Below are 56,488 nucleotides of genomic sequence, written 5' to 3' on the forward strand. Positions count from 1 at the left end.
TGCCAGCCTTGCCCTGTCCTCCACAGTGGTGGCCCCGGAGGACTCAGCCTATCCTGGCCATGCTGCCTGCACTGCCTTCACCTCTTCCTGACCACACCACCGAGTGCCTCCGCACCCAAACCCAGGCCCTTCCCTTGAAAATGCCATGTTTTCTCATTGCAATGTGGGGAATGGAGATGCGAGGGTTTTCTCATTTTCTTTCAAATGAAAGATGATGGGCCAATTTGGAAAAGAAAGGGGACGTGGTGATTCTGCCATTACTTTGCTTCGAGATCTTGAGCGAATCCCTTAAACACTCTGGGCCGAGTTTACCCAACCATAAAATGCCCGCAGCGGTATTCTGAGAATAACTGCAATTTAAGATTGTCCAGGATAAACTGCTCAAACAGGGAAGAACATTATGATTTATTGATGATTTCTTTGGCATTTAGCGTTTTCCAAAGGCCATGGTTCAGCCAGGAAAGACGGAGGATGCCATGGTTGTGATCTTTTTCCTTCCATGCAAATGGTAACCTAGGCGATATGCAAACACATCTGCTTAAATCAAAGCAGAGTTTTACTCCTCACCCGTTCCTGCTCAGGCACAAATAACGGCAGCAATTAGGGAGGTTCAGAAATACCATTCAAATACAGAGAGCAAAAGATGAGAAGCACACAACTGCATCTTTAAATAAGATAAGGTTAGAAAAGAAAAGGAATCTCTTAAAAGGCCAGCTAATCCATTAGGAAAAACAAACAAGCACTTATTGTTATTATTTGTTCCATTTTCATGAAAATGTTTTTAGCACTGAAGAGATACTTATTCTTCCACCTTCTGCAGTGTCTGTATCAGACGTTAATTCTCAGGTGATAAATGAGAAATCAAATTAGACTTTTCCAGAAAAATGGAAAAGATCAGACTTATGCCTCAGGTAGGCTATAATTAAGCCATCAATTACAGTATGCACTATCTAAAACCCATAGGGCTGGGTTTTTTTCGCTTTACAGCTGGATGTGACATAAACAACGTCCCTTGTACAGTGTCTCTGCCAGTGGTTTTAATTGATTGCTGCATTGATTAGGTGCATGCAGATGGCTGGGGGTTTCCTCTGAAAAGTTTTTGGTATCTCATTATAGCGCTCACAAAAGCAGCAAGCACTCATGGCTTATGCAAGTAACATTTCAGTTATTACTCTACGCTGCCCTGATGTTTTTTTTACACCCTTAGCATCCCCATAGCTGAGCTGGCTGCCGTGTGATGTTGAACGGCTGGCCAGTTTGGAGGAGGCGGATGGGACCGCGGCTGTGGTACCCCGTGTGTCCTGTTCTCAGTTCAGGTACGGACTGGGGTGACCCTACTAAGCAGCTCCAGAGCCAGGTACAAAGAAACTGCAAAGCTGGCAGCGCAGGTGGCTGGCACATTGGGAAACCCAAATTCGGGCTTCTGGGTAAGGCAGATTGCCGAATGTCTGAAGATCAGAAACGTCAAATCGTTTATAGCAGTAGCAGGATTTTTTTTTTTTTTTTTTTTTTTTTTTTTTTAAAGCTCCAGTTTCTGTACATACCTTGGACTGTCAGGAGCAGCATGAAGCGAATGCTGTTGCACAACTGTGCATTACGGCTTGCATTCAAAGCTGGAGCGTGGGTGGGGAGGGACTGGTTACACATCTCTAGCAGGAACCCTAAAGGATGTCATAACAGCCACACAGAGAAAACATCTGCTCATTAGCAAAACCGCTCCGTTTCAGACACCGAGAGCACGCAAGCATGAACAAGCCCTGAGCAGAGGCTGCTCACATCTAAATCCCCATGTTGAGCTTGTGGCCTCTGCATTTGTCCGCCCCGGCCCCTCCAGCCTCTCACTAACCCGCTGTGCTCAGCAACATCCCCTGGCCTGCAGCTCGATGTGGTATTTCGAGGTTTGGGGTTTTTTTTCCCCCCTCAGCCAGCAGCATCACTCCCGTTTCTTTTTCTCCTTCCTGCAAACACGCTAACCCAGCTACCAGCTTCTCCCCCCAGGTTTAGATTCTCTGATTTTTCTTTCCAGTTGCTCTGCCTAGTTGCCTCCACATGCCACATCTCAGCTTCTGCTTCCCGAGGCCAGGAGAAGCCAGGAAGGTGATTTCCCATCCACTTCCCAGGCGGCTCCTTCCTGGGGCAAATCCTGTCCCCTCTGCCAGAAATGGCTTTGTCCTGTTTTTTCTTCCTGGGAAGCTGTTAACAGGTCTTACACTCTTGGTGAAGCACAGACCTACACAGCCACCACCCCCCGAAATGTCCTATGAGCTGTCCCATGGCTGCTTCATCCATGAGGATGGGCTCTCTAGAGGTCTCTCGTGGAGGGAGAGCAGCTTTGCCCCAAGATGGCCCATCCCTGGGGCCAGGTTTGTGCAGTGGCCCTGGCCATGGAACAAGCCTGTCCTTGCCCCGGGCTCTCCTCCGGGTGAGGAGTTAGAGAAACAACAGGAGGGAAGCAGGACTGAGGGGATGAGATCAACGATGGTGTGATCACAAAGTAGCGCTAGTTAATTATCCATGGGGATTTTCACATAGGCAATACCAGGTCCTGCTATTTTTCCCCAGTCCCCGATTACCTAGGCTCACGAGAGTCAGACGCTCGGACCCTCATGTGCACCCATCTCAAAGGGCTGGTGTCGATACGCCCAGCTTCGGATTAGAGTCGAGTATCTGCGGGAAACGAGCGCAGAAAGTGCTGGACCCGTCCAAACACCAAGTGCAAGAGCTCTTTTGCAGTGTATGCCTAGCTCTCTGCAGGGGAGGGCTGGATCCCGGGACCTCACCGCGAGGTGTCACAACATTTGCTTGCCAGGCAAAAAAAAAAAAAAAAAAAAAAAAAGTCTGGAGCCCACATTTTCTGTCATTTCAAGCCCGAAGTGTACTTGAGGAGTCTGAAGTCTTTGACAGAGTTTTATACTTGCAGAGGGGGATTTTATTTTGAACATCCTTTAAATACTCTGTGGGTAGGAGTATTTCCAGTTTTGGAGCGGTGCATGTATTCTGATAAATAAAATCAGCCTACAAAGTGGACCTTTGCATCAGCAATCAATACAGCATATATCTTCACTAGTGACTCACACAGCCTGTCATGGGTTTTGTTTAGTTATTTAATGTAGAGTTATATTTATATTACCAAATATTTATATTGTAGATATTTTAACATCAATGAACAGATATTTCACAATACGTATTTGTAGAAAGGATAGAGTTTTACGTCCAGTGACATGCTGAAGTCTTTGTAAATAGGTTTTTCAAAACTAAAAATGTTTTTGGCATCATATATTGCTTATCTCGAAAGAAAGAAAACTGTAGGTCAGAAGTATGGTGGTAGTAGTTGAAAGAAACACTTTTCCTAATCACATTAACGTTTAGTCAAATCTTGTTATACTTTCCAACTCAAATGGTGTCACCGGCCCAAATTCTTCTCCCAGGTACACTCATTACATCTAGAATAGATCTATTAACGAATAACACTAGGTTTGCTGCCCTGTAGACCAAGCTGGCCCATGAAGACGAATCAGCGTGCCTGCCATGCGAGGAGAGGAGGCAGTTTTCTCTCTGCAGCTCAAACGTATTTTGAATACAAATTCTTGCAACTCCCTAGTTACTTCTTGCAGCCATCACAGCTTTGGCAGAAAGTCTTTCCTGTTTTTTTTTTGTTTATTTCTTTTATTTTTTTTTTTTAATATACATGTTCAGAGTCCATTTCTATCTACACAGGCAGACACCACAGCACCAGTTATCTGAACTCCTAGAAGTCTCTCCCTGTAGGGAAGCCAAGCCACAAAGAGCTTCAAAACATTTGGTAGCCACTAGAAAGGAAAAAGTTCTCTAAAACATCATTCTGATTTTTTTTCCTGAGACTTCAGAAGGACGGACAATTAGAACTTCCCTGATGACAGAGATTTGCCAGCCTATGCAGCACTTCAGGGGAAATACAACTTCCCGCTAGCTGCTCTCAGTGCCTCCGAGAGATGCTATTTTTCAGTCCTGATCCTTTGAACTGCAATTAGTGCCTAGCATCTTGGATCGGATGCCAAACCTTTCCCACAGTCATTTGGCTCGCAGGTGCCGAAGCACCCTCTTCCCCGCGACCCTCCTGCCCGGTGCGTGCCTGGCTGCCTCCCTGCGAGCCCCAGCACCATGCGGGGCTGCTCGCTGGGCGCTCGGTCCCAACAGCTGAGCAACAGGATGAATGCACCCAAAGAAGCAAGCCTACAAAGCCAGACATGCAGCAGCCACCCCATCCTGCAGCATGGGGTTTGCTGTGCTGCTGAGGATGCAGCGCTTTGGGGGAGTTGCCTCTCGGTGCGCAAAGCTGGGAACGGAGAGAGAAAGTTCAAAATCTGTGGTGGGATGGGCATCGATGGGGGCCGTGGCATTTGGGGTAGGCTGGGACGAGGCTCGGCAAGGTCCGCAGGACACCCGCAGCAGCCTGACACACATGGGTGCCACCCCATCACCCAGCTGTGGGATGCTGGTGGAGCTCTGCATCCATATGGCTCGCAGAGGTTTCCCACGCACACTTTCTGGGCTCAGGGTAGCTTGTCTGGGTTTGATGATATAGGATTAAAAAAGTCAGTATTAAAAATCTCTCCACCTGAAGGCGGATCTGCAGTAGCCATTGAGCAGCGTGGACTCTGAGGGGAAAAGGGCCCCTGTGGGTTTTGGCATGGTGCAAGCGCCCGCCCCGCACAGCCAGTCAGGATGGGAGCCCTCGCCTGCCGCAGCGGCTCTGGGTGGCCCATCCTCTTCCTCCTCCTCCCACAGGGGCCGAGCTTTGGCTCTCCTCCAGCCCAAAACCATGCTCATTTTCGGTACGTTTTGGGGCTCCCCAGGCTGTGGGTTGGGAGGGGACAGTAGGGCGCTGCCTGTGTGACGGTGGCATGCCCATAGCGCGAGTGCACGCCACGCACTGCCTTTCCATCAGGGTGCTGCCGGGCAAAGGCAGCACCTGATGGGCTTTTAACTGCACTCGCGCCCCAGATGCTGAAAACACAGCAGCGTCCCCTACTGCAAAGCAAACAGTGCGCTAGCTCGGAAATAATTACATTGCTCTAACACCAACGCATCGCAAAACACTGCAAGACCCTAAAGGTAAGCTCTTAAGTGCTTCCTTACTGAGACCCGACGATGCTTAGGGACAGACACAGCAAACCTCCCTCCTGGGTAACGACCGAAACCTCTGGGTATGATCTATAGCACAGGAAGAGGCAGAAATAGATGGCGGCCGCAGCCCTGAACCAGAGCAGAGGGTCTGCACTCTGTCTGGTGGGGGATTAAAACCGCTGGGTGGAACAAGCTCATTTGCTTCAAAGCAAAGTGGGAATTCCTGGCTGGCTGCACAGCTGCGGGACATCTGCCCGCGCCCAGGCGCAGGGCTCTGCAGCTAGCAACCTGCTAAAAAAAAATATATATAATTAACAACATTCAGAGCAACAACAACAACAAGAAAAGACCAAACCTAATGGGAAAGCAGAGCCGGGGAGCTCGAGTGTGCCTGAGGCCATGTGTCAAGTCTGTGGCACTGCCGAGACATGATGGGTTTCTCATCCCTGCTCAATTCCCTAGGCTAGCTGTATCTCAAATACACGTATGTAAATCTGAACCAGACCACTGGCCTGACTTTAATTTACCAGAAAGCCCAACTCACACAATTTAGGAGTGTAAAGGCCAAAGTAGCAGGAAGAAGTTACACATGTGGTTGTTTTCAGGCCCGCAGGAGAAGGCTCTACCCGCCGTGCCCTCGGTGCAGCCTCCCAGACCAGGAGAGGTCCCACTCACTCCTCCTTCGGGGGTCAGTGGTCACCAGGGCTGGAAGCCACACAGGCGCACGGCGTGGTGGGGTCTGGGTCCTCCTGCCAGCGCCGCCTGCCACAGGGGCTTTTTCACATTACTCTGCAAGCGCAGAAATGCATTTCTGAGAAAGCCCACACCAAATGAGACCACTGGTCTGGCCACCCTCATGCTTGACCTCCAGTGGTGGCCAACAGCTGATGCCCAGGATGGGGGCAGAAACCAGGCAATTTCATAGCAATTGCCTCCCAGAATAGTCCTCCACCAGTCTTCATCCCAGGGACCTCCTGAGCTAAAAACCGATATTGTACAGAATGACTTTTGCTAGGTTTATTCTCTATGGATTTATTGAGTTGCTCTTCAATCCTCCCACTAAATTCAGCAGACACTGTCCTTTTCAAAGGCAGAATTAGGCTCTGTGATTAAGGAGAAATTGTCCTACTTAAAGGAGAGAAAAATGAAAGCTCCAAGAAAGAAGATTTGCAGAGGTTTCCGGGCTTGCAGCTTTGTTCTGAAATGCTCCAACACATCACTGCGTAGGTGGTCATTTCGGTAGTCTGGCACCAAACCATAAATTATACTGTAGTTATAGCCCTGCGTAAGACCTGACACATACTTTATTAGAGATGTTGCACCAATTCTTAGAAACTGTAGCTATCTATTGTGTTACGAAACATGTAACAGAGTATTGTGGATCTAAAGGGGAATTTATGATGTGACCATTGAGTAGGTAATGGATTGCAGACCCCTAAAATCATCTTGGGCTACAGGAATGCTTTATTTTAGGATCTCCTCACACTAACTTCCTGCCTTGAAAGTTCAAGCAAGGCTTTAGATCGTCAGCCCATCCACTGTATTATTTTCAGTGACAGGCAGGGCTAATTAGCTTGTATAGCTATTGTTTGCACTACTTTATCCTCATTATTTCTCTGACTTGCCATGCAGGCAACAATTATAAAGCCGTAAGGACATGCAGAGTTATGCCTGGAATCTCTGGTTTAATTTAGAGGCAGCATAGACAAGAAGAGCACTGCTACTGCTAACCACGGATGCCTACCTGACAGATTTATGAAGAGATTTCATGTGCTCATCTGCCTTTCCTCTGTGTCCCACGCTGCGCAAGCTGAATTTAACAGCTGGCAAATAGGGTCCTGCAGTCCCTGTGCTCGCTAGGCTTACCGGAATAAAATACCTGGCTATCGAGGCCTCAATTCATACAGTCACATGAAGATTTTTAGCTTTTTGGGAAGCTAAAGGTAATGCATATTCTAAGGGAACATGCAAACCGATGCTTTCCCTCCAACAGCCTCTTCTGAGCGCTTGCCCTAGTTTCCCCTTGGAAAACAAAGCTGCTGTTTAGCACTTCAGGTGATGAATTTCCATTTCACTAGACAGCTCGTTCTGAACAAGGCTTCTGAAAACAGGAACGTGGCTTATTCCTCCTGAAGCGCTAAGCAGAGACTACCAGTTGTCAGAATTTAAGCACGGGGTCATCTACACAGTGTCATGCCTTGCAGTGACCTAACAAGAACTCCTGTTTTATACCTACTACATCTCTATTCAAACATTGCATAGCAAGGCAAGGAGAGCCGGCTGCAGGCTGCCGTGCCCTGCCTTCCCAAGCAGAGGGTCACCTTCAGTTTCCAAAGCTGCATCCCCGCAGCCCCTCTCCTGCTGTGACAGCTCTTCGGCAGAGACCTGCGCGGCTCGGAGGTACGTACCAGCAGCGATTAGCGAGACTGGATGAGCATGTCTGAACTCATATCCCCTGAAATGGGGAGGCGAGTACTCCACACCAGCACAGCTGGCAGCAAGGAGGGGAAATTTAAAGGAGGAAAAGTGTAAGATAATATGGCTGTTATGAATAGTTAAGCTGAAGCTGAGTGAGACTTTCTCCTGTACCCTTCAGAATTAAACAGCCAGATTATGGCATCTCTAAAACTGGTATGTCAATCAAATCCAAGGGAATAGTGGCCAAAAGATGTAACGAGCTGGGAGGTTATTTGACATTAGATGAAGCAAGCACAAGTCACCTTGTTGTTGCATCCCAACACTGGCAGGCACCTTCTGTTAGCAGAGAGATCTGCACCTACACCAGCACCACATCCATTTGACCATACTCTCTGGAGCAGCAGCTCCGACAGGGCAGAAAGGATATTAATTTACAAGGTGATGTAGTGATTTTTTTTTTTTTTTTTAAATAAATGTACCCCTTGTACATCCTGTACAAGTGTTGTTGCTCTCCAGGTGGGCTGTGCCACACAGGGACATCAAGGATGGCGATTTTGCTTGTCCCGAGAATAAAGCAGTCCGGGGGGAGCGGGAAAGAGAGAGCGAGCGAGAGATGCTGCAGGGTTTGGGCAAGAAAAGAGTTGTCTGTGTGCTGTTTGTTCAAGTAAATGTACTTCTTGTAACTAAACAGGACTTTAGGTATGCATTTGTTGTTGCTTGTTCCTGCTCCAAAAGACTTGACTGGCAAAGGTGGGGATGTCCATCCTGCTACAAAAAGGGGCAGCAGCAGCATGTAAGATGCAACTGTCCCACATCACATCATCTGTACTTCGCTTTCGACAAAGCTCACTAGATTTTTTCTTTTTACGTTTCCCAAAGCTCTTTTGCGTACATCCTTCCATTCAATTTTACAGCTGTACCAATCTGTGCATGTATTACGTGTGTTTGAGTAAGAGCAGAGCGTGGAACTGGGAGTGAAATGGCCTCACTGGGCCATTTCATGGATGTAGATGATTAAGCTGGCAGTGCTAACTATTTTTGTAACACAAACATGGCCACACATACTTTATATTGTCTTTAAATAACAGACTCCCAAGACTGGAGTCCAAATATAGTGAAACTTCTATGAAGGACCACGCTGGAGTTAGAGCAAAAATGAGTCTCCCAGCAGAGTGGTCTTTGGTTAAAGGTCAGAAAAAATTATAATTGGAAACCTTATCAGGATAATTTAAAATCCTCAGTGTAGATGCCAGTTGAAGGAATATTTAGTGCAGTAAGTAACTACGCTCTTTAAATTTAGAGTCTGAGTAGTTTTAAAGGCTATTATAGCCAACATAACACAGTAGGAGAAGATAGCTTGGTTTACATACATGAACTGCAGCTTTAACTTGGAAATTCCAGTACTTTATAGACTTAAGCTAGACCAGATTGTTTGCTCGGGGTCTTTTTTTAATAAAGGGGAGGAGGGGATGGTATAAGGAAAGGATTATTTTAGCAAGGGGAAACATTTTCAGAGTGCAGACGCATGAGATGGCGTTTCTGAAAGTGCAAAACTCTGCAATCCTGGCAGGATATATTTCTTCCTTGTAACCCATCCCTTTGCCTATCACCTGAGAGATCACTCCTATTAAATAAATCAAATATTTTGGCATTCCTGCTCTGGCATTCTTTACTGTAATATGAAGGGGTTTTATTCAGGTTCAGAAGAAGATAAGGAAGAGCATTATTGCACCCTGTGCCAATGGATAAGAACAACACCTGTACTGGGAACTCAGGTTTCTGCTCGCTGGTATCAGTACATACAAACAACTTTCTTCTCCAAATGTTTTAGATCAGTTTTCCTGAGCCCATTTTATTCTAGCCATCTGCCTGGCCCTATTGGAAGGGCCTCCAAGCCCAGTCACAGCCTTCTCCAGTTGCAAGGTGCTACCAGTCCCGGGGTGGCGGGCAGGACAGCCCACCGCAGCATCCCCTTGCCACGTTGGGGGTTAAAGGCAGCTCCCTGCCCCTTCCCACTCCCATACGGGTGCCTTGCCCAGCTGGTAGGGTCAGAAAGGAGGGATTTAGACGAGAAGCCTTGCAGCTCTGTGCCAAATCCTCCTCATCTCCTAAAATCCCTGCGTGAGCAAACTGGCAACGGTTGCGCTGATGAGATCAGTGGTGTCTACTGCAAGCCGATGCAGCTGAGGGCTCCCGGCAGCAGGGAAGCCCTCCCTGCCTCCATGGCCCTCCCGGGCACCGGGGAATCACCAGGAATTGCCACCCCTCGGTTCCCCTTACAGGTTATTCTTACGGAGCAGGGACCTGCAGCAACAGGTGGGGTGGCTGCAATCTTATCTAGAGTCAACAACACAGCACCAGCCTGATCAACAGAGACAAACCAGTAGTACCAGTAGCTATTTTACATCTAGATAAATACATGTACATATTTGTGACTTCAGTATGGACCCCTGAGAGAACTGAGCCAGTTGCAGGCAGGTTTTAGAGACTCACCCTTGCACAGCAAAGCAAAAACCAACAACTATGTGTTGTTTCCCTTAACAGAGGGATTGTGTAGCGAAGAGCAGCTTACCTCCAAGTGCTTTCCGCCACCATCTAACAGGATGAGATTTAAAAGACCTGATTTCCAGAAGTATCTCAAATTCTACAGGTGAATCCAAATCTTGCCTGGAAAAGTTGGACCCACTCATGCCATCTCCAGGCCTTCTTCTCCCACAGGCATCAAAAAAAGCTGTCAGTTTAACTCCATTGATTTATACCAACACCACAGCCTTTGACTACCCAAAATGGTAGCAAGTGGTTAAAAAACAAACAAAACCACCCCCCCAAAAAAAGGTTCAGAAAAAATCTTCTCCTCTTCCAAAACATCCCCCTACAGAACCTTCCTAACTTTAAAATAGCTTCATAAGGTAAGGCCTTGGTGCTCTTTATATTTACTCCAAACAAGTGCATCCATTCCTTTTTCATTTTAATTGCCCTGCCAGAAAGTGTCTTCTCAATGAGATCTTAATTAGGAGAAGTAGCCTGTGGAAGCAGTGTATTGGATCCACCTGGGACAAACTGAAATAAATGTCCTCCCCCTCTCATTGCACTTCAATGTAGCCTTGATATTGTTTTAAAAAAATCTTTTACTGCTGGCTATTGTTTTCTGGCTAATTAAAAAGTCTAGCTATATGCCTTTATTTCTGCTCCAAGTGATAAAAGCTATGGAAATATCTTTCTTTTCCCCTACAGAGCTAGGATTCAGTAGATTGGATGGATGGTTAGTTCCCATATCTTCCTCTGTAGTTCAAATATGTATTTGGAGGGTGCTCATTTCATTTCCTAGGTACCTATGCCATATATTTAACGTATAGTTAATAAGCTAAAGCAACCTCACCCATCCTTGTCCTACCTAGGGGCGGAGGCAGGGTCTGAGCGGAGCCGGCTCCTGCAGCCAGGAGCAGGCGCATGGCATGGTAATAATGCGGCCCTGTTCTTCCATACACCAAAGATTTTAGTATCTGTTACTGCTTCCGTTAGCTTATTTTAAGACAACAATAAAGCAAGCAATGTGCATGCATGTGTGTTTAATATGAATGATAATCTGCAGAAGCACCATTTCCTCGGTTCTTGTGGAGATGCTAGCGCTGGGCTCTTGGGAAATTCGCAGCAATAGAATTTTCTAAGAGTTTGGGGTTGTGCTTTTTTTTCCCCCTTAAGTTATACGAAAGTTTTCTATTGATCATGAAGATTTATTGATTGTTCTAGGGCTATGGGATAATTAAATATACAAAGGCTTGGCAGTTGTAGTAGAGAATATTCTTTTAGAAATGCTAACAATATGCTAAATCCAAGGAATTCCACTCCTAGTACTCTGTGGGGTCATAAATAAGTTCAGTGCAGGGGATATAAATATACATGACACCATTTAAAAATCAGGTACATGACTGGACTATAGCTATTGAGCTTATGTCTCCTTGCTTAGTTACTAAGGTTAGTAACCCCTCCCCCTCACTTCTATTACGCTCATTATTTTACGGCTGAATAAAATCATATACATGTGTCATTCATGGGTTTTTAGTCTCATGAGGACTTATGTGCTAGAATTAAATGGAAATACATCATTCTGCAAGTAACCCCAACTTTTACGGAAAGTAAATTCTTGCCACCCTTCCCCTCCCAATGCTAACTGTCCGGCTATGAAACAGGGGGCTATCTGCCCTCCGAGTGAGATTTTATTGCTAAAATAAAGTAAAAATTGTTTTAAAACAAAGAACAAACATCTTTATAGTAAAACTCAAGTTTGTTTTACAATTAGAGAAAAGAGTCACATGGTCCCCCAAAAAACCCCAAGTTTTATATATATATTTTGAAAATATATTTAAAAACATAAAAAACTCTATAGTTAAACATATATTATGTTAATCAGTACACTTAAATATAGCTTAATTATATTTACAATATGACGCAGTTGCTTTTAAATTTTAATGCCAATTTCAGTTTTTCCCAAAAAACATAAAATTATATAAATATACAATAAATATTTATGTTACACAAGGTGAATAATAGAGAACAAGGCCACAGACATTAACTTACAGTTGCAAGAGTCTTTACTTTAACACAGCACTAGGCCTGCTGACATGCATGATATACCTTTGTCACAAACAGACCACAGCAAGAGTTTAATTAAGTGACATGAAAGAAAACCAACCACCCCCTCCTCATCTCTGTTTTAACTAAAACTGCCAAGCCTGTGATCATGGATGGATTAGGTCAGGCAGGTGAGAGCCATGGGACTGCCGTTTCATTGCCAGCTTTACGTTATATCAATAGGCATGGAATTGGCAGATTGCGGGGAATATCACTCTAGATGTAGTTACGGGACACCGTTCTTCTGTAGGTTCTCAGCTCCATCCCTTAGTCCCCTCCCCCGCACGGGCTGCCCTTTACCCCTCTGAACCTACCATCCCACTGTGTTAATTCTGCCACACCAGTGCCACCCTTACCTATGCCAGGTGAGGATTTCTGAGCTAAGGATATAGCCGTAATTAACTCTGGGAAATGAGGAACTTTATTTCTAGCATGATTTATGCATTAACACTTCTCTTGTGGAAATTCAATTTATTTGAACTTGGAATTACTTTATTCCTGTATCTGAATTAGATTACTGTCATGTCCTAGCTATCATTTCTTGCTCCAGTCTAGATGAGTGATCTGTTTATTATTCACTCATTAGCATCATCCTTTCTCCTTCCTAAGCAACCAACCCTGGTTTTGAGGGGAGCCACCATTACACAATCTCTCTGTTGTAGTTTAGGAATATTGCTGAGAAAAGCTCCTGAGCCATGTTTGGGTTATTAAATGCAAAGAATTATACTACACATACAAGTACTGGCCACAGTGGAATGAAATTCTCCATTATACCAACAATTAATCTGCATGAAGAACACTTCAGTTGATGTTTCGAGACATTTCAGTGAGTTTTTGTTCATTTCCGATTTCTATGTGGGAGCCTGAGTATCTGCAATTGATTGGGAAGGCTGGAGTTTGAAGTTCAGGTGGGTCACACAACCCTCTCTTCTCACTCACGGTCCAGGATGCACGTGGCCAATGCAAAAGTTGGGATGGTTCTCCTTTGACAGTCAGTCATCCTAGGGAAGGGGAAGCCCTTCTACCCTAAGTAGAAGAAATCATTGATTTTGAAGGTGTCTCTGTTAGCTTCCAGCATGGGTTTCTACTAGGAATGACAGACTCAGTGTTAAATATGCTCTTCAAAGAGAATTATTGTGGGGGATCATATTTCAAATAAGCTTTACCCAGTCCAGGTTTTTAACTAACTTCAACAGCACGGCAGACTAATGCAGATTCTGCAGCATTCAGAAGTAATTATATTTTGCAGCATTTTCCTCTTTGTTCAGCTACTTCTCTTCATCTACAGGAATTACAAATATAGCATCTGCCTTCAGTGAGCTCACTAATGAGCTATTTCTGCCTCTCTGCCCACTGTAGTCAGTGCAAGTGCTATGCACAGCTCTCAGGCTTACAACCTGCCTTTTTAGAAACACTTCGTCAGGCTAGTTAGAGGGGTAGTGCAGGGTTAAATCCATCTAGCGGAACCTAAACAACTTTAAGCCAACTCCTCCAGCACTCGCTCTTCGCTTACTTCAAGAGTATTTTTTTATGCCAATATTTGTTTCATAAAATAAGGCTGACAGCAGAGGTAGAGCCACACGAATATAAATGCTAACTGCTTTCAACTAGAGGCAGGGCTTCTTTCTGCCTCCTTCCCTAGCTACTTCCCAGGGCTCCTTCAGGCAGGGATGCCACTGCAGTTTGCACATCACACTTCGCAGGCCTGGGGCTGCTAAACACGCTCGGGAGGGTAAGGGCATCAGCGTACAAGGCAAAGCTCTCTCTCCCAGGATGCACAGGATCGCGTTCAGTGCTGACTACAATTCGGATAGCCTCAGTCAACCCAAAACACTGTTATTTGTCCCTGAACTGGCTAAGCTATTCAGTCCCACGACCAACCTGATTTCAGATCCACTATCATCTTTCTAGACCCTTTTTCTAGTGACATTCTTGTTGTGCTTCACCAAGACATTTGATCCAAGCACAGAGTCTTTTATTACATGAAAATCATTCCTCTCAACACTCTATAGAATATTTTCTATATGACAAGCTCCAGTTGTATGGTAAGTGAAATACTTTAAAGATCACAACCAACATCCTTCCAGAGGGAGGAAAGGGAAAAAAAAAAAAACCCAAACACAAACAAACATGGTATAAGCAAATGCAGGTCTAAAAAGACAGCAAATAAAAAAAAATAACCCAAAAAAGCATGTTGCCATACAGTTAAATAAGTGCTGTCTTTAAGCCTGAAGTTCAACAATGTGAAGTGGAACATCACCATTCTTTTTCAGTTGCCTCTTTTTTTTTTTTATTATTTTTTTGTCAGTAGTTGGATTGCTATTGCAAACACCTTCACAACATACAAAAAAACAAATTTGTTTTTAATCCAGAATAAGGTAATGATTTTTTTTTCTTTTTCAATCTGATGGGAGTTCAAAAGTAAAAGAGAAACAGTAAAACTATGACAACAGCACCTTGACATTGTTTTAATTCCAATGCTATCAGAAGTTAAAAGCAGTAAACAGATATAATACTAACAGGAATAAAGATACTTACTGTCTAAAATGTAAACGGAATGTTTTGGTTCAATTTATTTTTCTGAAAGAGGACAGTTTATCATCAATTCACAATTGAAGCAGCATGCAATTTTATTCTTTTTTTTAAAACTTTTTGTATTTTCAATTCTTGGCAACGGCGACAAACCACAATGTTAGAGGAATGTAATGCAGACTTTTTTGTTTGCTTGTTTTTCTTTTTTTTTTTTTCTTTTTTTTTTTTTAAACTTGTGCGCAAATGACTTTTGTTCCCCTTCAGGTCATGGATATGTTCAATAAATAGATTGTGGAACCACTGTACTGTATAAACTTCAGTTATACATGCAGTCCATAAAATTATTTTTTACCGAATAATTTACCCTGTTATGTATATATACAAATAGATAATTTTGTCTCAATATAATCTATACAACACAAATCCACTATCTTCCCCTTTTAATGGTTAATGTACATACACAGGAAGTGTCTATCCTTATAAAGCGCCAGCCAACTCTCTTTTTATTATCCATGGTGAGAGCTCTCACGTAAGACTGGGTAGTTCGGCACTGGGAGTTCCAGTGCCTCTTGTCTATGCCCCTGCAGCCCTCCTTTGTGTACCCCTTGGGGTTGCATTTGGTCTCATAGAAGTATTGCTTCAGTTGGCCTTTGGGTACTGGGACTTTTTCCAGGACTGTGACAGTCGCCCCGGACATGTCCACTGCAGTCTTTTTCTCTGCTGCTGTCACCCACTCGCTCGTGCTGTCACACACGCTCAGTTCCCCGCGGCGAGCAGGGTCAGAGTGGCGCCGGACCCTCATGGACATGTTTGCAGCATCCAAGTAGTTTTTGTACTCCTCAAGCAGAAAGAGCAGTGGGGGTTCCAAAGGCACTTGACTGCTTAGCATGACTCGGGATGTGTACAAGTCTGCATCCTTGTTTTCCTCGCTGGGCTGGATGTCCTGGTCCTCATCTAGAAGCTCCTCTATGACATGTTCAAAAGTGTCCGCCAGTGATGTCAGTCCTCTTGAACCAGCACTGGGCCCATTTAGGCTCTCAAGAGTCCCGTGGGTCCGAAGACCTGGGTAAGACAAGCTGCCTTGTCCTCTTACACTAGCTTCTTTCATCGGGGCAGCTTTCATGCAACTGAAGTATGAGATAACCATAGTAAGGAAAAGGATGGTCATCACTCTTCTCACTTGGTGGAACTGTTAAGGATAAGAACAAGAAAAAAAAAATTTAACTTACAAGGGATGGAGTAATAAAAATTCACCTGAGTTGTCATGAGACATTATGCATTTTCTGCAGAGATCTGCTGCATGCAACCGCAACTCATTACCGGTGATAAAGCACACACTTGTACAAGGGTGTTCTTTGATTTAGAGTTTCAGATAAAGCATATGCCAAAGCTTAGGCAACATTGATACCAGCTAGTCAGAGGTCTTACGTGCCAAAGTCTTTCTGTAGTAAGTATTAGACTGGATACTATACAGACCCCTTATTTATTGGTATGACTGATTACACCTATTTCAAGTAACAGCAAAAGCCAAACAGCTGTTTAGCAATGCGACATTCAGCAGTAAAAGGCACCCTTGCAAGCATGAAAGGCAAGACTTGCATTTCAAGTGCAAATGCAAATATTTGATTTTTAAGATCTCTCTATGCCAAAAATATTTCATTGTTCTATCCACAAAAAACTGAACAGCACCAGGATAAATCGCATTTGTATTTTGAAAGCAACCTTCAAAACACAGGAAGAGGCCATACAATTCCGAGGTCTCAGCAGCCAACTCCTCATCTAAAAGTAGAAGGTATGTATGCATAAAAATAGAACAAGAAAATGGTCCAGGACAGTATACTAAATTTGAGCTGGACAGATTGCTTGCATCATGTGAATGCCATGCAAGGGACCTGCTGGATTACAGAGCTGATAAGAGCTATACTGAAATTACGGTACCAGAACCACTGTACCGTACTTTCCCAGAGACCCATACTGCCTGTTCTCAAGTGGGCAAAGCATCTCTTTAAACCCAGTTAAAGCCCAAAGCCCAGCATGAAAACCAGAAGCACAACCAGCCCTACTGCCATACTGAAACACAGCAGTTTGCCTGTTTCTCTCACATTCTGTCCCAAGTTCTGGCACATGTTATGGGCCATGCTTTGAAGCTTATGTGTACGCTTGGCTCTGTCCGCATTGAGCGTGGAGGCGTAGCACCAGGAAAGTGCCAGTAAGAAAACTCCTCACCAGGCTTGGAATCAGCACGACTCACTCCTGTCAGCACCCCCAACAGCTTGGGCTTGTACGACTGCTCCTTCCCAAGCACTTTGCTAAGTCTCCGTAGATTGTACGTTCCTCAGGGTAGAAATCGTTTCCTCCTCAAGTGCAGAGTACACGCTTTAGGTACTACTACAACAAGAACCCCCCCCCAAATCCTGCAGTGACAGAGAGCTATACTTTCTGTCTGATCCCAAGTGCTACTACAACATCCATCACATCCAGTTGTTATTCTTCCTCCTTCTGATCCCTGCTCTCACCAGTTCTGCTTGCTAGAAAGCAATGGCATTGTTCACATTTTTGAAGAAGCAGCTAATGCTTGGTTTCAGAGCTTTTGAAGTTCATTCGGAAGTACCTCATACTTGGCAGCGCTCATTGGAGTAAATGCTATTTCTGTTTGCCAACAGGGTGCTATGTAAAAAGCCTTACTTCATCTCCTGCAAATATGCTGTGGGAAACTAGTACTTTTAAGACTCGAACATGGAAAGACAATCTATCATAAAACATACAAAGAAAATGAAATATGTACTAGAAAGGCAGTGCCCAAAATGTAGGTCTCAGTTTACTTACTTAAGTGGGGTGGGTGGGAAGTGTTTGGGTTTATGTCCATGCCCTCCTCACCCCCAGCCCCCCACTAAACAAGATTTTGGCTAAGAATCCTCTCTACCCCAGCACAACTCTTCCTTCATCCCTCCATCTCTTCCTGTTTAAAAGTGTTATTGTGGCATAGATTTATTAAGATTAAACAAACCTGACATCTGTGACTCACAGGAACATAGTGTTTGCTCTAACCATGCAAAACATTAATATTTTGCAGATTTTTTCATCCCAGGATTTTTAAAACATTCTACAGGGAGTAATATCAGATTCCTCCTCAAAGGGGAGGAAGAGAGACACTACAGAGATGATTTACAACACAAGGAAGAAGGTTATCAGTCTTCCTTTATCAAACAAGGAGAGACAAGACAAGAGGGAGAAGGGGTGGTTCAGCTAGCATACAAATGCAGAGCCAGTGGAACAGGCAACAAAAATAATAATATTCATACACTCCCTCTTCTGAGAATTGTTTTATATAAAACCTAAAAGGAAGAAACCTCCAAACACCCACATCATACTTTGTGACCACCAGAGCAGTGAACAGAACACAGAACTTCTGGCTCCTAATCAAGTTCCTGTTATTTTTATTAGCGTAGTGCCCAGAGGTCCCAGCCAGTATCTCGACTCTGGAGGACAGACTCTGTCTGAGCACACAGTACCCCAAAGGACCTTCCAGTGCAGAAGACAGAGGACACAACACAAGAGGCACCAAGACAAGCACAAACAGAGAGAAGCTTGCACCCATCAGCTAAGTGCACCAGTTGGAGGCTCAACATTTGCTTTTCAAGTTAGGTAGGTGAACAAAGGACAGAAGGATTCCCGGACCAGGCCACATCCTTCACTGTTGTCATTGGGCTGTTTACCTCTCATGGTCGCAATGAACTTGGAGGGATGTGAAATGGATAGGATAGTGGCTGTGCAACTTTGTTCGCATGGACATTTTTCTTACAAGGAAGAAGACAGAGGACAGAGAGGTGCAGAGAAACCTCACCACTTGACTCCAATAAGCCTTCAGCATCCTCCGCCAATGGCTGGTTGGTCACCAGATCTAACAGTACTTTATGTCTCACGTTAAATTAATCCTTCCTTAATCAATTTTGCCTTCCATTTAGGAAGGAAACTGCTGTCAAGCTTGATCAATTTACATCCCATCCAGTGACGTACAACCACCACCATTATCTGGGGTAGCAAGAAACAACATACAACTAGGCTCTGAAAACCAACAACTTTAAGACAGCCGTTATCCACATAACATACTGATAATACACAAGAAAATGTGTCCCCCTAAAAGCCACCCCTCTTCCTCCCATTTATAATAGTAGAAGAGTATGCTAAAGTAAGCTTTAGCAGTGCAGACACATGGAATATTGCTAGCAAGCAGACAAAGATCAAACATCTACTTCTTTGTAAATGAGTCCCAGACTAAGCCAAACTGTGCAAGCAGGACGTGAAAAGATTCTTCTCTCTATCTTGACAGTGACTTGAGCAATACAAACAGTCTTTGGCAGAAAAATTATATCAAGTGATTTAATACGAGGAAATAATATTTTAGCACCTAGGAAATTTCTTCATTTTAGAGGCCATAGCAATTTCTAGTAGCAGCTGCTCAAAATCTACTAGTTTTAAATCTTACTCTGCTATAGCATGTTAATCTCACTCCACGGGTAGAAACACACAACCTTTCAGCTACTGTTGAACTGACTCATGAATGCACGGTTCATCTCTTACTTAGTGAGGCAGGACTAACATCCCAATGTAGCACCAAAAACGTCATTGGAAACACTTTGGATGGCAGCTTCCAGTCCTTTTCCTCTGCTCCCCAACTATCAAACCTTCATTATATTGCAAAGATTAAAGATACTGCCTGTCTTGTTACAGTAAGTGCCTTGTAAACCCTAAACACTAACAGATTACATACACCCTTCCGATTACGAGGCAGTCACCATGCCACCCCATGCGGAAGTGGAACTGGGGTGGGAACATGGGAGAAAGGTGTATTTTCCCGTTTTCCCAGCATGCTACTACTGAGCAAGGGACTGCTCCTTTCCACACTGGGCACATCCACCACTGCAAAGCCTTGCATGGAGATGCCCCAGCATTTCTGTGTACACCCATGCCTGATGCTACCCTGGTAGACTGAGCAACGATTTCCCACGGAGGCTCACCAGTGCTGAGTATTTCTTAACTGGAGCAACCTGGCTGATACTCCATGTTCTGAGTGCATCAATACAACTGCATGCCAGACAAAACAGAGTAGCCACGGCCACTTTTAGTCAGACATGCAGCTAGAAAGATACAAAATAAAATCACTGATGATACAGCCTCAATCTGTAGTCCTATCATGCATTCATCCCCTCTCTTCTCAGCTGCAGGAGCTTCAGGTCTCTACTCCCCACCTTCTGGGAACAACAACTAAAGGCTGCAGCCCTTTTTCACTCCTCCTGCAGCTATGTCACTGGGCATAAAAGATCAAAGACTTCTCTAGGAGAGGGAATCTTGGTTTAATTGCTGTCCCGTAGACTGTTGTATACACCCACTAGTTACATGCTAGCCGCCTTGAAACCTAGCCTTAAACTACTCCCTCAGGTCACCCAAGATGTCTCTGTCAGAAATCACATTTGAGACCAGCTTCCCGAATGCCATCCATTCTCATGGCTGCAAGAACATCCTTCCTTCTCTCATGCAGCATAGCAAAGCTCAAGCAATGAAAACAGGTCACCCACCATGGACCAGATCCCAGGAAGACGTGACCTAGTTTGTACTTCAATAAAGTCCATACAATTACAGCTAGAATAAGGGCACATAATTGTGGCAGTCGTCTCCACTAATGGGAAGGAGGCTCATTAAATGAAGGTCATGTCAATTATCTACAGCTAGTTTACATATGCAGTTAATTACCTAGCTGTACTATTTATTTCAGTATTTGTATTTAATGAGGATTCACCAGTTAATTGTTTTATTTCATTATTTTGAGTTATTTTAAGCAGAAATCTAGCAGCTTAACAGGTTGTATTTCCAGCAGAGAGACCTGAGGAACAGCTGTGAACATGTACTTGCTTTTCTGCATCCCGATATGTGCCATGGAAGTTGAAATAACTTTCAGTAGTGAATAGATTCATAATGCTTTAATCTCCAGAAAGGAGTGTGCGGTGGAAGATAAAATTAGCAGCAAGAAGACATTCATTTTCTGCCTTGCCATTTTCTAAGACCTTTATACAAAAGTTCAATTTACTAAATACTACTGAATGGCACAGGCATGAGTTCCTGCTCTACGCATCATTACCGGAGTGTGTGAACAGATACCAAAATGGGATGCATGTCAGCACTTGATTTGCAAAGACTAAATGTACTGAGAACAAATAGTATTAACCTTTAACACATGCATAACTGGATGTCTGACACACTCTGATTATCCTTGCGGCTATTTATGCAGCAAACTATATAATTACTTTTTATTACTGAAAATAAAGCTCCCTCCCCCCAATACATACACATGCACACCCACACCCAATTTGTATTCTTGTAAGTTCGTGCTTCATATCAGGAAGAAGAAACCCATTTTATTTTTATTCTCGTGTTGGTTTTCCCTGAGGTAATAAAATCTACTTAGCCATAATGCCAGAGATGGCAGAGACTAAGAACCATTTTGAAGACTAAGATAAATAGCAAGCAAATTTACAAGTAGTTTGTAAACTACAACTTCTAACATGAGAAATTTGCTTTCATCTTATGTTGCTAAATATCGCCTATGGTACAGCTTCTGCGAGCAAAGAAACTCCAGCAATGCCTACATTGGCTGTGGAGAAGTACGCATCTGTTTAAAGCACTACAAGGGGTTTTTGTGGGGTTCCAAGGTTTTATCGGACTCTCTCCCCAAGGCATACAAGAAAAATCACAACTTCTCCTGTCAACCAGAGGTGGGAAAGAACCCAAAGAAAATAATGGCAAAATAATAATGCCATGACATTACAGCCTTGATCTTTCACAGGGTTATGTATCAGAGTTTCCTACAAACTTTCATCATACCTTTCTGGACACTCAAACAGCCACGCAAAGGGCACACTTGCTTCAAAGCTCTGAGAGAGAGAATTCAGCTGCTCTAATGGGCGCAGACCAGACAGTCTCCTCATTACAAGCACGCTTATACTTAAATTGGCCGAGTGCAGCACTACAGGGAGTTCCCAGTAGGATTTCTGTCGGATGGATCTCAGACCCATTCTGCCCATACCAGGAAACAGGCAGGATGAGTTTTGGCAGCAGGCGCAAGTGAAGGAATAGCAGGCCAGACTCACAGATGGTATCAGAGCTTTCAGAGAGACAACACCCATGGAAGAGAACAGATGTGCACTATTTTTATACTTTGACAATGCGAACTGGTTGTTGAGCCAGTGACACACATACTGCCTTTCCAGCTGTTTGTATAGCATCCCACACCAAGGGCACTCAAGCTGCACGCGGGGTTGCAATCCCCACTGGAAACAAAGAAACTCAGCTCCAAAAGGGTACTTGTGTGCATGCCACTATACATATCAAAACACAATATGGTTTACCACAACATTTTTTGCCAAAAATTCATGTTGAAATACCAAGGTATGCAGTGAAAGTCCTCCTCATATAAAAGCACTACCAGCAGGTTTATTTTTGCTCACCAAGAGTATCATGGGTAGGGTAACATGCTGCACTCCTATTGCCATGCCAGAAATACTGTACAGTAGGGACATGACTTCCAAGCCTAAAGCCTAAGCATAAGCAAATTCCAATTTCAAAATTTACTTCAGGCTTAGAAAACTGCACTAATCCGTTTTAGCGTATATGTCAAGATACATTCATGCCATTAGCGTGGTCATTCAGAAGTAACATCACGCAATCTCTGTGAAAGGAAAGTTCACCTATAGAATAGGCTACCTAAAACCCCCCACAAAACAAGAAAAACCACCACAAAACCATTCCATGAAATAATTACTCCGTGCCAAGATACTATCTGGTTCCTCCATGGGAGGAGATAATTACAGTGCTCTGAAATCATTTGCTTCGATAGCCACTGGAGCTTTATATAATGCTAATTCAACCTCTGCGCAGAAGAACGTTAGGGCAGAACCTCAGACCTTTGAGCAGCATCTGTGGTTTGTCTTCCATTTCACTACGGCTCTTTGGTATGAAATACTTGCTGAATCGTCACAGGACTAAGCTATTCTGCCAAGTACACACATGAAGCTCCCACTGAAGTCAAGGATAATTGGCATCCAAGAGCAGGAACAGAACGGAGCACGTTGCATGCAAACTAGCCTGAGTTGGATCCCTCATACTGTGACATGTGTCCAGCAGCCCTGGAACAACCCAGAAGCTGCTGTACCAGTTGAGCTTGGATCTTACGAGTGCTTATAAACTATTGAACAGCATGTAAAACATCCCACGCACCCATCAGTTCTGCTGCAAGTGGCAAGCTTCCTAGGACCTATAGAACATTATGCACTCAACAGGAACGTACGTGAAGCTTAGCCAAGGAAAATCAATGGTTAAAAAGCATAAGCATCAGATGGAGCAGTTACGCATGGTTTGGGCAGGCAGTGCTTTCTCTAGGGTAAGGGAGGAGAGCAAGGGCTATACCCATTTGCTGCAAGACTCTTACCTTTGCTGAGACCCTGACTGTGTGTGGCATTGCTGTAAGAGAATACCTTGCTTTTAGCCATAGCCAGTCCTTGAAATGAAGCAGATCAGTACGTTGTGATGTGCATGAACCCGAAACTGGAAATGCCTGTTGTCAGAGCCCTGACAGGTATTAACAATATGCCTACATTTGCCAGTGGTGTTATCAGTCATCTTTTGGCTGCCTGCCCTCGTGTGCAGATTTCTCCACACATGCTCAGTCCAGTTGTTAGCACAGCATTTCCATGGAAATACTTTCCCTAGATAGGGCAAGGGATAAAAGCTTACACTGAGGTACCAGAGCAGCTTCTGGGAGTATCCAAGTCCAAAGTGACATGGGAACAACCAGACCAGGAGCAGAAATTTGTAAGTTTGCAAAGCCACCTCAATCTACATTAATGGAATAATGACGAATTTGTATTGAACAAGGATATACTCATTCAGAATCTAACCCACCTCGCTGGGCAGCCAACCCTGCATGTGTCCTGCTGCGACAACGGCTTTATCTTTGGAGATAACACTGTTGGAAAATTACATTAATGTGTTAACATAACTGTATTGAAAACATTTTGGCAAGGAGTGCTCTTTCACCACTGATATTTTACTATGACAATGCAGCACACCACAGATTTCAAAGCATTATAGTTTTCAGCTTTTTCTTCCACCTTCTTAGTAGTTTCATGTTGAAACAAGACTTTTGCAATTGCTATGCCTGGTTCTCTATCCCTAATCTACCTTAAAAATTTGGGGGCCAACTTCAACCAGATTCAATAGAGGGATACAAGTTTCACAGACAACACTCTCACCAGGGTCACATGTTGTAACTGGCATTCAAGTAGCTGAGACCCACCCAAATAAGCTCCCCTCCTCCTCCATCCTTAGTCAGGCAAACACCAGTGTATGGGCTTACCCGCTTAGAGACTTAAAATACTGTGTATTGTTGTTTTCATTTCACAAGCTCCACAGAAGAAAAGGGTTTGGAATTACTAGAAGGGGTGAGGAGGTGAATCTGGCAAAGATGCAAGTGTCTGAAAACAAGCTTCATTAGTTGTACTGCTCAAGGTACAAACATTTAATGGAACAAAGAAAAAGAAAAACCTGCAGCCTTGCAGGAAAAATCAATTTATCAAGCTCCTGCCTTCTCCCAGTTGCATAATGGTGTAGTTTCTTTCACAGAGGAGTGTTACACTGTGATTCCTGTGAATTACACAGACTTTGGGTCCTTCCCCTCCCCAATTAAAAATGAAGTTTACCTGGTTCATGACTTTTCATACTTGCCACCATATGTAACTATAGATTATGGCATCATGGGAAATTATTTCCACAAAAACTGTTGAGGTTCGTTGAAGCAGTATGTTCCAGTGGACCTAATTCTGGTGGACACAGTCACTGCCTGGTGTAAATCCGTAGTGCTCTGTTCACAGATTTATACCAGGTGTAAAGGTGGCCTGATATTTATGTGGTCATAAAATCAGATGGGGCCAACACCTAAACTATAGCTAATACCTGTATCAGAACAAAATATGACAGGTTTCGGCAAAACAGCTTCCTCACACTCAGGACTCCTGAGGGATGCATGCATATTTGGTAATAATTACACTTTAAAGAGGAAGGAAAAAAGCTTTCTAGGTGTGCAGACTAGCTCCTCCCTTCCCCCACCAATATAAGCACATAAATAGCCCAGACATGCCTATAAACAGAAGTATGCAAAATCCAGCCCAACACCACCTAACTTTCCTCTGCTCCACACTTGGGTGTCTTGTTTCACGCACGCACCCCCCCGCTGAAGAAAGCGGCTTTGCTGCCAGCATACTGTTCTCACTGTAAGAGCCCTTAAGCTCCAAAGGGTAGGTTTGTATATGGGATTTCAGTCATTAAATAAACATTTCTTTAGAAAAACTTCAATACCTGTCCCTTCACATAAGCAGATCCTACTGCCCTGCAGGGAAGGAGAGCTTCTCTTCAAATAGCTGGGGGTGGCGGGAGGAAAAAGAAAGTTAAAGCAAGAAACATTAAATTACCCAATTAGTCTGTTGAAAACAGCTAACTGCTCTCCCTCTCTCAAATCTCTGCACAACATGATAGATTATCTGGAAGTCACCATCCTATTCAAAATCAAAAGCAGAGCTGTCTTATCAGAGATAATTAGTAGTTCTAGAGAGGAAAAAACCACTTAGAAGTTGCAAGAGCAGAGAGACCTGGTACTTGTGCTGCTGTGACTCTCCACTTGTACAACATTGCTTGGAGAACACACTATCAAAGCTTCCAAAGTGCTTTGCAACCACTGAATCTCAGCGTACTTCGGTGAGGAGGAACCACATCAGAAATCCTATTTTCCTTACGGGCAGGCTGAAGCCCGTAAAGACGTTTACACAACTTACCCAGATTGCACAGCAAGTCGCTGCTGAACCCGAGGAGAACAGGGGAGCCCCCGCTCCCAACCCCTCACTTCAGCCACTACACAAAGTGGCCTTAACCATGTGTATCGTTCACATATTTTGCAAATCTCTCTATGGTAACTTAGATGTCTAACCCAGAAAGAGGCAGGGCAGCTGATTAAAACCTTAGGGGTATTATTTTGAATACATATGCTAGCTCACTTCCATCTGTGTCGTTAATTAGTTCCTGACTGTAGGTTAAATGTAGGGCATGTTGTCACGAGCCTAAGGTGGGGTGGCAGGACCTCCTGCTATTGCCATATGGCTTTTTGTTTCTTCCTTCATTCTTCAGCTTTTAGCCTCATGCTTCTAATTTGTGGGCTCAACCATTATATAACAAAGAACAAGAAAAAAAGCAAAACTAGTGTTAAAATAGAAGCTTTCTTCACCATTAAAACCTCTAAGAGGTTTGATTTGAAATGCAACACAACTTACTGTCTCATCCAGAGTCTGCTTTTACCCACAGCAAATTTGCTATGAAATTCAGGAAAGACCTATTCCCATGGAGAACTACTACTGCACAAGTCTGTATTTACCAGCCCTATAAACACAAACCAGGCAGCTTGCCAGGGACCAAAGGTCAGCCTTAACTTGTATAAAACGGAGAAGAGCAAGGCTATACCTACTCGTAATATGCATCCTCAGCTCTTCCAGGGGATGAAGCCAGTATAGCAGCACCATCCCCATCAAAACAATAAAAGGAAAAAAGACGTCTGAGTTCCAGTCATCTTTTTTTCCCAATGCATGTCCACAGATGCATCTTTTTATTAAAATACAAATGGCTTAGGACTGTCCTCAACAAAACTATGGGTCATGTTTTGAAGTATGCCTGAACATGACTAAATAGAAGATATGCAGAGTATCGGCAGTTCCCCTGCAGTCATTTTCTAGTGAGTAAACTTGAATACTCACAGGTCTGGCGGTGCTTTGCGACAGAAGACTTGCTCCAAAGTGTTTAATTTAGAGCAGACATGGAAGTTATTTATTGTGTTTTCTAGCTCTCATTGCATACCTGTCCTTCCATTAGCTAAAGGCAGGAGAAATGATTTCTGGTATTTCCAAGCATAAGATCCTACAATTTTCATAACAGTTACAGAAATCAGAGCAAGGAAAAAATATACAACACTATCTATGTTGAACAAAACTGATTAAGAACCAGGTGATATGACTTCATGCTTGAGGCTTATGGAATTCAAGATGTTGCATCTAGGTTCGTCAGACTCAGAGGCAGACTTCTTTGGAGGCTTAGACCTCTAAGTAGTTTCTTCTTAAATCTTATTTCTGCCTTTTTTTTTTTTTAATGGAGGCATGTGGAATTGACTCAGTTATCCTTTTGCAAATCCTTGTTCATCGTTAACATTCCTGCTACTTTTGCAGTTACACTGGCAGAAAAGTTTTGCACAGGGGGCAGCAGAAATTAATCATTAGTGCAAAATTGAGAGAGAAAAGGACTTAAAATGAGTCTTCCAAGGAAGGCAGCTTTGTTCTTGGTTTTCAATTCAGGTGCCAATCATTAGCTTTTAAGGGGAAAACTCATTTTCAGACATGCTTTTGCTAGTCATTACACAAAATCTGTATTTCTGTGAGAAGATGTAAAGAAGCACCTGCTTATCCTCTCTTTGCACCACTTCACTGTGAGATGTGAAACACCCTTCTTTGCCTCCCATAAAATAAAACCAATCCTTCTTCACCAGTCTGCAGGACATTAGCTGCCAACAAAAAAAAAATCATGACATGGACATAAACTGTAATGTTTATATCTGGAAAAGTAAAAATGGAGAACTTCCGATGTGTTTATTTCTAGTTTGGGTTCAACCCATTATAAAGATAAAGGGCAGTCATGATGTTCAGCAGCAAATTTGTACTTCACCACAGTTTCCTGGCATGGGTTCTGGTTAAGTTAGCCTTGCCAGCTTGAACTTGTTAGTGGCTTTGCTTCCCCCTTGGACTCACACTGGCTTTCAGTACAAATTCTATCAAATAGCATTTCTCTCTTGGCATTTACGGCTCAGTCAAACTGGATTATCAACTCAAAAGGAATGTAAATAGCAAGTGAAGATCCAAGTCTTAATGCAGGCAGCCAGCAGGCACAATTATCTAGAAACACTGCAAAACAAGTCCTGTCGCTCATCCCAACAGCGTCCATACACTTCTCTGGTGCAGTGACAGCTATGACTAAGGGGAGGTTGGTTTACTTACTAATCCAGCCCTTGAATAAAGTTTAGATTTCATTTCTTTTCATCTCAGTATATCAAGTACTGAACACTCACTGAGAGCGCCATGGCCAGTGTAAAGAATGGTAAACTAAACCATATGGATACTTAATGTTGCACCAAGCTTAGAAAGTAAATGGCATAACGGACTAAAGAATCCAGAGATCATAACCTTTAATTCCTTGATCTAGACAAAACTGCATTTCTCCAGGAGCTATTATGTTTAAAGAAAGCAGTGTTTTGATCACATTGGATAAGGCACAACATGCACTAGAACTGGCACAAGATTAAGCTTAACTCTCTTTTATAAGATATGTACTACAGGATTCTGGGGGTAGGAAAAAAAAAGAGATGTAGTCCTGTTCTTATTGTTACAGCCTTAACTGCAGCAACATGCTCCAAGTCTTTTGCATGCTGAGTTAATAAAAAGCATATAACAGCATTTTGCTCAAGACTTTGCCTAGTTTGATCTTTTTCCAGACTCCTCCTGCTATGCTACATGCATGCAAAGGACTGCAAGCCTATCTGTAGTCCAGTGTGCATACTGGAAAGGCAGAGGTTGGATGTGGAACTCCAGGTGAGCCAAGGGTAGTAGTTTTTCAAACACTAGTTTGGTGCAACAGCTCTCATACACTCTGATATGGTATGAACAGTTTGCAGTTGCCTGCTGACTTGAATGGCAAACATGCCTGTATCACAGCTCCTCAGTTTCCCACAGGAAAACTCTGTTCCCTCAGAAGCTATACATTAAGCACTTATCCTAATATACCTCACACTGACAGATTTCAAGCATCTTAAGAAATTATCAAAACCATCACCTGGAAAGATATGCAGTACATGCAATCAACTAGTGGCTTGCATTTTCAAGGCTCAGCAAGATGGAAATTATCAGCTCCCACTGAGGTTAAGTTGGGTTTCTTATTCTACTGGGCATTTGATAGCCATAAGCTAGCAGTTATTATAAAAGCCCCCGAAACATACTGTGTCTGTAAGAGTCAGACAGAAATAACTGCACATGAGATTATGAGTTCAGTGGGTAAAAGGCACATTGTTTCTCTTTGTAAGCAGTTCCTCACAAATTAAACAGGGAACAGTGCTTATTCTTCTCTCCCAAGTGCAGAGGAAGAACCTGGTATAGCCAAAGACCGATGTACAAAACATAAAAATCAGAAGCTGTGAGCTCAAAACAAAACAGGAAACTGTATCCTAAGAACCAAGGGGCAGATATAAAAAGTGTATTCCATGTTGTTAGATTTGAGGTAGCAACAAATACCTACATACCCAGTTTAACTTTGATACTTAATTTTGAAATTGGGAAAATCCTGGATCTAGTGAAACCAAGCTAAAGGCTGCTGAGTCAATATATTAAGAAAATCAGAATTTTTTTCTATTCTACCAAGTATCTACTAAAGGACACCTCCTACCAACTTCAATGATGGGATGGGGAACATCTTCCCCCCCCATTCCTTAAGGGACTAGGTCTACATTGTATTTTTTTTTTGGTGCATGCTTTGGACACACTACCAAGTCTCACCGGCAGCTGTAACAAGCCAGTATAAATTTGACTTGCAAATACTTCTTTAGGTGTAGTCTGAAGTTCAGTCAGCAAATCATTTACTGAAGGCAATGCTTCTTGTTTACCTATGTAAGCCACACAAGGAAGACTGTATAAAGATTAGTAACCTGCATCGCTAGAACAGGATTCGCAGGTACCACCTCAGTTACAGGGTTAAAAAACATCCCGCATGCATACACTAAACTTACTGCTGCTGAGTAAGAACGATTGGGATTAGCAGCCTCACTCATTTTAACTGTGCAGCCTCACTTGCAAGAGCCAGCCATAGCAGCGTGTTCGGTTCGTGCATCTCTAGGTGGCGGTAGCTGCTCAGATTTTGAGATACCAAGAGATGCTTATCTCAAATTTAGCAACCAGTATTCCTCCCATCCTCCTAGAACTGCCTTTCCTAATTTGAAATGTGACCCCCTCCCCCATTCTTCATAATTTATAGTAGTCTGAAGCTGAGTCACAAGGATTTCTGCATTTTCCTAACCAAGTACACAAGAAAAGAAATGAACTGCCAAAGTATTGAGGTAATTTATAGCGTAAAGCATCGAGAGCTTCTAGTCGATCAAAGGACTCAGAGAAACAAACATAAGAACAATCATGCCTTCTGTTCTGTAGAAATGCCACGGCCAGAAATAACTGTCCTAACTAACTGGTTTCAAAAAATGACTTCTCTGAAAGATACAATATTCTTACCCAGGAAAGTATACAACTGCTATAGCCTTATGGCAGCTGTCACCAGGGCACGAAAATTCACTACACGAAGTTTCCTTTTGCTTCCTTTGGTTGTCCATGATACTCGTCTTCAGACAGCTGTATCCATTCGTGATGCCTAAATTATGCTGTAATGGGACGTTCTGCTACCACTCGTATCAGTGTTACTGAAGGATTACAATCACATCAAATCAGCATCATCCCAGCCAACCCTCTGTTCACAGTTTATAAAGGGTAGAAATTGTGCCCGAGATAAGGTTGGCTTTTTTTGGTAAGACTGTTGCCTATTCAGTCAAGACCATAGCATCTTCAGTATTTCAGACTGTTCCATGTTGATTGTTACTGTCAGGTGTAGCAGTTGAACTCCACCAGTCTATAGTTGCCCAATAATTAGGTCCTGAATGTTGAAAAGGAGGAAAACATGCACCTGACCCTACAGATCACCTACATTTTATGCATATCACTGTTTGTCCTGTTCTGCGTGGACGACTCCTGCAGTGTTCCTCATTGGACTGCTCAGAGCCCAGAATTGTAAGCAACACAGCCAACGTAACATTATAGCAGAGGATTTAGGCCATAGTATAATGGTTACCTTATTAACTCACGTGTATCTCCAAAATTAAAGCCTTTTATTCTTTTGTTATTGTATATTCTAGTGTTTCCAAATCAAGTAGCGTAAGGATTTATGTTGATAACATGTAAGTTTAAGGTACCATGGCAGAGTTGCCTGTATACACTGCATAGCAAAATCTGTTATTTATTGTTCGTATTACAAGAGCACTGAGAAGTCCTGATTGGGTACCAGGAATAGAAGACAGGCAAGACAATCTCTGCCCCAAAGAACTTACAGTCAAAGATAAGACTGAATAATGGGTATGGATAAGAAAGGCAAAACAGCAGGATTTGTGAGCTGACAGACAGTGGGCACAGCCTACCAGCCCCATCGCAGCTTGTACAGCAGGCAGCTTGCTCAGTACACACCTGTACGGCTTCCTAATGGTGTACCACAGGGAACAAAAGAGTTGTTACGCACAGCACCTTCCTAGCTGGAACTGAAGACAGTAGGTTATTGAGTTACCACGTCATTTCTGCAACACACAAAAATAGCTTAGCTTCAGTGCTTTTAAAAGCTTCCTTTTAAAGGGGGTTCACAGCTAAGCATTACCAAGAATGCCAGTGTATGAACTGATCTAAGAAATGATTGAGAGTTTCCTAACTAAGCAGCGTTTTAGCTATTTAGGAGGAACCAAGTGCTCACGACACATGCTTGAAAACAAGTCAAGACAAGTTAGCAATTAACCTATTAAAAGCATATATCCTCTTCTAGTGGAGCCTCCACCAATTCACACAATGCCTAATGTGAGATTTCTAGTGTAGGCACGGGGCACAATCTTAGAACAACATTTCAGTCTTTTACACAAACCAGGAAGGCAGATATGGGAAATACTTTCTTTTTTTTTTTTTTAAATAGGACCACACTTATTACACAATTCACTCAGTACAGTGAGTTGTTTCTCATCTTCACGCAGCCTTACCCACAGGAGGGATGAGAGGGTCTCCTACTCACAAGTTTCTTGTGACCTGCTTTTATACCCGCACCCTGGCTGAGAACTATTATCTGAGCTAAACATGCAGCTTCTTGTGTTTTCCTCACTGTAACAGCAGAGTAACAGTTGCAGAAAGTGCTACAGGTACTGCAAGGACTTTTAACTGCAGCTACTTTCAGCTGAGCACTGTCGCTATATGCAAAGCTTTTAAGCAAAAGCACAGATCCTTATTTTCCACTATATTCTTTCACATTTTAATGAGTCTTTAAAACCCTTTGCATCTGTGCACTACGTTTCATAGTATTCCAGCATACTGTAGTACTCCCATAGCACTACGCTACAACATAATGCCTTCGTGTTTAGAAGCACGCTGCTTGAAATTAAACTTTTTTCAGTTTAGCCTTACTCCCACCAAGATGAAAGTCCTTTCCCATTTTCCTCCGCTGTTACATCTGGATTATTCAGATAAAGTGTTCTTGATCCTTCTGACCTGGTTTACCCTGATTTCACAGCCATACAACGACAGGATCTACCCTGCAGCTCCGGAAAGCAGAGAGCACTCGCGATGTGAACAGAAGGCACGCTACTTACAAATGGGTTTTCCCAGCCGAGGTTCAGTGAAGCTGAACATTAAGTGGTAGTACTACAGCAGAAAATTGTTGTGAGTTACAGAGCCCCGTAGAAAGGCTCCTGTATCTAGTCGCGTTAACCAAATAGCTGAAACGTCTACCAGCTCTTTCAAGGTATTTTAGAGTTGAAACGGAGCCGTTGCCTTGTCCAGAGACCCAGGTGAAGGACGTCACTCCATCCTGCTGCTCCCAGAGCAGGCAGGAGAATGTTGCAGTTTGCCTTCTCCCTTTCCCTCGCCCCGGGTTTGTTTACACAGCCAGTGCCCTGCCGCTCTGCACGCAGGGAGCCATAGCATCCCCCTGACAGCTGCTACCTCCTCTCGCATGCCAAACCACGGGATTCGCAGCCCGGACAGAGCCAAGAGTGTCCCCTCTGCTTACGTTCTTCCATACCCAGACTAATTCTGGGCCATCACTGAGGTCAAGTTTTCACCCAAGCGCGCGCAGGCAGCGCTCCTGCTCTGCAAGCGGAGCCATTGATTTGCACCAAGGCACTACCTGACACAAATGAGCAGGACGATATGACGACCGTCTTGCTTGGGACAGCCGACCACAAGCAAACAGAGCGAACCCTTCACTTCTGCTACCCAACAGCCACTCAGACTTGGTGATGCGAAAGCTGCTCCTGTCCGTGAGCATTGCCCGGCCATTTGCTCCTATCTAAAGATGACCAAGGAAATTCATTTTATGTACTTATCACACCATGAATTAAAGATTACAGAAATACTTGCTGAAGAAAAATGTATCGCCAGGATAGATTCTTTGCATTCATTAGAACTGCGTTACTAGAAACATAAATAAGTAATGACTATTGATCTCACAATAGTCATAACCTCAGAACAGCAAACTACAATAAACTGAAAGGAAAAGTACGTATTTTAAGTGTAATGTACAAACCAAGATACCAATAGCACCTCTTAAAAATAAACAAGCAAAGCAAGCGTGGCCCACAGTTGTAACACCTTATGCTTTTAATCCTATAAAAGAAAAAGGGGAAAAAAAAAAATCAGTGGGATAGCGCAAGGCTTCCAAAGTATTAATTAAACCTTTGCCAACCAAATTTACCGTCTAACGCCAGCTCCCTTCTGGCTGGAGGATAAGTGTTTTCCACACCAATACGAACTCAAAACCAGCGGGTAGGACCCGACCTCTCCCCTCTCCTCCTCCCCGCGCACCGACGAGCGCAGGCACACGACCTAGAGCCGCTCAAGCCGCCGAGCTCCCTCTCCGCGCCGCCTTCCCCGCCCTCCTAGCCGCACACGGCGGGCTCCCCGCGCCCGGCGGAAGGCGGGAGGGGCGGAGGACAAAGCCCCCATGGCACCGGAATCCCGGTGAGGGTGCCCGGCGTGCTTCACATTCCAGCGACGGCTGAGCTTCAACAAGTGCATCGCTCCCCTCCCTTGACGGCACCTCGCCCGCCAGCGCCGTGGCGGCGCCCGGCCCCGTCCCTCCCCGCCCACCGCTGCCCGCAGCCCGGCTCTCTTGCACGCCCGCTCGCCCCACGGCGGGGCCCCGCCGCCGCCGCCGGGACCACCGCCCGCCCCGGCCCCCGGGGCGCCGCCGCTGAGGGAAGGGGCCGGGGCCGCCGCCCCGCCGCGCGCCCGCCGCCAGGGGGCGCCGCCCGCCGCCCAACGGCCGCCCGCCGCGCCCCGCGCAGGGCGCCGCCACGCGGGCAGCGCGCCCCGCGCCCGGCCCCGCCTCGCCCCGCCGCCGTCGGGGAAGCGCCGCCGGCGCCCAACGGCCGCCCGGCCCCGCGCTCCCCCTCACGCCGACGGGAGAGCGCTGCCGCCTCCGCCGGCGCGGGGCCGGCCCCAACAAAAGCCCCGCCGGGCCGCCCGCCCCGCCGGGCACCGGCCGGACCGACAGGTGCGGGAACAAAGGGGCGCGGGGCTGCCCCGGCTCTGCCCTCCCCGCCCCGCCGCCGCCCTTCCCGCTCCCCGGACGCCTCTCACCGGCCCGCGTCCGCCCAGCCCCGCAGCCGCCCGTCCGCCCCCCCGACCCCGGCCCCTCAAGTTTCCCGGCGGGGCGCCGCGTACCTCGTCGTCCACACAAAGCCTGTCCGGGTCCCCTCCGGGAAGTCACATCCTCTCCCGGGCGCCCAGTCCCACCGGCCGCCTCCCGCCGCCCCGGCAACACAGGCGGCGGCTCAAGTGTCTCATCAAAGCTTTATGAGGGGCGGGAGGGCAGCGGAGCCGGATCCCCCACCCCCGCCGCCCAACGGGAGCCTCCCGGCCCGGCCCGGCCCGGCCCCGCCGCCTCCCCGCGGAGCGGCTTCGCCCCCCGCCCGGGCGCCTCCGGCCAGCGGCTGCGGCGGCCGCAGGCACCGCACCGCCCCGCGCTGCCCCGCTTAAAGCCTCCGCGCCGCCTCCCCGGCCCCGCCGCCGCCGCCCCCGCCCCGCCCGCCCGGCCCGGCCCCCGCTCCCCCGGCGCCCCCCGAGCGGCGGGCAGGGCGCGGAGGGGCCGGGCCGGGCGGCGAGCGGGGGTGGGGGGGTCGGTCCGCCCGCGGCGGGATATTGGTTTACTCCGCCGGGTATTAAGCAAGCCCGATCCATTTAAATATCGCTCCCGCGCTGACCTCTCCGTAGTTTGCCTATTAAGAATGCAATCAAGATAATAACAGGCATTGCTTATTAATGAGCGCTCCAGGTAACGTTACACCGCTGACTTTCTGGAGGCGCGCAGCGGGCGCGGGGGCTCAATCCAGGCGGCCCGGAGGCGGCTCTGCCCGGCCGGGGACCGGGCCGGGGACCGGGACCGACAGCCGGAGCCGCCCCTGGCGCCAGCGCCCACCGGCGAAGTCCGGGGCGGCCGCGGTGCCCGCGGGATCCCGGGCGAAACGCCCGGCTGGGCTCTGCCCGGCTGCCCGCGGGGTGGTTTTCCGTCCCCCCTGTCAAAAATCTGTCTTGCCGTTTTCCCCCTTCTGCCTGCGCAGCAAATACAGTAAATTATTGATAGTGGAAATTGCATGGTGGAGGCAATAATGGCATCCCCTGATTGAGTAGCTCCATTTGATCTTGGTAAAGACAGAGAGATGGCACGCTCCCCGGCCGGACTGGCTGCGGCGAGCGGGAGCGCACGCGTGTGCCGGCGGGGCACGGCGCCTTGTGCCACGTCCCACGGCAATGGCCACCCGTGGGAGAGGCAGCCGCTTCGCCCCTGGCCTGGCACCGGCCATCATGGCCTCACCTCCGCCCTCCCCTGTCCCCTCACTGGTAAAATTGGAGGCGGTCGATTTTCAGAAGAAGATACCCCGTCTCTTTTATGAATCGGTTAAAACAAGTATCTTTTTACACCTTAAAGCCTGACTGCCATCTAATTGCCATTAACGTCAAAGGCCCATCCGCTTCAGTGCGCTCGTGGCCATTTATTTATACTAGGAGAAATGTGTGCAACTCATTGCTGCCTTCAGACAGTCTGATTGCCTGTGTGCTTTTGCTATGAAACACCTGCATTTATTAGATCAGTAAAGTAATAAAATATCCCAGGCGTTTGAAATTTGAGTACACCTAAGGCCTTTCATATAAAACAGCTTTTAATATATATTAAGGGAAACAATCCTTATGGTTAATATCCTTTGCAGCTTTAAGAACTCCTTTAAAAATCATGTTCAAGTACCACGTTACCATCCTTCTTGCACTTGGGGGTTCGGTTTCGTGTGTTTGAACTAAAGCGTCACTGAGCTGTGAAGACAGTTCCACCTCTTTTGTCCCAGTGATTTCCAGTCCAAATCTACTCAATTTACAAGAAAGCAGACGGTTTTTCAAAGTCCTCGCTAACAGCCTGGGCCTGAGGAATCACGCCCAGCTCTTGCTGTCTGATAGATAGTCGCTAATAAAGGTAGCTCTTCAGGCCAACTCCTGCTCGGCTATTTCTGTAATATTCAAATTCAGCCGTTAGGAATACATCAGCCATTTCTTTTCCCACTCTAATATACCGGTATAACCTTATATCTCTCAGCGATACTGCCAGGTGGATGTTTGAGTGCTATTTCAAACACGGGGATCATAACTGGAACTTGCTAAGTTAATGTGTGCATTTTATTTTACCGTTTTGGACTTCTCTCCACGATACTGTTCAGCTTTCCAGGTATGACTGGATTTGCGTGGGTGCCTGATTTCACCAGGGCAGCATGTTTTCAGCAGCCTTCTCGCACAGTGATAAGACAGCACAGTTTTAATATTCTGTGTTCGTAAGATGACGCCTGCAAATATTTGGATGATCTACCAGTCAAGTTTAACAGCAGCAGCAGCAGCAGAGGCTACTTTAATCAGCTGTAATGTAATACATTACACACATGTTATTCCTGGAGGAAGGACTCTTCTGGTACACTAGACATGCAGATGAGCAGCAGCGAGTATCATGCTTTAGAGACACCGAAGCATCTGCTGGCTTGTTCTCAGGAGCGAAGGAGAAGGCACATATTCTGAAAAAGTCTGCTTGCAATCAGAACAAGTTTTTTAATTTTGGAAAGGAAGCCTGTTACGGACCGCCAGACAAGTCCTCACTCTGTGGTACGTGCTTTCAGCTCAGCTCTGCTAAAAACGTGAGAACAATCAATTCCAGGCAACCGTGCGCCAAAATTCCCATTTTGCTCTGCTACAAACGTGCTGCCTTTTGCCCCGGTGTAGAGATTTTCCTGGGGAAGACGTGTGGTCAGAGAGCTGCTGTATCTTGCTGGTATCATCAGCCCTTTGGGGATTATTACCAGCCAGTGCTTGATTAGTGGGAAAATGAAAAAGTAGTGTAAATAATGATCTGTTTGGATTTTTAATGCACATACATGCTGGGCTCCGTATTTTTCAATCAGACCCTGACTTCAAGGAGAATTTTGTATGAATGAGCCCCAAAAGACTGGGCCCACAAGGTATTAGTTTGTGAAGCAACTGATAGTCATCACATGGAGACACTGCCCCCGGTCAGAGCTCCGCTCCTTTGTCCGCAAGACATACTGTAAGCTTGGAGGTATACATAAATCCTCGCCTTCGAAATTTGTGGGATACGTAGGATGCAATGATCAGACATCCTGATGCTTCCTGTGGATTCGCAGGTGACCCCAGAAAGAGTTCTGTCTTGTGTCTGAGAAAGGACATCTCCCAGCCTGTCTCAGGTGCAGCTATGTTTTCCCCGTTTGGGTTGTACAGGCGTCAGAACTGAGTGGCACTCAAAAGGAAAGCTACACCGCAGGCTGCATGGGGAAGAAATGGGTAGGCAGGCCCTTTTCCGGTGATTTTGGTTTGGTTAATTCAGCGTTATCGAGCCTCTCGGTGTCGTCGTCACGGCATGCCTGCCTTACAGCATTTACCTTGAAACCGAGTATCTTTTTCCTATACCTAGCTAGTTAAAATTATTTTTTGCATACACAAATCACACTTCACCCTTTTCCATACAGCAACAGGGGAAGAGTAAGAAAGAGTACGAGTTGTCAATCAACATAATGTTGATTTATCCCTGCAGTAACATCAGACTGCTTGCAGGGGGGTAAGACCATTGCTTTTTGCTGAATTCAATTTAAACTATAGGATAGGCACTAATGATGCTGTAGATACTACAAAGAAGAAAGCAGAAGCACGCACATCTGGTTTCTGTCTCGGTGGAGGTTATGCATTATAGTGATTGATGTACGAGGTCCAAATTTACTGATAAACTAATTATGTGATAAAGTAGTTTGTAGGGCTCTTAAATTCCCCCATTGTAATTGTAAGAGAAGCAATAAAAAAGTCAATATTTGAAAAGCGTAACATTCTTAAAAGGTCCATAGTTAGTCAATACATAACTGGCGATTTAGTCTCCCCCACAAATGTGTCTTTACACTCCCCATTTTATTCACGTAGTATCTCAACCTGTTTTTGAACAAGAAAAAGGTCAAGAAGCTACAATTTAGACTGCCTCTCACTCGGTTGTCAGGAAACATAAACTAATCCTGATTACAGAAATGAGAATGCTGTTGAGGTACTCGGGTTTTGACACCAGACTACTTTCTCTATTAATAATTTTAATTGGCTGAGGTTGGTTCTTCTATCACTACAAGCGTTTTATGTTTAATTATGTTTATTCATGTTTCCTAGTTACCTATCTTTGCTATTTTTTCACATTAAAGGGCTGGAAAGTTCATGGAAATAAACTTCTCCAACTCTAGTAATGCTAAAAATCGCAGTGGATTATAAACACAATTGGAGGCTGCAGGCACGTTGCATTTGTAAGAAGATGACTGGGCTGTGACGCCACTCTCCAATGATTCAGCGATCGCAGCACACACAGCGGAGCCACTCATGCTCCACACTAACATCAGCGGGACTAGAAAACCCTCAGCGTCTTCGAGGACCAAACCCAAATTCTGCTCAACTATGTAAAATCTTTGTAATCGTCCAGGCTGTGACTGAGCGAGATGAAGAGAGAAGGGGGGTGGCGAGCGCTTTCCCAGCCCACCCCTTGCACCCAGAGGGTGGCCAAACCGCGGCCACGGCCTCTCCTGGGCGTCTGTGTTGCGTGTTAATGCCCTGGGGTTGGTGGCACTTGGATCTCACAGCCTCGAGGTTTACCTTGCATCCAGCCCGCAAAGAGTTGCTGTGGTTCTGGTCTGCAAGTAGCTTGCTGGGTGGCTGGAATATATCCTGTGCCTTAAATAGCACAGGGTACTTGCTCTTAATATCGAGCATAATTTCACCTTCAGTGAACAACGTCTGCCGAGAGGCCTTTCGGCCTCATTTTAGCAGGGAAAGTATTATGTGAAACAGCAAAGACGGGAATACAAACCCAAAGATCTTTCATTAGACATAGTTTGTAGGCTGCATGTGTACAGGGTAAAGCGGTGAAACCTACCCTTTCAATCACAGGCACCGAAACCACAACATTTTTGCTGAAGAAAATATCACCTAATAGCTCAGAATCATCACCCTGCAGCTACAGCAAAAGTGAATTTCAAACTCCAACAAACAATTAAAATAATTGGTCTCTTCTCATGTCTGCTAGAGGTATGCCAGCTTTCCATCACATGGATTGATCTGTACCCTGGATCTTGTCCCATGCCTTCTAGTCAGGGATTTCAGCACAATTTATGTGCACGAAACTGCTTCTGTAACAGAGCTCTGTGGTAGGTGCAGATTAGTCTTTTGCAAACGAGGAAATACATGTGTCTATTATATATAAGTTTATTAAGCTGCTCATGAACATACTTGTTTGGTGAGCATGCCCCTTCTGTGTTTGTTCCTTGCCACCGCTCATGTAGTTGTCTCTACTGACATCAACTGTCATAGAAATGGAATATAAGTCATATGTGACAATTACCATATACATTGAGTGATGAACACTCTCCCCCCCCCCCCCCGATCCAAATCTCTAGGCTTCCCTTTTGAGGTTTTGCATGAACTCCACATGCTGCTTGGACAGTGGGAGTCCTAAACGAGACACAAAATCCCTCTTCCCCGTGCAGAAGGGCTGGGGGGGTAGCTGGGAGGATAATTCACCCTTCGCCCTAACCGCTCGGTCCCGTGGCCAGTGCGGAGCCGTGCCAGGCTGGCCCCGCGCTGCGGGTGGAGAGCAGCTATCGAGGACAGTGGCAGGGCCAAAAAGGCGAGAACCAGAAAAACGAAAGGAGAGAATTAATCCAACCCAGCAGCAAAATTAAAAGTTGGGTTTACCATTCCCTGATGCTTCGACACTCGCTAAAACTGCGAATTCATCTCCCAAGTGTCTCTGCCTTACTGCTGTCGTTTTGGAGGCATTAGACACTTGGCGCCTGAGCAAAGAGCAAAGTATCTGGGTTGTGCCTGAGAGTATCCAGTGTACCGGGTGTCTGGCGTACGGTGCCCGGGCCCTTCCCCACTCCCCCCTGACCTCCCCGCTAACAGCCCGGCCATGGCTCCATCACAGCAGACGGAAAAGAGGGCATGAAACAACAACAACAACAAAACAAGCTCCGAGTGAGCCGCAGACATGGGAAGGGAAAAGAAAATCCCCTCTCCCCCAAAGAGGTTGTGTGTGATTCCTCGGGATGGGGGAAACCCGAGCTGAGTGCGGAAAGATTAGATGGCTGGAGATGCACTCCTGTGACGAATCCGGCCATTGGAGCTCTATGATTAAAGAAGATCAGAAAACTGTTGGTGCACTTGTGGGTGAAAGGTGTTGGGATTGACTCATCTCTCCTTTCCTCTAAGTATTCAGTGGGTTTCAATTAGATGCAATACAGTGGATTATTTTTAATATTTAAAGGGATCAGATTCCAGGCGTTTAATAAACTTAGCCAGGCATCTTGTCAGAGTAGGTACGTGCCTTACCAAACCCTCCTCAGTGCATAACTGTGGAGAGCTTATTTTGGGTACATCCTAAAAATAAGCAAGCCCCCAAACCCCAGGTTCGTACCCCTGCAAATGCTCCTTTGTAGTCTATTTCTATTTAAGCAACTAAAATCTCCTCTGACATCAAGCTCAAGCACTCCATTCGCCAGGTGCGGCAGCTCAGCGATATTGCCCAGAGGGTGATGGGCGATAAGAGATCTAAAGCAAACAGTCAAGGAGGGGAGATGGAGGATGGCGTTTGGCGCCGGTAGCTGTGCCGGGGTGCCCACCGCCTGTGGGGCCCCACTGCGGCCCGGAGCTGGCAGGAGGGATCCTCCTCGGGTACACGGAGATCCTTGGGAATGAAAAGCATGTGTAAACATTAAATAGTTCTTCTAGCTCTCCTGCCCTGTGCTACTTTCGTATTAAGGCGTTTTACACTGCACTTAGATAGCTGTCTTCATCATCCCAAAGAGGCTAAGGTGCTTTGGCTCTGTCCCTCTTTAAAGCGCAGCCACATCAATACTTTTAATGAGCTGATGTGCTTAAAGATGAATTCAGGATACTTTTTTTTAAATAGGGTATCGAGCTATTTTACCTGAGAAGCAACTCTAGAGTTCAAAACATTTTCCATGTAAACCGCCTAAAGTGTTAAAGAGAGAAGTATCTGAGGAACAGTAGAAATTTTTGTTAATTGCAAACTAAAATTATCAGTGCAGCAATAAAAATTAAATAGAGTCCTCAAAATGAAACCCAGACCACATTATGTTCCCCTCCCCCAGTTATTGTGACTTGTGGCTCAAGAAATAAGTACTGGATTAGTTGCATTAAAGCCAAAATTTCCCTTGACTAACATGTTTCATTTGTTTGCTGTCTTTTCTGTTTATTGAACACTTGGGATCGGTAATCTTCCACTAATTTAATGACTGGAACCATGTTGTGTATAAATGTTACTACATTCCACTTTGGAGATTAATAGGCAGCCACGTGTCAGTCCGGCAGTTTTCACTTATCCAGATAAAAGGGATGGTCTGTTTATCCGTGGCGGAGGAGTGCCCGGCGAGAGTCAAGATTTGGGCCACCATCAGGTTATGTGCTCGCCCGTTCCTTGGGGCACGTTAACACACAGCAAAAGGTGCCAACAAAGAGGGTGCCGTCCCCGCTCCCTCTTTCCCTCCACCGTGACACCCAGCCCAGCCCCAGGGAGCGGGATTTGCACAGGGGCCTTTATTTCTCTGCATTGGCCAGATGAAACGATTTAATTGACTTGCGTTGCAGAATTGCTTTAAATAGTAATTAGTACCAGTATAGTTGTATTTGTGGTACTCCTATTAAAATATTATCTTCCTCCTCGCAAGTCCAGTACGGGAGTAATTGGATGTGCAGCCGGTTCTCTCTCTGCAGCACGTGACGTGCTTGGACTATCATTTATAGATGCAGAGAGATGGGAACGAAACACAAGGCGGATGTATGGCTACTCTGGAATTCAAAAATCCTGAAATATTGATTCAGAAAATCAATACAAATTTTAAGATATTTTAAAATAACTTTCCTCAAGTTCTACACCATTTCTCAAAAGGGAAAACGCATCGATTTCTCTGTCCCAGCCTGCACAAGGACGGGGTGGCTCTTGAGGGGTGGTGGTGGGGCAGGGGCATCCAACAGTGGGGACACGGCCACCACCACAAAACTCACGCAACCAGAACCTCAAGCAGGAGGAAAGCAATCACGCACTTGACATGCCCAAAGCCCCTCTATTTTTAGGGTTGGATGCGACTCAAAGAATACTCAAGTAAAATCCACCCCAGCTTTGGCGAGACATTTAGTGGGGCCTTTTCTTGGTGGTTCAGGACTCGTGCCATTGGAGTATAAATTTGTAAACAACATTATCTACATTTGTTTCCTGGACACTGTTTATTTTTCATGTAGTTGATACAGCTGAAACATAAATGCTTACAAGGGAGAGGTGGCTTTAAACACCTCTTTGTATTTCATTAGTTAGCCTGTTTAATCTGCTATAATTTATTGCAACTCACAGTTGTACTATATGGCTTTATAGTGCCTTTACTTATTTGAATATAAACACCACTGAAGTCAACAGGAATGCAAAGTTTTCAAATCAGAAGAGAGCCGAGTGCTAGATTTTGAGCAATGACTGCAGCAAGGCATTTAAACCCTTATTTTAGACTTTCGTTACATTTGTTTGATGCTTTACCCTGCTACGTGCTCTGAGCAGAATCCCTTTCCCTTCCAGGCATGTATAGCTTCTTCCCCTTTGGTTTCTTAATTTGGGTTAGATCCCATAATACAAAAAATATACTCTGATATTGCACCTAGAGCACATTGATGAGGCCTAAAGAGCTCTTCTGTGATGGGAATTAAGATCAAAAAGGATATGGAATTTAAATATTCAACATTTCTTCTTGGATATGAAACAGAAAAATTGTTTTGATGCAAAAGTCATTGCGACAGAATATGTTACTTGGACTCTGGGACCATATTAGGGTAAAATGGCTTTTTAGATAGGAATTGCACTGAGAGAAACTCCTTCATATGGAAATTATGACATTTTGTCTATTGCCACTTACTACAAATGTTTAAAAGATCTGTTAAAAATATTCTTTTAAGAAGTTGTATCAAGATAAAAGAAAGTAAATAAGAACCGGTATAATTTAGAGGCTTATTTCTGATTAGTTTCTTAATTTAGACCCCGTTAACTGCCAGAAAATTGCACCAGTTACCAGAGCTGCGGAAGCATAACTGATAACATAGTTTATTTTGCAGTTTGGGTTTGCTGTGCTTTTGTCAGGCCCTCACCCTCGCAGTAAATGAACGTTATGTTAATTCCATGTACTGATGGGCTTAGAGAGACTCAGGAAAAAAGGCTGAGCCCAAGTACTAACACAAACGAAAGACAAGCATACGAAAAACACATTCTCGCTGTCTGTTTGACAAACTGGTCCTAGACCTCCATCTGAATTTAGCCAATTGATTTTTAGCTAACCATTGATCTTTACCAACATCCCACAAAAAGCACGGACTCAGAAGAAGGCGGACAGCTTCCCCCATCAAGGTTTCGAATACAACCACGCAGGAAATGCTCGCAGACGGCCAAGGGATTGCTAAGCCGGCTTGCCGGGAAGATGGACCTTTCATCCCCTGTTCCCCCACACCGGGCAAGATGCATTGCTATTTCTTTTCCGTCCAAGCGCAGCTCCCCCAGCGTGGACCAGCCTGGGCCTGCTGGGGCTCCAGCACCATCCATCATTTCTGCTCGCCCATCACCTCCTGGTGTTCCCACACCTCCTTGCTGGCAGGGGGTCCATGATGGTCCCTGGGAGCCCCGCAGGGCCACCCTCCGGCCACACAACCGGTTAGCCTAGGGACCTGCTCCAGGCCAGGGCTAACCCAGCAGGGACACGGATGGGCATTTATGCTGGTTTAAAGTGCCTGTGTAAGTGCATTGTAGGCTTCTGATCTGGGCTGCCTTCTGGTCCAGTGCTTTCTCTCTCTCCTCATTTCCCAAAGAGAGAGGTATGTTAAAATTAATCTTTATAAATAACCTGGTAGAGTCTTCAGATAAAAGCTAACAGCCTTCCATCGCATTTCTTTGTATTGGTATAATAAATAGGGCTTCGGGAGTATTCTCAGGTGCCTGAAGCACATCCCTTCTGTACATGCTTGAACCATACAACCCTATAATTTTCTTTCCCTATCACTTGCCTATCTATGTTACCATATCTCCATCTAGTCTCTGCCTTGCCAAGTGGTGACAGTGCCTATGAGAATGGATAAAGGAAAATTAGCTCAGCCACAGGCCAGGTGCCTCCTCTCCGCGGGTACAACTGGGCTGCCACTGCGGGAGCGGTACCTGGGGGCGCAGGGAGGGCTCGTGGCCACGGCTTGATCCCACCACAGCAGTGGTGCTGTGTCCTGGCCCAAAGTCTCTGAGCGCCTGTGTCTGAGAGACTACGCTGCCTTTTTCTAGGAGGAGTCAAAGGTGGGATTGGACAAGGCTTGAGAAGAGGTTGACAAAACTCACAGCGATGCCAAGTGTTCAGGCTGAGCACCCGGAGCACGCCAGGCACCTGCCTCATTTCTTCCCCCCAGAGACCCCTCCGTGGGGCTCCTTCCCTCATGTCACACAAGCCACCTCCTCTTCCAGGGGCTCTCCATGTCCTCCCCACCCCTTCCCCATGGTTGCTTGTATCAGGGGCTCTGCGCCCTCTGAACCACCTTCTTGCACAGTCCCCCATCCCTCTTATCTCCATTTCTCTGGCTGCGGGAACAGCGCGTGGCTCATTACCACTTACAGGTCTGCAGCGAGGGCGAGTGGGAGGCTATTGCTATGCAGGGAGGTATTAATGTCTACCTGCAATTAGCTCCGTGAGCTTTGTGGGGACAGCTGATCCCATGCACGGGGTCTCGGGGGTTACCCCAGCCTGCATGCCACATTGGAAACCCAAACTGAGAGAGATAAAAAGACAAAGTGATCCAAACGAGACTCGGCTCCGTGGCTGCATCATCCCCAGTATGTCCTGGGGGAGCACGCGCTGAAGTCTGCCCGACTCTCCGTTTCTGAGAGGGAACTGGCATAACGCACATCATCATCATCATCATCATCATGTTTACAGCCCTGGCAGAGGCGAGCTGGGAAGTTCTGCTGCTAATCAGAGCCCCAGGCAGCTGTCACACATAAGCAGCAGCTGGTGAAATGGTCTCTGGTGGTCAAGGAGGCGAGTCAGTACATTGCCTTGGTCTTGCCCTATTGCTCTTGGACGGGTTGACTTGCCAGGGGACGGTACGGACCCAAAAGAAAACAATTTTGAAAGGTCCATCATCTTTGGCTTTCCTCCTGGCCTGAAGTGTATGCCTTGCATTAGTCTGAGTTTCCTCCCTGCTTTGTCTGGAAAATCCCTACAGATAAATGAATATGAAATTCTGGCCATTTCAAATTAACTTTCTAGCTTTGCCTTAAATAGGGCTTAGCCTTCTTGTCAGATATTTCAGTTTCCTTAAAATTTGGGAGCCAGCAGAATTTTCTTTAGGGAATGCTGCAGGAAATCTTTGATGGGAAAGCAGATGATAAAAATAACTATTTGGTGCCAAAGGCGGTAGACTGGGGATTAAAAGCCCCTCTGAAGTCAGAGATGTTCGGGTCTTTGAAAGAGCTCAAAAAAAGAGGCAAGAAAAGCAGTGGGTATCCTGGGCTATGACCGTGGTTGGGCAGCTGATGACTGAGTCTAGGTGAAGGATTTGGGAAGAGGAAAACAACAGGTGGTGGGCGGAAAAAGCACGAGAATCAGATCTGCCTGGGGAATAGGTGGTGGATAGAGTGACCGACTGCTGATGTAGGAGCCAATATCACGGAGAAAGAGAAGAATCAGGTGAATCTATGATTAAACTCTTACCTCTTGCGCCATCAAGGCCTTTGTGAAAGACTTATTCACAATAAAAAAAACTAAGGAAAAACCCTAGACTTAAGTAGTTGTTCCCTCGGAAGAGGATGAGAGCAACATGTGTGACAGATATTAGTCATGTGACTTAGAAAGGTGTTCAAATACCATGATGAATGATGAGTGTGGTATAAGGACTTAGAATAACTTAGTCAATAAACCAAATTTGGGACACAAAGAGAGATTCATATGGGAAATACTGTGAGTTTCACTCCTTGTGTGGATGACTCTTTCTATAACCAATAGATATGTTATTCTTTTTTTTTCTCTGATGCAACAAATTTTCAGTGATAGAATAAGGGGTATTACACTTCAGGCTACAGCAAGCAACATGCACAGAAGCAAAAGACATTTGCGATGTATCGTCATCCACTGGAAAACTCCAAACCCAGAATTTAGCCTCGCTTAAAAACTGCTAGGGCTTTTTGTTTTCCTGGCCAATACTATTTTATCAGGTATCTGTTTACAAAATTCAGCCAAATATCCTCTCTGATGGTTTTATAAACTTTTGGCAGATGTGAATGAACATGTATTTGACAGAGCCAACTAACCACCTAAGCGGCTCCAGTCTCTTGACCCCTGCTCACGACTCTCACTGCAGCCCATTCTCAGTAGAGTTGGTCAGGTTTCAAAAGGTATTTGCTGTCAGAAATCAGCTGCCTTTTTTTTTTTTCCTCTTTCTTTTGGTAACCACCTGTTTCCCTGAAATCCATTGTCTTTTCATGATATATTTTGTTTTGAATCTGAATATTTTATCAAATGTCATTGTCAGACTTTTACTGATAACTTTAGAGGGAAATACTGAAAGCCTCTGTGAACACTCTGTAAAACAATATAGAACTGAGTTTGTGTTGAAAATATGGGGAGAGAAGATAATTTTGAAATGTCAGATATTTTCGCAACTCTGTCTACCTTGTCAACGTGTGGCCTTTTCTGGTTCCTCAGGGAAAATCTGAATGGGAGCTAAGTGATAGATACAGAACAACCAGTGGGCCATACAACGTTCTTCCATTGCTGTTGTTTTAAGGAGTGAAACATGTAAAAGCATAAAGAACCCTGAATGCAGGATCAGGGCTGAAGTCAGTACTTTGACATTTCCATAGCTGTACAGGTTTAGTGTCTCTAATATTAGAATAACATGCTGCAAGAGTGAGTACATTGTTATACCGTTACGTCTTGTCTTAGGCACGAGCAGTCCCCATCTAGACAGCCTCCATCATTCTCTTACCATTCACAAGTGTTTCTTAAAAAAAAATTCTACTTATAAAGAAGCTTGAACATAACTTTTTTTTAAATTTATGGTATTTTTCACCTTATTCAGTGCTCAGAGGGGAGTTCGGTAACATCTCTGTTTTGTTGATGAACAAATGGAGGTAAAAGAACTGGAAAGATCTGCCATACAACACACAAGCTGTATAGGAACTAGACTTTACACTCTGTGGGTTATTAACGGAAGCAACCGAGGAACCAGCCTCGCTGGTCTTCCCTCCAGTCTGTCTTTAAAGAGGATGTATGACCACGCATACAAAGCAAACCCCCTGGACACTGCCCATGTTCTTCTACTCTTGCCAAACAGATGAGAAGGGTTAATCCTGAAGCCTTCCCACTGCCAGGGTCCCTTCCTCCTCAACGTGCCTCAACTTTTTTTTTAAACTGCTTCAGCTTGTGTTTTACCATTTGTTATAATAATGGAGTCTAGTCAGAAGCTTGTGGCCCCATAAACTTTAGACATAATTTTAACTATGTCAGCTTTAAAAAGTCAGTATCTGCCTCATCAAAGGGCAATCATGTCCAATGTGGGTGTCTGTGCCAATTGTGTTTTGAACTGCAGCAATAATCCAACCAAACCATACGAAGAGCTTTTCTACACCCACATTTCTTAATTATCATCATGAGACTGAGGTAGCTGAGACCAGATCTATAATGTTTTCTGGATGTCAAAATGCCCACACACCTTCTGTAATCCCTGTGCTACCAGCCCCCTTTCATATTGCTTTTAGCTGGTCCATCTAATTATCTATTACCATAACTGTTCACTGCATTATTCCTGAGTCCCACAAAGGCTTGTCAGGAGGAAGGGGCTCTGTTTAAGAAAAAGGAAACAACTTGTCTGATGAGACCTCCTTAGCTGCACAGCCCTATAAACATTTTAGTGGATGATACACCCACCTCCTCGCCCCTTTCAGAAATGAACCATTATATTTTTTTATGGTCAGGTGAGACCTAGGGCTTTAAAAATCTCTGCATACATTGCATCCATAAAGAATGCATTTTCTTGGGAGGTTTGGGGTCTACTGTCTGTTTGGAGAATAAATAAGTTCATTATTTTCGCATGTGCTACAGTCAATAAGGATCTGAAATGGGAAAGTAGCGAAAATGTTATGACTTAATGAACATGTTGCATAATCATTCTTGCCAAATGTCAAAATAAATTGGAGGCCAGAGTGTACGGTTTATGCTTGTTAAATTGGGGTTTTGTGTGCTATTTTGGGAAGGAAAAAAGAAAAGACAGACAGACCAGACCACAAAAAGGTAGGGGGAAGAGAAAGTATACGCTTGGCCACTTATGGCAAGACCTTGGTCCATTACAGTCCCACCGCTAATATTCCACACGGGAGACCATACAACAGCCTGGGACTGTGGGGAAACCACTTACCGACAGCAGAGTTGGCTCTATGGCAAACGGCCTGGCCCCGAGGCTCTCTGCTAGCCAAGGAGAAGCAGTGGCCAACCCCCCACAGCCCAGTTTACGCCATGGACTGGATCTGGCTAATCCCTCCTTCCCTGGGAAGCATTGAGCTGCGCCAGGGGTGAAAATCAGTCACATCCATTAGTGACTTCAAAAGGCATTTTTCATCAGGAGACTATGAGTTTGCCATGAAGTTCAAATGACAACAGGAATAAAGCGACTGGAGCCAGAATTCGCTTTTGCTGGAGGCTGTTGTGAAGTGTCTGTTCACTTCTACAGGTAACCCACTGAATCCAGTTTTGGCATAGAGGTACTGAGAAATGCAGGTTTTGCCTATGTTATGCGAAGAGTTTTCTGTTTGTCCAAGTGATGAGTACCTTGAAAGCTCTGGGTTTGGAAATATCTACACAACTGAGGACCCAATCCTTTGAACACCGAAGTGTGTCACAGCTATTTTGCCTTTGAGATTGCCTCAGGAAAAGACCAATTAGGATTATATGATAAGTAAAATTACTCCCATACTTACGTGATTAAGAAAATAGGTCTCTCAAACTGCATGTTCAAAAGGAGATCAAAGCAATATTGTTCTTTTGCGGTTAGATTTTGACTTATTTATGTTTTTCCCCATTGAGTACATGTTCTAGCAGCACCGAGAGGCCACAGGCACGTGCTTCTTACTCCACCTCTACTTCTAGTAATGGGAGCGCCACGAAGGTGCCTGTATTTCTTGCTGCCTGCATGAAATGCGTGGACACATGTATGTGGCTTTCATTTATTTTGTTTCATGACAGAGGGAGGGGGGAAAAATCCTTTTCATACACCTACATCTATCACATAGCAACTATGAATAGAAGCAATATTGAGACAGATGGAAATGTTAACGGTGACAGCTCACAAGCACGAATCACACATTTGTGAAATAATGAAATGGGTGGGCAGTTGTTATATGAACTCCATGTCAGTTGGTATGTTTTCCTGGCTATAATTTTGCAAGAGTATGTCTCAGAGATATTTTCAGTTAATGGGAGAAGTTGGTGCCCTGCCCTGCCCTACCCCTTGCTGGCGCGTGGGTGTAGGGATTCACTGAAGCTGGTGAGCAGTTTGCACGCGAAGCTGCTCATCACGCGCCCCGGGCGCTGCGGGACGTCCCCTGACATTTCCCTGCTGGGGCATTTTAGTATTCCTAACGATGTGGTGGGAGAGACGCAGAAAGGAGGTGTAAAAACGTTTGGAAACCCAAACACGAGGGAAACATGGGATACTCACACTTGTTTCAAACGCTTACTTGCAGGCATACAAGTATTACCTTTTTTTTACGTATCATCTACCCATAGTCTGTGGCCCCTATTACTAGCTGGACTCACCAACCACGAATGAAAATAAGGATTACAAAACCAGTCCTGCGTTTCTCAGTTCTTTCATTCTAGTTCTTCATGCCCCAAAAGCCATCGTTTCCATTTTAAGGACCACTTTGACAAGCCTGTTTTTGCTAGCCCCGGTTTCTTAGCCCCAGTCTAATGTTAGCTCAAAGGAGAGGGAGCTGTGAAAGTGTCTAGCCATATGTATTTTACCTTGTGCTACCTGTCTCTCTCCCAGGTCTAGGGAACCTACTGATTTTCAACAACTTTGAGAGGTACTGTGTCTTACAGATGCTCTTTACAGCACTTGATGTGACTATTTTTTGCTAGAAGAATGAACTAGATCTCCCAAAATCTTATGGATGCCCTCTTTGTTTGCGTATCTGATTAAAAAAATTCTAGCAACTACATCTTTGAGTGCTCAGTGGTGATTTACTGCAGTGATTCATAGTAAGACTTACAGCTCTGAGGAAAATTTGTCCCTTGGGATTCATCCACCTTTCCAGAATTTCTCACAGCAGGGCAATCGTATGCCACTGTATTTAGGAAGCAACGTATGGTTACTAAACGGCAGCCAGTCTGCATTTTCTTTGGGCATTTCTGAGAGCTCAACAATATCGGTGTGATAAAAAAATGAAATAAAAGACTTGCTGTACAAAGGCAAATGTGTGCATCCAGCCACCTTAGACTAATGAAATGCTAGACATAATCCTCCAGCATACATGCCGGTGAATGGTGGCCACTAAAAATAAATAGTGAGAACTATCAGACCATTTGAAATAGGAAATTATTGAATGATGCTGAAAATCAAGCGGTTGTCCAAATGGAGAGGTGCTGAGAATGACAAACTTGGAGAGACACCATGCCTACGTCAAATACCACATTAAAAAAACATCTCATGCTGGACACAGACACCTGACAGCCACCAAACCACTGAAGACAACACTCGTGGTATCAGATAAAGTAAAAGGAAAACTATAAAAAAGGAGCAAGAAAGACTGCCACGTCAAAACTTTGCAGGATGAAGAGATATTTGAAGGAGATGGGACATTTTACAGTATCATAACCATAAGAGATGAAAGGTGGTGACGAACCACCACCAAAGTGGTGACAGCTCTTGGAGAAATAGTAGATACTAAAATCAATAAAGCTACTTGCAGATTAAGGTATGAGTCACCGTGAGCAAATGCGACCAAATATGGCCCAGTGTCATTTGTTAGCAGCCGTCCGTCCCATGCGTCTCTGCAGAGAACGATTAGAATTCAACACAAACATGGCAACAGAGGCAGAAAGGGAAATACTGGAACCAAGAGTTTTTTAAGAGCTGGTAAGAAAGTAACTGGTGTAAAATTAAAATATAGGAAGATATACAAAATTGTCCATGGAGTGGAAAATTCACATAAATACAAGCTCCTTGGCAACCTCCTATATAACAGAACTATTTCTTTTGGGAAGTGGATGGGTTTTAGTAGGGCTCATCACCATTATATCACAGTAGATGTATTCAAATATTAGCTTTACCACCTGACTTTTTCCTAAGTGAAAAAAGGTCAGAGGACGTTTCATTATGAATTTAATGAAACTGATACTTCAAACTAGGTGCGTTGTTTGAATTTTATCCAGCCTGCTGATGAGAGATGCTTCTCAGACCCATCTCTTCTCGGGCTAGTTTCTCCTCGCCTTAGAGCTCCCGAGAAATGCCTCTCATCGCACCCAGCCAGCCATCCCAGCAAACGCAAGTTCTCCCAGTGGAAACAGAAAAATACACGGAGGGATCCAGCCCGGCCCCTTCCCCGGGCTCCCACCCAGCGGCGCGGCCGGGCCCGGGGGCGGGGGGGCCCGGCGCGGAGCCCAGGCCGCGGTTAGAGCATCTCCAGGAGAGGAGGACGGTTGTTTTTCTTTAATGATTAAAAAAACCCCAAAACCAAACCCAACCCCCCCCGCAAATAGATACTAACGCAGAAGAGACGCCAGGTGACCGACTTTCGTGGGAGCTCCGCGCCGGCGCCCCCCCGGTGCCGTCCTGCAGCACCTCCATTTTGGCTGTGCGCGCCGGTGCCCGGCTCCGGTGCTGCGAGCGGCACCGTCCGGGGGCTGTTGACGACGTGCCTCTCCCGGGAGGGGGGGACGGAGGGGGCGGGAGAGGGGCGGCATCCCCGGCCCCCCTCCGCGGCACCGCGCCCCCATCTCCGCAGGACGGTGCCCCCCGGGGGGAGGCGGTCGCCGTAGCAACCGCGGCGGGGACGGGGAACGGGGATGGGGGGGACACCGGCGGGGGGAGCCCGGCCCCCGGTCCGGCCCGGCCGGGGCGCGCAGTGCCGTGCGCGGCGGCTCCGCCCGGCTGCGCGGCGGGGATGCCGCCCCCTCCCCGCGGCGGGCGGCCCCGGCGGTGCCAGCCCCCCGCCCGCCGGGGGGTTTCCCTCCTCGGCGGCGCTACGTGCGAGCCGGAGCGGGAGCCCGGCGGGAGGCGGGGGCGGCGGGGCCGCGGGATCCTCCTTCCCTCCCTCCCTCCTTCCCTCCCTCCCTCGCCCGCTCCCTCCCCGCCGGGGCCCGGCGCCGCAGCGGGGCCGGCCGCGGGGCGCCGCCGGCTCTGCCGCAGGGAGCGCCCGCCGCCCCGCGCCCTGGCGGGGTTGCGGGGCGCCGGAGCCGCCCGGTTCGGTCGGCCGCCCCTCGGCTCCCCCGGGGCGGGGAGGAGGGGTGGCTCCCGGCGGCCGGGATCCCCCCCACCCCCGGGCGGGGAGGCGCACGGTGGCTGGAGCGGGGCGGCGGAGGCAGCGCGGCTCCGCGCGGACCCCTCCTCCGCGGGAGCGCACCCCTCCCCGGCAGCGCGGGGAGGGGCGGGGGGGGGGGGGGCGATCAAGGCACAGTCTCCGTGCAGAGCCGGAGACCCCCCGAGCTTCTCTACCTGCGAGCACTGCTGCTACCGCCGCTGCTCCGCCAAACTGCTGACTTTCCAGAGCTTATTTTTAGCCCGGAGACTAAATATTATTAGCTACATTTCTACGTAGGAAGAATCGGAAGGGCGGGGGGGAGGCACTAGAGAGAGGGAGATGAGCAGAAAGCTTATCCGAATGGTCTCCAGGTGGGGGGGGCTGCGTTTGGGTTTCAGGCTTGTCAAACACCTTCCCCCTTCCCCCCCCCCCCTTTTAATTATAGCAAAGTAGATGCGGATATTGGATCATCAGCAATACATGCACGGCTCTCCCGTTCAGTCGTAGGTTGCGTACACAGAGGGGCCATCAGTGATCCCTCAAGCTGGGGACCAGCTCATCTCCATGTAGGTAAAGATCAGCTGCGTCTCTTTATCTATGTAAGATCAGTTGTGCACAGTGCCAGCTAGAGCTCAACTGCATCTCTTTAGCTATGCAAAATCAACTTGCATCCTTAGCTAGGAAAAAAAAATCCGTCGCATCTGCTTATCTAGGTAAAGATCAGTTGCATCTCTGCCCAAAGCATGCACACGCACATAGAGAGACGAGATTCCCAGATTAAATCAGCCACAACTTAACTCAACTCGTAGTGCAATCTCATCAAGCTTCTCCTACCTTTTCTAGCCTCCACACACCGAGCAGCCAGCGAGGTAACAAAACTGGGCAAAGAGCAGGCACCCATCCCCGCGCCACCGAGAGAGAGGCAGAAGCCAGAGGGGGGCCGCCGGGGGGGTCACCCCTCCGCTTACCTTGGTCACAGCTAACACCACGAGCAGTGGCTAGATCGCGGAGATAAACACTGGCATTTCCCAAAGTTGACACCGTCAAACCAACCCCCGGAGCTTGCAAGACTCTGGTTTTTTGTTTTTTTTTTTCCTCTCCTTTTCCTATTCCAGCCCGCACCGCTAGGAATTCAACTTCGCCCAGCTCCAGCGGGGCGAGAGGGCGGCGGGCGGGGAGGGGAGGGGAAGAACCGGGATGGCGGGGGGGGGGGGGAGGGAGTCGGTACCAAGTGCCAGCGGCTCCCCGAGCCCGCAGGGGCGCAGAGCGGGGCGCGGAGCGGTGCGGGGCCGCCGCCGCCCCCGCGGGCCGCACCGCCCCCCCACCCCCCCCCCGCCTCTGTCCAGGGTGCTGCTGCCGCTCCGCCGCCGCGCCCCGCTGCGCGCCTCGCTGCGCGCCCCGCTGCGCGCCCCGGGCCGCTCCTCGCCCCCGTCCCCGCGCGCTGTCACGTGCCGCGGCCGCGCCGCTCCGCACCCCCCCCGCCGGCGGGGCAATGCCCGGCCCTCGCTCCGCGGCGGGGCGCGGAGGTGCCCCCCCCCCCCCCCCCCCCCCGCCCCGCCGACGCCGGGCGTCAGCCGCCTTCCGTGCCCGCTTAGAGAGAGGGCAGGAGAGAGCCGGGAGGAGCGAGCGCCCGGCTGCAGGCAAGTCGCCGGCAGCTCCAAGTTTCTCAAACGCGGTGTTTCCATCGCAGCCTTAAATCAAAGAGCGTTGCAATTAAAGTTACACTGTCTGAAGCACAATTCTTCCGGCCTCCGCGGGTTACATGCTTTGGTATATTAAGTACTAGAAAGCCGAGCCCGTGATGTTAGATACTGTCGTTAAGCAACATCTCAAGCTTTTTTTTTTTTTGGTGTTTTTTTTGTTTTTCTCTCCAGTTACAAAAATAGGCTTTTTTATTGGTACTCACCATTGTTTCTTTGCTGTCCTGGAGACAGAAGTGTCTTAAAATCCAGTCTCTCCAACAGATGCTGGAAGGTAATGTGTCTTGTTTGAAGTCATCATGTGAGAACTTCTGCTTTGCTCAGTGGATCGCCCACCACTTGGTGTGACTTATGAATCTAATAACCCTTTGCAATATCCGCAAGCTTAAACTCTCCACCACCTTGGTGCCTACAGAAGACAGAAAGCAACTGGCAGGGAGTTTTAAAAACCTATAGATTTACGCAAACGCCTTAGCTCAGAGTCACGTTTCCCTTTGAGTTCTTACGTGATCTTAATGAATGAGAGGGGTTACCAACTAACACGGTATAAAACGTGATCGCAGCCGCCTCCCAGGAAACCGGAGCGGGACAGAAAGTTCCCGAGGAAAGTCCTTCCCGGCCGGGCGCGCTGTGTAATGAGCCCTGACTCCCGGCCGCTCTCCTTCCACCTCCCGGCTCGCACCTGGGGCCGTGCAAGACGAGCCGGCTCTGGAGATTTGCATTGGTGACAGGTAAGTAAACATTTGGCTTTTTTAAATGTCACGTTCACTCTCGCTCACACGGGAAGTGCTCCAGGGACTTGTTGCATACTAGCTCCTGCCACAAGAGGAACAGGGCACAGTTGCCAAGACGAGCTCCCTTCGGAAACCCCTGCCTTTCCCGAGCCGCAACTTCCCGGCACATTTTTCCTCCCCCTCCTCGCTCTGCCCTCGCCGGGAGGCGCAGCCCCGGGGGCAGGCTGCCCCGCCAGCCCCGCAACCAAGCCCCCGCCGCCGGGGAGGAGGAGGAGGAGGAGGGAAGGGGAGCGCATCCCGGGGACCTGCCTTCCCCTTCTCCCTGTCCCCCGGCCCGCCCCGACCCCGCCGCCAGCCCTGCCCGCCCGCCGCCTCCCCCGAGCTCGCCCCGTACCGCCGAGGCCGCCCCCCGGGGCCCCGCGGCGGGCCCCCGGCCCCGGCCCCGGCCCCGGCCGCCTGCCTCCCGGGCGTTATTTCTACGGCTTGGTCTGTTTCGCCCCGCTCGCGGTGTAAAAAGACGCGCCTGGGCGCAACGGCGGTCTCTTTCCCCAAGAGAGGTGGTCGAGCCCCGGTGGGATTCCTGCCAAGCCTCACGAAGTCCCCGTCCCCCATTTTGGCTCCGTATCTCGAATTTATTTATCAGTGGCTGCCTCTCCCGGCTCTGAAAGCACCGGCGCGGAGCGTGTCTGTGGGGCGGGGAGGGGGTGACGGTGGTGCGGGTTTCTTTGCCTTTGGAGGCGAACTGCAGCCAACTGAACCTAGACTCTCCAAAGTTTGTGGGTGCTGCCTCTCATAACAGGAAAAAGCAAGACCAAGACCCAGAAGCTCCTTGCCCGCTCCCATTCTCTCCTGACTGACTGTTAGAATTGCATTTACGGGTAGTTTCTCTTCAGAGCGCCCGTTTCCCCCGCCCCCCCGAGTCCCAGGTACCTCTGCCTGGGAGCCAAAGCAAGCAGCCTCTTCCATGACAACCACTTATGTTGATCCATGCAATAACCAGCAGATGCTGCCCTAAGACTGGTGCAGCTGGTACTTTCCTACCTCGGCTGTCCTGGGGGCAAGGTGTTAGAAGAAAAGTCAAGTGGTCTCCAGCAAAGCTGCCCTGAAGAGAGCTGCTGAATCCCTTCACCGGCATTACAGACTTGCTGTATGACACGTAACAGGCAGAGCCGTTCAGAAAGGCTGTTGCTGATGTAAGGCTGCACCCAATAGATCACCCTATTAGTTGTCACCCGAGCCCCATCCTTAAGTATTGATCTTCAGTCAGGAAGCTGA

General features: G+C 46.5%; 1 protein-coding gene across 1 annotated transcript; it reads right to left on the reverse strand.

Annotated features, from left to right (window-relative positions):
• Positions 1–14,919: 14,919 nt before the first annotated feature.
• On the reverse strand, positions 14,920–34,414 carry BDNF (brain derived neurotrophic factor). The gene is made up of 2 exons (XM_050897694.1): positions 34,329–34,414; positions 14,920–15,877 (listed from the first exon to the last, which is right to left on the reverse strand). The coding sequence occupies exon 2, from the start codon at positions 15,854–15,856 to the stop codon at positions 15,116–15,118; it is 741 nt and encodes a 246-aa protein (XP_050753651.1). The 5' UTR covers positions 15,857–15,877; positions 34,329–34,414; the 3' UTR covers positions 14,920–15,115.
• Positions 34,415–56,488: the final 22,074 nt, after the last annotated feature.

Source organism: Gymnogyps californianus, chromosome 5 (assembly GCF_018139145.2).
Source record: "Gymnogyps californianus isolate 813 chromosome 5, ASM1813914v2, whole genome shotgun sequence".
NCBI classification, from domain to species: Eukaryota; Metazoa; Chordata; class Aves; order Accipitriformes; family Cathartidae; genus Gymnogyps; species Gymnogyps californianus.

Bases quoted from the DNA above. Each gene is read 5' to 3' on its own strand.
- BDNF (XM_050897694.1), bottom strand. From the start codon at position 15,856: ATGACCATCCTTTTCCTTACTATGGTTATCTCATACTTCAGTTGCATG.